Source organism: Cupressus sempervirens, chromosome 11 (assembly GCF_028749045.1).
Source record: "Cupressus sempervirens isolate cs-2001-9-10 chromosome 11, ASM2874904v1, whole genome shotgun sequence".
NCBI classification, from domain to species: Eukaryota; Viridiplantae; Streptophyta; class Pinopsida; order Cupressales; family Cupressaceae; genus Cupressus; species Cupressus sempervirens.
In genome coordinates this window covers 273,252,005-273,324,093 of record NC_143128.1, presented here as the reverse complement: position 1 = coordinate 273,324,093, position 72,089 = coordinate 273,252,005, and positions in this window count along the sequence as shown.

Sequence of the window (72,089 nt, the reverse complement as noted above, 5' to 3'; positions counted from 1 at the left end):
GGTCTATTGAATGAAAAGTAAAATCCTCAAGAGTCATATTCTCAATCCTCCCTCTTTTGTTTGGTTTTGCTATCTCCATTGTCAGGTGCCTGAAAGTTTTTTGCTTCTTAACCTTTGCCAATGCAGTTTTGGAATGAACCATGAGGGACACAGTGTCTTTTGCAGAAACACCTTCATCTTTTCTCTTTCTTTTCCTCTCCAAAGCATCTTCCAACCAAGAGTCAGTTCCTATCACCTTGGAAGCTATTCTGAGTGATTCGATGCTAAAGATCTTTTTCTTTACTGGAGTCATGGCCATAGTATTTGAAGAGAAAGGATTCTTTGAATCCTTGGAGATGAGTCTGGAAGAAACTTGGCCCTTCTCCATCTCTAAAGTCTTCCTTGTCTCTTCATCTAATTCAGTTGATTCAATGGTGCTACTCTTTCCATCCCCTAAATCTACTATCTATATGGGAGAACCACCTGGTCTCAAAAGGGAAGTGCTTGCTAATGGCACAGGGCTATGATGAGGGGATGGGATTGGAGTGATATGAGGAGAAGGAATAGGGGTAGTTCATGGAGATGTAATAGGAGTAGCATATGGGGAAGATACAAGAGTAGGAACACTATCTTTTGGCTCTTCTTCTTTCTTCTCTTTTGTGCAAGTTTATGTTCCTATAACTGGTAGGGAACCATCATGACATGTTGGGGCTATAGGAACATTCTTCTCTAGGGGTTGGTCACCTTTTCTTGTAGGTTGGGCTAATCCTTGGGTGGATGCTATGGTCACACTCACTGTAGCACTCTGAGATGGAGTAGGTGTTATAGCTACTGGAGAGGCTTGAGTGGCTACAACCTTACTCTGGCTCTTTTTAGCTATCCACTTGACCCATTTTTTGGTCCTCTTGATTATCCTTGCCATCATATTATCAAGACTTTCCTCCATGTCTACATATGGCTTAGAGCTAATAGGAACTCCTCTTAATTTAGTTAGATATGCATTATTTTACATATTTTGACCATCATCTTCTAATCCTTCTACATTGAGGTCAATGCCATACATCTTTATTTTCTCCATTGTGAGTCTGGCAAATACACAATCACGACTTTCCAATTCATCTTTGTAATCTTCCCAATAGTCCTCCAGAGTAGTGGCACGATTGATCACACTCCTGATTTGAAGCACATCCCTTGCATATCCATTCGGGTCTAACATGGGCCTCACAACTTCATATTCCTCCAATTTGTACTTATTTTCAAATGCCTTGAGCATGTTTTTAGCATCAGACCAAGAATCACAACTATAAGCCTCAACCTTCATGGGGAACTCATATCCCTTTTTCCTTAGACTAGTGCTCAACACGTTCACTTGAATAGCTTGTCTCATGATCTCTATGAGCACGATCATGTCACTAGGTTATCTGGGTAGGTTTAGAGGAAATCCGTCGAAAGCTGCAAGGCACAAATATGAAAAGGATGAGAATGCAATGAAAAAGCTACCAAACTGGTTGATGGTTGCCATCGCTTTTGGGCTGAACCTCCTCTTTAGACATCCTTGTAGCTCCCTACAAATTCTCATTTTAAAAGAGTCATTAACCTTGACATACTCTACATAACTATTCTGTAACTACAAACATAGATGAAATTCATAACTTTTTACATTCTCAAGAAAATCCTCTATTCTGGAAGGCCTCGCCACAATTCTAAAGAAGCCAACATATAAATTATGGAAGAAGACATGTAGAAGCTATTATAGAACTTTGCAGCACTCAAAGCTCTGGATAGATGTTTACTCACCTCATATGCCCAATCAACATAATATGTGTCTAAATAGATGATTTCCACTAAAAAGAAATATTGTTCTATGAAATTGAGTGCTTCTACCTCACCTTTAAATTGATGTAAAAGAACCAGGATGTCCATGATTTTAGGATTAAGATTAGTGCCAAAAAGGGTCTTAGGAACCTTACTCTTGGGTCCTGTGGTTTTTGGAACCAATACTTCATGATCTCCTTCTGCCACACCATCTTCTTCAAGGAGAACTTAGACATGGCTCCTCCCATTGTCAATTAAAAAAATTCTTCCCATCCTGGGATCTGGAGGCAATTGAATACAATTTTCCAATCAATTGAGATTAAAACTATATGATCCGACAAAAGAATTTGATTAGTATCTAGATTGTAATGGTTAATGCATTTAGCAATCAGCTTAGGGGCTTGAATCGCTACTAGAAACTTGGCTGCTTCCACTAACCTGCTTCCTTGGAGTTTCTCTATTATTGGGTGGATTGGCTTTGTCCTCAACCTACTTTGGAAATATTGCATGTTGAAGAAGTGGAGTGAATTATTTGTAACATTTTCTAATGTTGACTTAATCCCACCCAGTCCATCAAAATTTGCGAATCTTGTTGCCATCTTAACTGAGATAGAGACGGATTGCAAATCTTAAAACTAAAAATAGTGTAGAGAGTAGGGCTTTTTAACTGTGAGAATTATAAAATCACTTTCCAATTCAATAGCATAACAATTCAATAAGAAAGTGGTAGTTTAAAAATTATTTATGTTCATCTCTTATATTGAAATCTCAATCCACCCATTAATCTTCTAGATCTGCACCACACGAGTGAATTAAAGGATAAATTTGTTAGATTAGTAAATGCTAGTGTCTCTAATGGATTTTTACATGTCATTTAACTATTTTTGTTGGCCCAATGGTTACTTTCCTTTATTACAGACTTACTTTCCCATTTTTCACCAAGTTGTAGAGAATTAAGAATGGAGTACTCTGTGAGGAAAAATCTGCCCAACCAGATTTTGCTCATCCCAAATGTGATCAACTAGCTTCCATTATCCTTTTTAAGTATTCTACGATTGATCTGTGAACCTAGCATGCTTTTAGAAGTAATTTTTCAATAGATGCAAAAAATCATTTCAAAGGGTTGAAAACTTGTTGTAGAGAAGGCAACTTCTATTTTTCCACCCTTATTCTTATTTTCACCTAGCCTTTTAAGTTAATGTGTCTCTAGACTTCAGACAGTCTCAAAAGAGCTATGAAAATGAAAAAGGAAACCACTTACTTGCTTTTCTTCCTTAGAAACACCTTTGTCAGAAAATTGACTTCCTAGGTTGAAAACCTGCAGTGGAGAAGCTACTTTAGAACTTTTTGCTAGATGCTATTTTGATCATTATGATACTTTTTGAGTCATTCCAAAAGTAGAATATTGCAACATAGGAACAATTCATCCATAAAAAAACTCATTTCCTCCTTGCTCTAGCTTGTAGACCTCTTTTGTTCACCTCTATGGAAAATCACCCTCGCAGTTCAAAATTTTGCGATAGAGAAGCCGATGCTAGGTTTTCACAAACTTTGTTCTCTTTATGTGCAAACTATAATTAATCACGAGAAGTTTCATTCTTGGAAATAATTTTGTGAAGACCATAATATGACCCAAGAATCTCCATCAGAAGGTTCGTATACTACCCATTAGACTCACGACAACAAAGGGAATCCACCCAATTATGTAATGCGGGAGAAGAAGGAAGATGAGAACCCGATGGAGAGACTTTGCACTTAGGAAAAGAAATGGACCCAAAAATACCTGAACCTAATTGAGATGAAAGACTATTTTCCACTTTTCATAATGGTATGAGATGAAAAGTGGGCAACAACTGGCTTTGACTAGGACTTGGGTTGAGTAAACCCAAGAAAGGAACTCAAAATCTCTAGTTTCGCAAACGAAGGTGATAAAACAAAAGGTGGAAACACAACAAAATACAATGAGATAGAGAAACAGGAAAACAAGAAGAAAACTAATTAGGAAACATGAAAAGATCCTAAGTCTAACTATAATATAGATACAGGGGTTACCTTTTTTTAGTTAGCAATTTGATAAAGCTTTAGATCCTAACCATTATAGGTTAGGGGTAGTATTTCACCATCTTCATATGCCAATTTGAAAGAATAGTTTTCAAATGCCTAATGAATCTTGAATGGGCCTTTCCATAAAGTATCAAACTTCTTATGCATTCCTTTTGGAGCACTTTTCTTATCCCAAAGCAACACGCTATCTCCCACCATGAATTTTCAGGGTCTTGTTTTCTTATCAAATAAATTCTTCACTCACATCTAATATTGTGTGATGTGATCTATGATTTCCTCCCTTTCTTTCTCGAGTTTTCTCAAGTACAAGATTATTTTTTCTAAACCATATTTAAAAACATAATCTTCAATTACTTCTTTTAGTTTAGTTTTAGCTAATTCTAGAGGTAAGGGGAGGTTGGGTTCAGTTTTGTAAACTAATTCAAAAGGAGATATGTCAATTGCTCTTTTAGGTGTCACTCTGTCTACCCAAAGCACTTCTTGGATCTTTTTATGCCAAGTCTTTTGGTTATCTGAGACCAATTTAGTAATAATATTCATCAGATTCTTATTATTGGACTCAACTTGACCATTCCCTTGAGGAAAGTAATCAGATGAATGTCCCACAGTGATCCCATATTCAAAGCAAAAATTGGTAATTTCAATTGAAGAAATGTAAGATGCATTATCCATCACTAGTTTAATAGAAACACTGAACCTAACCAATATGCTTTCCTTTATGAATTCACACACTACTTTGGAAGTAATTTTCTTAGTAGCTTTAGCCTCCACCCACTTGGTGAAGTAGTCAATCGCAGTTATCACATATTGGCGACCGATACTAGATGTAGGACTAATCAGACTAATAAAGTTGAGACCCCATTTCTAAAAAGGTCCTTCAATGATAATAGGTCTTAGTGGCAGAGTAACTAATTGAGGATTCCTAGAGAACATCTTGCATTTCTCGCACATTGCTACCTAGGCATATGCATCTTTAAACATCCCAGGCTAGTAATAAAATTGCCTCAGTATTTTAAAAGATGTGACAAAAGATGAGAAATGTCCTTCGCAAGCTTCATCATGAAATGTTTTCAATAGCTTTTCTTGCTGTTTTTTGTTTACACACCTAAGGAAAGTGCCATAAATGGCTTTTTTGAATAGTTTACCATCCCAAATCATGTATTTAGCTACTTTTAGTTTGAGATCTCTTCTTTGTTTTGCAGTTAGACCCTTTGGACATTCACTGTATGTCAGGAGATAAGATATATTTTCAAACCATGAATCATAGAGGCCTACAGCCAACACCAATTGCTTCTCTCCCAGTTCTTCTAATTCTTCAGTTATCTTGTTTTTTGCAATTTCTTTACACAAAGTGTTTCCCCTTATTAACTTAGTAGGTTTTATTTCTATATCATACTCCTATATCTTCACCACCCACGCTCTTCTGACATTACACCCACATCTTGTTGTGTCAATACACTCTTAATTGCTACATCCAGGACAAAGACCACATAATGTGAATATAGGATATAAAATCAAAATTTTTTAAGGGCTTTAACCAATGAAAAGGCATGCTTTTCAATCTGTGAATATTTCAATTCATGATTTTTTAAAGGCAAAGCTATTGGGGCTTGTGCCCCCTCATCTTTTCCTTGCATAAGTATGGCCGATAGGGTGTGTTTGAAAGCATAGCAATAAATGATGAAATCTCGTTTATAATTTAGATGACATAAAACTAGGGCATTAGCAATAGTAGTCTTTATATCTTGAAAGGCTCACTTTCCTATGTCATTCCATTTGAAACTCGAACTTCTTTTCATCATATTCACTATATGTTTAGTTTTTTTCATGAAATCAAGTGCAAACCTTCTAAGGAAATTCACTTTCCCAAAGAAAGATTTAAATCCTATTTTATTCAAAGGTAAGCTCAATCTTTAAATAGCTTCTACCTATTCAGGGTCGATCCTAATACTTTCTTCAGACACTATATGAACTAGGATTTTCCCCTCTGTTACGCAAAAAATTGACTTTTTTGGGATTAAGAGAAATCCCATGCTCTCTAAATCTTTGCAAAACCTTCCTAAAATCTTTCATATGATCTTTCCTCTTTCTCAAGAACATAGTAAGATCATCTAGGTATATGACTATGTCCAAAAGGCATTCTATGATACACAAATGTATCCCAAGGAGTGGTGAACACTATCTTGTGCTAGCCTTTCTCTTCTACTTTAACCTAATTATAACCTAAGAAGCCATCAAGCATAGACATCATTTCAGATCCTGCCACTATTTGCAAAAAATAATCCATATTAGGGAGAGCAAAATTATCTTTTAGGGATGCTTGATTCAGATTACAAAAATCGATGTAAATTCTTATTTCTTTGTTCTTCTTTCTAATGGGTACTATATTGGCTATCTAGGTGTAATGATGAATGGGGTAAATAATTCTTGCTTTTAACATCTTATCTACTTCTTGGAAGATGGCATTAGCAACTTTAGGATTATAGTTCCTTTGTTTCTGTCAGAAAGGGACTGCATCGGGCTTTAGTGGGATTTCGTATTTTACCTTCCCATCTCTATAACTTTTCAAATCTTCATAGCTCCAAGAAAAAACATTTCTATATTCAATAAATAGATTTCTTGTAGACTCTTTCTCTTTGGGTGAAAAACACTTCCCGATGTTAATCAATTTGGGATTATGAATATCTCCAATATTAACTCCTTCATATTCACCCATTGTTGCCCCCTTTTCTACTCTCTTTTTCTTTATGTAAGCATCATGTCTATTAAACCATTTTTCTAAAGCCACGAAATATGGGGGAATAATGTTACCTTTTAGATGAACTTCTCCATTTTGATTCCATTCCCCATTCACACTAGAACTTCCTTGATTACTTCCACTAGATTCATGCTCGAAACTAGACTTGTCATTCTCAAGGAACATTTGTAGAATCTTATCATCATTGGAGACCTACCATGATTCTATGTTATTTGGAATAGTAGATCAATACACAATTTTGATCTGGTACTTCTTATCTTTGAAATCTAGGTGAGGACGTAACAGGGAGGTAGAGACTGCCAAAGAATCAACTTTGGTATTCATCTCTCTTTGGACCGCTTCAATAGAGAAGGCATCCAAACCTTCAATCTCATCCCAAATTCTATTTCTGTAATTCTTCAGCTTGTGATTTTTAATAGAAAATTGTCCTTTTACCTATTTTACAATAATTTTTGCATCTCCCTACCTTTTAAAACCTTTATCCCTCTTTCTTTTGCTATTATTATTCCCACTAATAAGGCTTCATATTCAACAGTGTTATTCATGTTCCAAAATTCTAATTTGATAGCCATAGGTTTAGTTTTTCCTTCTGGAGAAATCAATACTACACCTCCTCCAGATTCAGAGGTGGCGCAACTTCCATTAAACTCAAGTGTCCATATACCTGATGCATCTTTATTTTCTTTTAAAACTTCCTTGCTTTGACTCTCATCTACTTGTTCATTTGGGCCCACTTCAGTAAATAGCATATAGTTGTTGAATTCTAGCTCTTGATAGAGAATTTGAGCTTTTAGGTCATTTGATTTCAAAATTGTGAACTTTTCCTTCTCCTTGGGTTCTAATTTGACCTTTTTATTCCCAATAGGTATAACCGTTTAAGACCAATCTATTTTTATTTCTCCTCCCAAGTCCTGGCAAAAACTTCTACTTAAAAGGAGTCCATAACTAGCTAGAATATTAGCTACTAGAATAGTCAATAGGAGCTTCTTTTGTAGGTGAGAAGCTAAAGCTACCTGAGCATCTTTAATCTGCTTGAGTAGGGGAACTTGTTTAGTATCCATCAAGTAGCACCTCCCATGTACTTTAGTGAGATTGAGACCCAAGGCTTTGGCGATAGAATAAGGCATAACATTATTTGATGCACCTGAATCTATTATACAATTACTAAGTTTACATCCATTAATATACAATGAAATATAAAAAGGCTTAGGCTTTTTCCCTAGGGACATCACTAGAACTATAGAGTCTTCTTGGTTAAACAAACCAGATGTCAAGGTTTCATCCTCTTTCTCAACCATTACATTACAATTTTCTTTTGATGTACTTCCTCTACATCGGTCTACCAGTCTTTTTAACTTAGAAGGGTGTGACCTTAAATAATCAATAGTAGAAATTTGAATTTTTGACTCTTCACAAAATTGAATGAAATCAAAGAATGTCTTATCCTTATTAGTTTGTGTAGTAGTTGCTCCCATATCAGCATGTGTATTACTTATCAAAGGATTGGAATCATTTTTGTGAGTATGACTAGAGGATTGATTCTTCAACCTTTGTCCATGGGTAAGTACTGTGTATGAAGTTCCATCAATGGTTTCCTAGCATTCACCTTTTGATTTAGAATTTGATTTGTATTCCAAGAATAAATTTCCAAAGTCACCATTTGTATAGGAATCTGGCTTTGAACAAGGAGATATGATGTTTAATTCATTAGTGAATAATAACTGCAACATGCATGCTGTTTCAGGACAACTCTCACTATCATGATCTATGGTCAAATGAAAGATGCACATATTTCCTTTTTTTGGTGCTGCCTCAATTTGTAACCTGGGTTGTGAACTTGTAGGCTACAAAAATCTATTTTTGTTACTTCTTCCCAGTGAATTCTGATAATTCCACTGATAGTCCCTATTGAATCTAGGCAACTATTTCTTCATTGCTACTAGCTCATTAGACAACTTTTGAATCACCTCCTCTAATGATGTGGTATTACTGGAACTTCCTTTAGTTTGAAGTTCTTGTTTCCATTTTCCTATGGAAATCAAATCATCCTCACATTTAATCACCTTCTTTTGTGCATCGGCTAGATCTATGAGATGTGCCCTTCTTAAATCATAATTGACATTTGGAGGCATTGCATCAAATTACTAGGTGTGGGTCTATTAGCCACTGGAATTCTGCTGATAATCTTATTGAATTGGGTAATGAAATCCCTCATGCTCATAGTTGGTTTCTTCTTAATTGAAATTAATTGTGTTAGCAGGGCATGTTCATCTTCTGCAGTCTTAAATCTTGTCTCAAAGGCTATCCTCAATGTATCCCAATTAGTTATTGAGCTGTCAGCTAGATGGTAAAACCAATCTACTACATTATCTATGAGGGTCTCCACGAACAACCTTACAGCCACATCTTCATGTCCCAACCCTAAGATATGAGTGGCTAGGAAAAAAACTTTAATGCATTCATCTATAGTGACTTTCCCATCACCTAACAATTTAGAGAAATTCTTCCTTGAACCAACCAAAAGTGGATGATAAGTGTTTAACACTAAGGGTCCTATTTCCATAACCCATGGAGTAGCCATGATTGTCCTAGTAGTATATGGCAGGAAATTAACAACTAGAGGGGCACTGACTCTGTGTAGTGCTAACACCTCACAAGTGGAGTGTGAAGTGCTAGCATCTTGATTTCTAATAGGGGAAGGGGGTCTGCTCTGGCTTTTACCTTCACCTTTTTTCTTTGGGATGTCTAAAATAGGAATACTGAGCTTTGTCAGTTTATCAAAGATAGGATCTTGCCCACCCCGCTTCTTGGTACTTCTGAGGAATCTAAACTATTCCAGGATGCTAGGTCTAGTTTATCTCTAAGCTTCTTGTCTCAATTTCCTTTTTTCTCTCCGAATATCTCTCCTTTGAATAGCTCTCTCCAAGGCTTCAGCTCTTCTTTCTTCTTCCTCTAATACTTGACTAGTGTTCTTGTAATGTTTAGTATTCCTTCTATGTCTTCAAACGAAAGTGTTAAGGGATGAAATTATATCCTCTTGGTCATCTTGAAAACCAAGGTTAGGTTGGAGCACTGGGATAATGTTTTAATGAGGTAGTACCATTTTCCTTCATGACATAGGCTTTTTGATTAAGTGACTGTCCGTTTCCGTAGCAAAGTCGCCAAAAATCTATTGGTAAATAGATTTTTTCTTTTAGATTATTACTCTTTAATACCCAATTAAGAACAATATTTGATCACAAATAGTTGGAAAGCTCGTTGTGGATAATTTAGCTTTCCTCTGAATTGGTAGGTACAACTCCCTGAAATAAATTTGCAATGATTTTTGTTTTCTTCCTAAAATACTTTGGGGTATGTTCTTAACCCAATAATAGTAGAGGAATAATTGAGTTAAACCTAAATGAAATCCAACTCAGGTAGATAACAACTTCTCAATACTAAAACAGATTCATGTACCCACACATCTTATGAATCCATAAATCCATCCACATAATCAACTAATGTTAAACTAAGCCAAATTCAAATCTAAACTGTAATTGATAAATCAAAAATACTAATAGAATCTTTTCATCAAATGAACTGTAACAATACTTATCACTTTCATCCACAACCTTGAAACAAGGGTAGTGAAGCTCTGTTCTTCCTTAGTTCTTTGTAAATGAAAAGGAAACATGGACTAAATATAATACCTGCTGGAACAGAAAATGATTGAAATAAAATACAATTTAATTGTGTTTGCAACAAAAAGTACTTTACACTAAAAATTTTGCCGACCCTGTATTAATCTTTTCGATTCATACATATATCGTTTTTTTGTTTGAGATGACCATTACAATGGAAGTTTCATCAGTTCATCTTCTAAGGGTGACAAATGGCAAGGTGCCAATTTTTCACATTACAAAATTACAAAAGAAAACAAAAAAAGAGCATCATATGAATCATTTAGGCTTCTTCCCCTTTTCTATTTTCGCTCTATGTGATTTGGCGGCAACCATTACTAGGATCAGTTCCTCATGATTGGGCACATGTATATTGGTGAATCTCAAAAGCCATTTTGCATGTTCCCTTTCCAACGCTTTTACGCTATTCAACTAATCTGACAACTCCATCGCAGCCACATGTATCCATCCATTGAGTGCCTGGAGTTCTTCAGTTCTATTTTGGCTACTAGATGCCATTGCAAAAACATTGTCCAAATAGGTTGAGAAGTTTATTTTCATCACTTCCACTCTAATGAGGTCTTTTCCTTTACCACTAGTTTGAGAGTTAGTATGTAGCCCTCTCATCAATTCAAACCCTCTATCTTGGGTCTTCTTTATCTTATCCTCTATCTCCCTAAGCCCTTTTTGAGCTTCTTGGAACATTTCAAGCTTGAATTGCATACTTTCAAACCATTCAAACAAAGGTTCATTCCCCTTTCTTAGAATCTTGGCCTTGACTGCTTCTTTGACTTTCATCTACATGATCATCTTTAAGAGGGAGAGGCATTCATCACACCTGACTCTTTCTCTGGCTAGAGTGTTACTGTTAGATAATATGTTATTCTTTTTCTATTTTCAATCTAAGGATAACATTTCCAATTTTATTAATGAAAGAAACTCCTTGTGATTTGAGTCTTTCAATCCACTCTCTACCGATCTGTCCATAGTGCCTATCATCCTGGAGCTAGGAAATGAGAACTTGCACTTTAGCTATACTAGTAGTCTGAGTCACAGACATTCCAAAAATAGTTGCTAGTGGAGTGACTAGCTGCCTAATAAACTTATTCAAGTCTTCTATTTCTGTCTTCATCTTGATCTTGGACAATTTGAGACTCTGTAATTGTCCTTCTATCACTTCATTGCTTGATCTCCACAAGCATACCTTTGTGTCATGCCTGGCTTCCCGAGGTCTATTGAATGCAAAGTAAAATCCTTTAGAGTCATATCCTCAATCCTCCCTCCTTTGTTTGGCTTTTCTATCTCCATTTTTAGGTGCACGATTTCTAGATCTTGTCCAAGTATGGACAAAGTTTTCTAGTTCTTAACATTTGCCAATGCAGTTCTAGAATGAACCATGAGGGACATTGTGTCTTTTGTAGAAACACCCTCATCTTTTCTCTTTCTTTTCCTCTCAAAAGTATCTTCCAGTCAACAGTTAGTTACTATCACCTTGGAAGCTATTCTGAGTGATTCGATGCTGAACATCTTTTTCTTCACTAGAGTCATCACCATAGTAGTTGAAGAGAAAGGATTCTTTGAATCCTTGGAGATGAGTCTGGAAGAAACCTGGCCCTTCTCCATCTTTGAAGTCTTCCTCATCTCTTCATTTGATTCAGTTGGCTCACTGGTGCTACTCTTTCCATCCCCTAAATCTACTATTTGTATGGGAGAACCACCTAGTCTCAAAAGGGAAGCACTTACTGATGGCATAGGGCTATGATGAGGGGATGGGATTGGAGTGATATGTGGAGAAGAAATAGGGATAATGCATGGAGATGGAACATGAGTGGCATGTGGGGAAGATACAGGAGTAGGAACACTGTCTTTTTTCTCTTCTTCTTTCTTCTCTTATGTGCTAGTCTGTGTTCCTATAACTAGTAGGGAACCATCATTACATGTTGGGGCTATAGGAACATTCTTCTACGAGGGTTTATCACCTTTGCCTATAGGTTGAGCTGATCCTTGGGTGGATGCTATGGTCACACCCACTGTAGCACTTTGAGATGGAGTAGGTGTTGTAGCTTTTGGAGAGGCTTGAGTGGCTATAGCCTTACTCTAGCTCTTTTTAGCTACCCACTCGACCCATTTTTTGGTCTTCTTTATTATCCTTGCCATCATAATATCGAGACTTTCCTCCACATCTACATATGGCTCAGAGTTGATGGGAACTTCTTTTAATGCATGGAGAAGAAACAGGGATATGGATGAGAGCTGATATGTGGAGAAGAAACAGGGATAATGCATGGAGATGGAACATGAGTAGCATGTGGGGAAGATATGAGAGTAGGAACACTATCTTTTTGCTCTTCTTGTTTCTTCTCTTATGTGCTAGTCTGTGTTCCTATAACTGGTAGGGAACCATCATTACATGTTGGGGCTATAGGAACATTCTTCTATGGGGGTTGATCACCTCTGCCTATAGGTTGAGCTGATCCTTGGGTGGATGCTATGGTCACATGCACTATAGCACTTTGAGATGGAGTAGGTGTTGTAGCTGTTGGAGAGGCTTGAGTGGCTATAGCCTTACTCTAGCTCTTTTTAGCTGCCCACTCGACCCATTTTCTAGTCCTCTTTGTTATCCTTGCCATCATAATATCGAGACTTTCCTCCACATCTACATATGGCTCAGAGCTGATAGGAACTTCTTTTAATTTAGTCAGATGTGTATTGCTCTACATATTTTGACCATCATCTTCTAATCCTTCTACATTGAGGTCAATGCCATATGTCTTTATTTGTTCCACTGCGAGTCTGAAAAATGCACGATCACAACTTTTCAATTTATCTCTACAATCTGCCCAATAGTCCTCCAAAGTAGTGACATGTTTAATCACACTCCTAATTTGAAGCACATCCCTTGCATACCCATTTGGGTCAAATATGGGCCTCACAACTTCATATTCCTCCAATTTGTACTTACTTTCAAATGCCTTGAGCATGTTTTTAGCATCGAACCAAGAAACACAACTATAAGCACCAACCTTCATGGGGAACTCATATCCCTTTTTCCTTAGATTGGTGCTCAACATATTCACTTGAATAGATTGTCTCATGATCTGTACAAGCATGATCATGTCACTAGGGTATCTGGGAAGCTTCAGAGGAAATTTTTCAAAAGCTGCAAGGCGCAAATATGAAAAGCATGATAATTGAATTAAAAAGCTACCAAACTGGCTGATTGCTACCATCGCTTCTGGGCTGAACCTCCTCTTTGGACATCCTTGTAGCTCCCTACAAATCCTCATTGTAAAAGTCTCATTAACCTTTACATGCTCTGCATAACTATTCTGTAACTATAAGCATGAATAAAATTCATAACTTTTTACATCCTGAAGAAAATCCTCTATTCTAGGAAGGCCCGACCACAATTACATAGAGAAGCCAACATATAAGTTAGGGAAGAAGACATGTAGAAGGTATTGTATAACTTTGTAGCACTCAAAGCTCTAGACAGATGTTCACTCACCTCATATGCCCAATCAACATAATGTGTGTCTAAACAGATGATTTGCACTAAAAAGAAATATTGTTCTACAAAATTGAGTGCTTCTACCTCACCTTTCAACTGGTGTAAAAGAACCAAGATGTCCACGATTTCAAGCTTAAGATTATTTCCAAAAAGGGTCTTAGGAACCTTACTCTTGGGTCCTCATGGTTTTTGGAACCAAGACTTCATGATCTCCTTCCGTCACACCATCTTCTTCAAGGAGAACTTAGACATGGCTCCTACCATGGTCAAGTTAGAAAATTCTTCCTATTCTGGGATCTGGAGGCAATTGACTATAGTTTTCCAGTCAATTGAGAATAAAATGTATGATCTGGAAAAAGATTTTTTTTAGTATCTAGATTGTAATGGTTAATGCATTCAACAATTAGCTAAGAGGCTTGAATTGCTACTAGAAACCTGGTTGCTTTCACTAACCTACTTCCTCAAAGTTTCTTTATTATTGGGTAGATTGGCTCCATCTTCAACCTTCTTTGGAAATCTTGCATGTCAAAGAAGTAGAGTGAAGTATCTGTAACATTTTCCAATGTTGACTTAATCCCACCCAGTCCATCAAAACCAATGAATCTTGTTGCCATCTAAAATGAGATAGAGACAAACTAAAAATCTTAAAATTGAAAATATTACAGAGAGTAGGGCTTTGTAACTGTGAGAATTTTGAAATTACTTTCCAATTCAATAGCATAATAGTTCAAATAAGAAAGCGGTAGTTTAAAAATTAGTTATGTTCATCTCTTATATGGAAATCTCAATGCACCCATTAATCTTCTAGATCCATGCCACATGAATGAATTAAAGGATAAATCCATTAGATTAGTAAATGCTGGTGTCTCTAATGGATTTTTACATGTCATTTCACTATTCCATTTGGCCCAATGGTTACTTTCCTTTATTAAAGACTTACTTTCCCATTTTTCACCAAGTTGCGGAGAATTAAGAATAGAGTACTCCATGAGGAAAAATCTATCCAGCTAGATTTTGCTCAAGATTCCTTCCCAAATGTGATCAACTAGCTTCCATTATCCTTTTAAAGCATCCTATGATTGATCTATGAACCTAACATGCTTGCAGAAGTGATTTTTCAATAGATGCAAAAAAATGTTTCAAATGGTTGAAAACCCACCGCAGAGAAGGCAACTTCTATTTTTCCACCCTTGTTCTTATTTTCACCTAGCTTTTTAAGTTAAAGTGTCTCTAGACTTTGGAGAGTCTCAAAAGAGCTGCAAAAATGAAAAAGGAAACCACTTACTTTCTTTTCTTCCTTACAAACTCCTTTGTCAAAAAACTAACTTCCCGGGTCAAAAACCCACAGTGGAGAAGCTGCTTTAGAACTTTCCACTAGATGCTATTATGATCATTATGATGATTTCTGAGTCATTCCCAAGGTAGAATGCTACAACATAGGAACAATCCATCCATAAAACAACTCATTTCCTCCTTGTTCTAGCTTGTATACCTCTTTTGTTCACCTCTATGGAAAATCACCCTCGTAGTTTAAAATTTTTCCATAGAGAAGCCAATGCTAGGTTTTCCAAACTTCGTTTTCTTTATGTGCAAACTATAATCAGTCACGAGAAGTTTCATTCTTGCAAATAATTTTGTGAAGACCGTAATATGACCCAAGAATCTCCATCAGAAGGTTCCTATGCTACCCATTAGACTCATGACAACAAAGGGAATCCACCCGATTATGTATTGCAAGAGAAGAAGGAAGATGAGAGCTTGATAGAGAGACTTTTCACTTAGGAAAAGAAATGGACTGAAACATACCTAAACATAATTGAGATGCAAGACTATTTTCCACTTTGCATAATGGTATGAGATGAAAAGTTGGGCAACAATGGACTATCACACATGTGATACAAAAAAAGAGCAAGAGGATGAAGAGGAAATTATTTGTGAGCCGAAAGTTGAAGAAGATGAAAGAGAAGTTGAAGAGCATGAAGATGACTAGATTTGTGAGCCAAAAGTAGATGCAGATGATTTGAAGACTTTAGCAATGGAGCTAGAGTATAGTGCCTTAGATGGAGATCAAGCAAGTGAAGTAGTTACATGCATTGTTGACGACATGAAAGAAGCAAGTGAAGATGAATATGTGAAAGAGGTAAATTTTTATGAACCATGGGATGTTGAATATGGAATAAATTTGAAAGATGATGATGGTTTTCATGATTAGGTATGCAAAGAAAGATTGGTATGGAATTGTTGAGTTTATTAAAGGTGTATTTAATTCAACAAGATTGGAAGAGCATGATAGTTATACTTGGACAGAGTTCACTATGGAGTATTTTCAGCAGCAAACACTTGTTCTAGCCAGGTGTTGGAAAAGAAGAAAGAAGGAAATATATCGACGACAAATACTTGTTCCAACAAGGTGTTGAAAGAGAAGAATTTTTTTTTGTCATTGTCAGTTGCTCCATTTTGTGAATTCATATCCACAAATTTTTTCCTACCATGGGTGTCTGATGTAAGAGCATTTTGCATCACAAAAAAAGGGGTGTGATCAAAATTTATTATAAATAAAAAAAAGAGAGCATCTTGCATCAACAAGTTGCAAAGATGTGTCATAATATACTAACTAGTTAATATTATAAATAATATTGATAAATGTAAAACTAATATTACAATATTAAATTTTTAACTAAGTGATATAATAATCATAAATATTAAATGCAACATTAACTCAGTATGATATTAGTATAAAATTAAAATTTAACAATAGCAATCTAACTGTTATGATGTTGCATGCATTATGCTATGTTATAATCAACTGCCTGACATGTACACATGCCCCTATTTTGGAAGAAATTAGGAAAAAGGGACTTTAGTCCCCAAATCAACCCAAAATATAACATCCTAGGATTTTGATCTCTTCTTGTCAAATGACTGTGGAATAATTTATTATTATCATGATTCAACTTTTGTTTATAGTTAATGTAATTATTGTTATTATAAATAAATAACAAGGTTTTTCCAAAATTGGGACACGTGTCCTAGTCCACTCACTACGGTGACAACTATCATGATGTTGATGTCATGAAACATGACTCATACTCTTTTATGAAGTTTCAAGTTTGAATATTCACAACCATTGAAAGAAGATAGATCAACAACCCAAGATGTATCTTGGGTGGATTTGGGGAGTTATATCCATTTTCCTACCTCCTTTCAAAACCATGACAAATGTCCATGAAACTGAGATGCATCTTGGGCCATTGATTGCATCTCATCGAATGGTTGTGGACTTCTTCATCATGGACTCATGGGATAATTTATTATTATAAAGTTTCAACTTTTGTTTACTGTCAATGACATGCAAAATTATTATTATTAAAAATAAATAATAATTTGTTAACTTGTTAATAAATTCAAATGATTTAGAAGTTTACTTTATAACTTATTTATTTAAGATTATAAAGTAAGAATGAAGTCTAAAGATGGTCATGCATTAGTATGTAAAATAGAACAAAGTTCCATGTTTAGGTTTTATTTTTGAAGTTTTTGAGAGTTGAGACTAATGGGCTTTAAATTTTGCCTTCACAAAACAACTTCTACACCTTTGTGAGTGCATTGTGGTTTGAAATATGAGGATCACCAGAGAGTACCTGATCCCTATTGTTTCTACCAATGTTCTTGCACCCATAACTCAAATTGAAATTCCAATAATAGATTTTGGGTATTTTAATTTTTAAAATTTATTATTTGACATTTTTTATTTGGATTGTAGAATTAGGGCTTAAATTTTAAATTTAATTTGTTCAAGTTAAAATGATATCATCTTACAAGGCTAGATACTAGTAGTAGGCATGGGAAGAAATCACAAAACTTGACTAGCATGCCAAAAGAAATACATAATAGAACCCAAAAAATTAATTAAAACCCTAGGTTTGACCATGAATAACATGATATTTTTAATCTTTTTATCCATGGAGATAGGGGGATCATGGAAAATAGATTTTGATTGTTTAATAAGTGGACAGATCCAAAAAAAGAATTTATTTTTATATATTTAACAGCACAATTAATGCATATAAAAATTAAATCTCCATGTGGGAAATTAGATTAGCATGCATGGCATCACCCCAAGTATTCCCTTACCCAGAAATTGTAATGTTCAACAACCAAAACTATGATAAAAATAGAAGGGAGATTGTAAACGAAAGCACTTAAGAGGAAATTTTGTCCATAATCGAGAGTGACTTTTCCATGATGTTGGACCTAGGGTTTGAGGAAAAAATCTTTAACATGAACATTGACCTATAAAAAATAAAATAGGCTTATAACAATCTCAAATTTGGTTTTAAAGATTCCTATATTAAAGATTTAATAAGATCATGCTCATTTATCGATAATAGTAGTAGTCATAGTGTTAGACTTGATAGAGATTATAAGCCTCCTTGTTATTATGATATGTTTGTGCCATGGGATATGAATTCTATTTCATTTCTATAATTTTTCTTGGGATTAGATAGTAACAAAGAATTGGGCACCAGTGTTTTTGAAATGGTTTATAATATCTATTTTTGAAGTGTCAAGGAAGTAGTAAGATACAATTATGTCGAGAATATTGTTCAATCTATGTGAGAACAATTAGTAATGATTAAAAATGGTTCACACATGAAATTTAGATTCAAAACTTACTTGTTCTATCTTCTTATTGAAAATCATCACGCAAAATTTTAGATGGAGACCAACAAACTTGATATTGAGGTCTATAAGTTTGATGGGAAATATATAGAAATATTCAGAGTCTCCAAGGTCACCATATGAGTTGACACATAAGATGAGGATGAATGATAACAAAAAGAATTACAAAAATTTTATAAAATTATTTTTTGGAACCTATTCATCATAAAATTTTGAGCACTTTGATGGCTAGATTATCTGTGTCTTTTAGAGGTTGCATTCAACTAGGAAGCCATATATAATTGGCTAATTATTTCTTCATGGAAGACTATATTGTGTTAAGGTTTTATGGTTCTGAAGTTGAATCTTATAAACTTCTAATACATGTGATAGAGAGGGTTCTTGTATTGGAATATGCATGATATATGGAAAATTTTTTGGGACTCAAAATTGAAGCACTAATTTTGAGTACCATTCTAGAAAACAAGTCTAATCGAGCCCCTATAAGATCTTTTCATGTATATGTACCAAACTTTCATTTTGAGGCCTATGACATGTTTACATTATTTAACACCTTTCATTTAGTACATGCATGTACCTTATGATGATAAGTTGTCACTCCAAACCATTTCATGAAGTGTCATTTTGAGCATTTGAGAAATTTGCATTTTCGTCCAAGTGTCAAACAATGACAAGAAGCCTGGTTTACAATTGAATATATTGCATCGAGTATAGTTTCATGACTCACCACTTTGGGAATTCCTAATATGTGTATTAGATAATCTATGTTTCAAATTTTAATTCATTTCAATATGTTTTAACTAGGTTTTGAATCACTGAAAGTTGCTTGTTTACTATTCTCATGCTGATGCATATTGTCAGAATTTTAGGAAGTCTTGTTTAACCAATTATAACTTTGACCAAATTTACCGTATTGATAAATTTGTTTTTGAATTTCATTCTAGGGGTTAGACACATGCTATTTTCTAGATTTGAGCCTATGATGAATCTATTTGACTAGTTTCCAAACATGATTCCAATTACAATTTCTAAAGTCTTGTTGGTAGCTAAATAAGTAGATTGATTGGTAGCTCTGTTTGAGATGTCAAAATTTTGAAAACATGATTGATGAGAAAAAAATGATTGTACCACTATGTTCTACTCTAAAAATAATTTAAGTATACTATTTTGCAAGTCTTGATGAATCCATCTACACACTTTGTCAGGTCTATCCCATTTGTAAAAAATGTTATTTTGCAAGTGATCCCAATTTTGCAATTCCAAATACTCAACTTTGAACACCTGCCAAATTTTCCTAGTTATTCACCAAGAGAGAAAAATGTGTATTCATACTGTCCATGTCACACTAAACCAATGCCCTAGATCTCAAAGCCCCATGTGATTGTTTGACCTATTTTCAATGCCAAAACCAAATCCATTTTATTATTTTCTAACATGTTTGATTGTAGGTAGTTTGAAAAGCACAATTTTGACATTTGATATCTTTTTACTGGAAAATCATCATAAGACAAGGTTTGATAGACTAAATGATTTTTGACCATAGAGAAAGTGGGTCAAGTGCCAAGGCTGGGGCAGGTGTCTTAGTTTTTAACATCGGTCTAATGACCTCCTAACACAAAGTTGACATTTCTCATACAAGATTAAGAGTTGAGTTTTACTTGATCAAATAGTGATCAAACTCAATCTTAGTTGGTAAGTGGATATTTTTAGAACACAATTTGAATGATTAGGTGTTTGAAATGCAACTTTTTTTAGCTAGACCCACTTTGGGGGCCTGACTAGTTTCACTAGATTGCTAAGATATTGTTTGGGGAATAGAGGATGTTCAAGTAATGTTGTTATATTATTGATTACCAAATTATTCTAGTATGTGTGTAGAATACTAGTAGATGAGGGGATTGATGCATAAAATAATCAATAAAGGAGGCATTTGATATATTCGGGTGATCCCAATTCTCATACGTTATTGACGATGCATCTCAACTATTACTCTCCATGTGAACCTACTACCTAAAACCTTTCTAATATGGTGATATTTTTTGAGCTCTGCAAGAATAGGATGGAGTCATTTTCTAACATTGAATTCCAAAACAATGTTAATAGTTCTACCATTTAGTTCACTCTCATGTTCTCACTTGATCACAATATAGCACTTGAATTTCTCAAAACCATTCTTTACTTTAGCTGATAAAAGAATTTGATGTTGGAGTGGAAGTTTATATTGACTTCTTGTACGAGAAGTGATGAGATTTTGGATAGACACAGATCAAATTTGAATGCAATGAATGCATATTACTAGTCTAAAGTGTTGTTTTGATGAGGGAGGCATGGAAATATGGGGCACTATTTATTTTTCTCACCAAAGTTTGCTAATTGAATGTGCAAGAAACTTTCATACTTGTTTAGCTAGATGAAAGCCTGATTGAAAATGATCACAGGTTCAAAAGGTGAACTTATGGTCTTAATAACAATGGGAAGGCCCACTTAAATGAGTGCAATAAGTCATTGTAGGGCAAGAGGCTAACTTTTCTCTATGACTCGGTCCACTTGATGTGACGCACGTGAGATGTAATAAAGGATTTCATGATTATTGAACACTATGTGGACTCAAATCATTCTCTTCTAAGTTTTTCATAGAGAAACATGATTTTCCATTTGAGTATCCACTTTTAAAAGAATGAGACTAGAGTTGTCTATTTGAAAAGATCACAGAGGCTATGCAGTTGCTACACAAGGTTTTAAACTTGACAAGCATGGATGTTTTTTTTGCTAACATGATTGATTCAATCCAAGCTACCCGATGTTTTCCATCCCTTGTATAAATAGAAAATGAATGGATTGCTCATCAATGTTTTTAATATTAAATCAGACAAAATTTTCCTAGCAACAATTGATTATTATTGCAAGGGCTATAGACGGATGTGTCTATATTTTTACTACATTTTAAAGATACTTGCATAGCCCCTAGGAGAAATGAAATAATAAGGGAAGTGGCTACCATTTCAAGTGCAGATTGCACTTGGTCTAGTGAAGAAAAGCACTAAATTTATTGTCCCACATCCATAGGGTTGGAGTTCTTTCAAGTATGTTAATAACCTAATGATTGAAGTCTTCAATCGCAAAGCACTTTTAGACATGTAGGAGGCAATGCTTGTGCATGGGTCCCACCAAATCAAGTGAGGTTTTGACAAAGAGTCTAAAGTGTAGATTTGTAGAGATGACATCAATGACTACCTGGATAATAGAGGACTAACCACATTGACATGTAGTTTGAGGCAGATAGACGAATGCGAGCATGACATGATGGCACATCTCAAGGTGATTGATAGGGAACACATCAATGAGATGAGGTGGGCTCGATGGTCGTGTAGATGACATGAGTGGCTACCTAGATAATAGAGGACTAACCACATCAACATGTAGTTTAAGGTAGATGGATGAATGAGAGAACAAATGATGCCACATCATAAGGTGGACGATAGGCAACACATCAATGAGATGAGGTAGGCTTGATGGTCATGTAGATGACATCAGTGACTACTTGGATAAAAAAGCACATCTAATGACATCTCTAACTACGTGGATAACAGAGGACTAACCACATCGACATGTAGTTTGAGGTAGAAAAATGAATGGGAGCATGACATGATGTCACATCACAAGGTGGGTGACATGGAACACATCAATGAGATGTGGTGGGCTTGATGGTCATGTAGTCACACACATTCAATGACATACCACACACACATCTTATAACTATAGTGATTACTTGGATAACATAGCACATCTGATGACATTAGTGGCTACCTGGATAATAGAAGAAAAACCACATCAACATGTAGCTTGAGGGACATAGATGATCATAGATGAATGAGACCATGATGTGTGGAACACATCATAAGGTGGGTGATAGGGAACACATCAATTAGATGAGGTGGGCTCGATGGTCATGAGCACATCCAATGACATCAATGAATACTTAGATAATAGAGAACTAACCACATTGACATGTAGTTTGAGGTAGATAGATGAATGGGAGCATGACATGTGGCACACATCACGAGGTGGGTGACATGGCACACATCAATGAGGTGGGCTCGATGGTCATGTAGTCACACACATCCAATTGGTGCTCTAGTTGCCAGCCTTTTTGAATAAGCAGTAGCGCATCCTCCTAGGGTAGAGCATAAATGGATGATGTAGCCAGATATCATTTCTTGCTTAGAACAACTCTATATGGCCCTAGAACCACACATCACGAGGTGGGCTCGATGGTCATATAGCCACACACATTCAGTTGGTGGTCCAATTTCTAGTGTGACACGCATCAATGAGGTGGGATTGATGATCATGCAGTCACACACATCTGATTGGCAGTTGGCTAGTTTTTGGTAGTCCTAACATTGCAAAATGGTTAAGGTGGTGGTTAACATGTGGTCAATATTTAGTTTGGCAATTAGCAGTTGGTGGTCCCCACATCATGAAAAGGTTAAGGTGGCGGTTAATGCACATTGGTAGTTATTTTGGTGGTTAGCAGTTGGCAACATCGTGAAACAATGAAATGGTTAAATTGGTAGTTAGTCACATGATCACCATAACTTGTTTGTAGTTAAGGTTTGAAGTTATGAAGTTGTGAAATGACAACATGTGGCAATAGGGGCTGTGAGAAAATGAGGTAGTTTTTCTAATGAATCAGATGGTGACATGTGTTGTCTAGTTGGAAGAAGTGCTCTAAGGATGATGATGAGTCAGGATGACCAAGCAAAGATTAACCAATCCAAGAGCACCATGTTGCAAGGCATTATGGGCACCTTAGACATATCTTTGAGGTCAATATAGGATTATTATATACCATTGGAAAGCTCTTGATGTTTATTTTCTAGATATGTAATTAGATTTGGCATAAGTATTAGTGGGAAGTAGTTATGATTAGATTTGTACTAGGCAGTCAAATTTCATCTACATTTTGGTATGAGCAGTTCACATTAAGTTTTTGGTTAAACTATTAGATGAGTATGTACCAAACTTAGAGAGGTTCATTTTAGTAGTAGTATTTTTCCTCCAAATCAATTTGGTAGGGGTTTAGAACTTTTTTGATAGAATATCAGATATTTTATAAGAAAGAGGCTTTTCTCATCATTATTGGAGATCTTTTTAGAGTTTATTAGGGAAATGATGGGATTTGATCCAATTTTTAGTTAAAGAGAGAAGAGAGAAGTTTAGATTCAACAAATGGAAGAGTTTCAAGTGGAAAAATGGCATCATCAAATTAGATCTAGGAATTCTTCCTCTTCTACTTATTCTCTTTTCTTTTCTTTCTCTAGGGTTGGATGTGTTTGGTCCCAAAGTTTTTATGTCATACCCAAAAATTTATTAGACAAAAACACAATTTTTTTTTTTGAAAACTAAACTTGAGATAACACATGTTGACATGCAACCAGGTTATCAAATAATTAGGTGACATCACTAGATGATCTTCCTATTCAATACTTCATTATCACTACTTGTTTGCCTTTATGTAGACTGCAATCCATTTATTGAAGTTCGGCTGATGGCACTTGGTCTAGATTATAATTGTTCTAAGGGATAAGCCTTGCCGAGGCCTTGTTGTGCATGTTTTGATAAGTGATAACACTTTCAATTTGAAAACAATGTTGTATTCTAGATGTGGGATATCAATTCCTTATATAGGCTCACAACTTACCCAAAGCTATGCATTGAGGGTAGATAGTCCTATTCATTCATTCTAGTATGTATATGTGTTTTCAATATTAGGGTTATATATAAAATTTTAGTATTTGACATAGGTGGATGGATTATATCATGATGATAATATAAATGAGAATCTTATGTTTCTACATGGCTATTGCTTCTCCATGATGTACTTTATTTCGCACTTCCATCTTATCTTATAGATAATTAACTTTACTAAAATATTAAGTATCCTATACTTATCAACATCATCTTAGTCAATATTCTTACTAAGACATTCAAAAATGTGATAAACAAAATTGATTCCCTTACTAAATTTCATCTTTCAAGGGACAACCTGATCAATAGAGTAATTCTCCCAATTATCACTAACGTTCATTAACGACCTTTTTCTACTAAAGATTCATTATCGAATCATTCCCATCTAAGTTCACTTAAAACCTCTCACACTTTACTACCTATTTTCAAACTTAATTCTCTAAATGAGCTATCACAAAAGCTTACCAGTAACCTTGAATACTTACTAATTATACTTTTTTCTCTAACTTTTCATATTGGCTAACATGATCACTAACAATTTTATTTCGAATACCTACTACACAATAGATCTACTGACTACTTTAATGCCTAGAAGATTTCACCTTGTTAACCTTACATTTCTTAAATTGCACCTTCCTCCCATCCTTATCCTCTCAGATGGGTCATTTAACTAAATTGTTCGTTATATACATATATATACATATCTACTTAAATTGATTTATTTTCAAATATTTATCTATTTAAATTTTTCTTTTTTCTTTTGGTCATTATTATTAAAATGATTATTTTAAAAAATTAAGCTTCATACACTTGTTAATGTAGCTTCTCAAGCTATACAATTTTGATGAACATGTCTTATGCACTACATAATACATAATATGAATACACATTTATGAACTCATTCAATAATAAGTTATCATTATTATTTATTTTTTTAATTTTTTAAAATTTTTTTATTTTAAACAACAATTAATATTGTATCAAGTAACCTTATCAAAGTAATAAACTAAGCTTACATATGGTTCATAATCTACACCACTTCCATCTACAAACTTAACCCAATAATATTTATCTATTAACCACATTTCTACTACTAATCTATCCCATTCTCCTTCACCTACTAACTACCTTATACATTATTAGTCTTACCAAAGTAATTCCAAAACCCTACTAACAATCTTATAACAAAGAATTTAACACTAACTACTAAAAATTATCCTATTCTACTAATTTGACCCCCAAACTTGCCCCCCCTTAACACTACTTACTAACTTCTTTTACCCATGCATGACAACTTTAAAAAAATAACAATCATATTTTCCTAACTACTTTATCCCCCTAACATCTACCCTAAACCTAAGTTTTTTCCCCTTCAAAAGGATGACTTCACCACATCCAAGGTGGCCCCACAAAGTTGGCGCTCCCCCAAGTTTCTTATAGGTGCCAAATAAGAATGGAGATGAATGACTAAAATAGGGAAAGGTCCCTGACATCTTGTAGGGGCATGTCATTTGTCAAATCCTAATACTTCTTCCAAATGTGGTACTTGCCTTTTTACCTTGCAAAGTTACTTTAATCCTTTATTGGTCCCCATACAAACTTGGCACCTAGGTTTCTTGGACAACGCATTTCCCTTGGCCCAGGGTGGGTTGCTTGGGATTAGGGTTTGACATTATGTCAAATTTGTTCCCTTTTCCTTCCAAGTCCTTGTCACATGTGCCTAGTCTTTTTTAAATGAATGGTAAGAACTTGGGTGGATTGGGTTTTACTTTTTAAAAATATTTATTTGAAATTGATTTATTATTTTGTAGGACATCATATTAGGAATATCCTAGTTAAAAGGGGTAGTTGTTTAATCTTTCTTATAACATAGCCTTATTTTATTTATATATTTTATATCGTCTTCTAACATGATGTTCAAATGGTCATGTCAGTCATGAGGGTCCTATCTCACAGATCACTAAGTAATTATTATTATTAGGGTTCATTATCTTAGTATATGTATTATCTTCCAAGTACAAGATGCTTAAAATACTCTCTTAGTATTTTATTGGACTATAATCATGGGGAAGGAATTATTTTCCTTCTCTATACATTTTCTAGAGAACCAAATATACACCTACAGGATTGTTCTTATGCATTTGGCTATGCATCTTTTCAAACAATTTTCTTTAATCCTACCACAGAGTTTAATTGATTATAGTTGATGATGTGCTGGTGTGATTTAACATAGGAACTATTAGGGCCATGAATTTAAATGATCTAATTCTCATGCACATGTAATAATCTATCAAATAGAATAACTTTCTTCCATTAAATTAAATGCTTAGCCTATACATTTACACTGCAACCAATTATGTATTGAACTTAATCAACCATTCCAAGATGGATTACAATCCTTATGAAATATTTACACTAACTAAATTGAAAAGAGGAGTATTCCATTTACATATTTTTTCGTATTGCATCGATCACATAAAAACATACAATGATAATTTCCTTGCAATAGAATTACATAGAACTTTTCAATAACATCCTTACTCTTGTTCAACAATACACATTTATATGGAAAGATCCCACTTTACATCACATTGAAGGGAAACCAAAATGGAGATTAATCTTTACAACACTTTCTGTGACAACATGGAAAAGTCTCTCTACACACTTGGGCTTTCAACATTGTCAAGGGTGAAACCCTAACATCTTCAAAGAAATCCATCTTCACAAAACCTACACATGCACACAAACTAGGAACCATCCTAGGATTCTATGAAGCCACCCACTGAGCTAGGGGAAACAAGGCTCAACCGAGATACATTCAAACAACATCACAACCCAACATCAACATGAATACAAGAATTTCACAACAAATTTACTACCCCAACCAAGTTTTTCACAATGATTCCCAAATGGAATCATAAACATTGAGTGAAGGTGGGATCTTCAAGGAGGAGAATACCATATCCTTATGAACAACAAATCCTACAATTGCAATATGCCAATAAGGCTTTCAAGCATCAAGCCCCAACAAGGCTATCAATAATCACATGCTTCAACAAGGCTATCAAAACTTACTCTTCTTCACATATCCTCAATTATACCTCCCATGGAACAATAGAAAGGTATATGGCTTCAATGGAGCCCATACTCCATGAAAACTATCCGCTCTCTAAGAGGAGGATTTCTCAACTTCAATGTTGAGCCCAACTAACCCTTTCACCCCAAGGCTTTTGTTCCCTCCCAAGGGTGAGTGAAGCCTTGACACCCAACACAAAATTCAATCCACCACAACAAATCAAAGGAAACAAAACCAAATGTAAGTGAATCCAATATGCTCATTTACATGCACAAACATCTACAACATACATCATATGCAAATCACATAATTCCTACAATAACACTATCACAGGCTCCATATTTCAACTTCCACGAGATGAGAGAAAAACCATGGCATGAAACACTAACCTCCTTCCAAGCTAATGGCTGGTCAATGGTGATGAAGAGATTTTTCCCTCCTTAGCTTCCAAATTTCTTCTCCCAAGAACCCTAAGTGTCTCTACAATTAGAGAGTGGGTGAACAACCACTAATTTGGCACAAGCTCCCTAAAAAGACCTCCACTTCCATTTCCACCTACCCTTCCTACCCCCTTGTACCTTTCTACCAATAGAAACTTAACAAAGTGGAAAGGTGAGTAAAGAAGTCACATGACACTTTCATTTTCGAATTGGCTTGAAAATGACTAGTTTAGAGGGTCTCCTAAGTCCCCTAGACCAACTCATGGTTATATCTAGACCCCCAACCTATACTACTACCATGTGGGTGCCTTATTTTCATAAAAATAACACTTGGGAACCATTTTTGGGCCCTCTAAAGTTCCTATCACATTTGAATTCGAATTTCATCATGAAGGTGACTCATCCTAACACTCTCCCAAGGGGTTCACTTGAATTCATAATGGGGATTAGATTTATGCTAAGTGACTTCATGCCCAAAAGCCCTATATGACATGTCATTTACACAGAAACAACACAAGTGTCAAATGACACACATTAAGATACTTTACACAAAAAATGACATGTCTCTAATTATTCATGACTTCTAAATTTATTACACCCATGCACAATCACATTACGAAATAAAAACTATACAATGAGGTTTTGAATCTTCCAAAGATTCACCTTGGCTTTGTTGTGTTTACATAGGTTTGAAGCTTGTTTCCTCGAATAATTTCCATGGTTCAACTTTTCATGCACACTCAACTTAAACGTCAATAGTCCAATGAAAATATTGTATAAGTACATGTATATAGGTGCAGAATAATTCATTATCACATTAACATACATAGTTGTTTCCCCTTTCTAATCAAATCCATAAAATATTTAAACATTGAAATATTAAAATATGTGTATCAACATTTATCTTAACTTAACATAACTAAATTAACATTCTAAATATCATCACAATCCTTTCTATCATAACAATGAAACACTAAAGTCATATTTATTGAATCATTAAAAAAATCAAATGGATCCTAGAATATGTCATAAGTGAATATCACTAATATGAAAACATGTTAACTAGTATCCTTTTATCACATTATGAGGTGTGTGTCCCTAGGGTCAATTTCTCAACTCATTAGAATACTTTCATAATTATATCATCATGGTTAGAACAAATCCTCAAATACAATCTTTATGGTTTGTTGTCATTATAATCTACATTCCTTGTTGTTTCTCACAAGAGTAAATGTTAATTCCTCTTTCCTACTTGTCTAGTAGATCATACCTTTAATTCTGTGACCAAGTTCTCAGCTTGAACATATTGAGTCTCATTTCATGTGGTCTTATCTCATCAACCTCATATTATTGAATAGATTATTAAACTTATAATATTCAAAATCTATATTTGTCCCTAACAGAATCTCATAAATTATTATAAGTAATGAAAATGTCAATCATGACCTAATTTAACTTCTAATCACATGCATTCCTTATAGTTTATAATAGGGTATGAGTGTGGACCTTACATTTTAGCAAGTTATCAACTTGGTTTCGACCATTCTTTCAACTTTTTTTCTTTTGTACGGATAACAATAATGAAGTATAGAGTATAGAGTATAGTTCTGGTCCTTTTTGTGTTTTATCAATCTTTCATACATCTTGAATGTACTTGTTTCAAAGGAATGAATACAAAGAACAAAAAATTACTTTGTTTCATTCTGAGTCTTGTCTCCTATCTCTATTATTTGTAACCTCTTGTAGTTTGTGATCAAAGATTATAGATCTAGTTGTAATTCATTTTGGGTTGTATGTTTTGATGTGTTTTTCCTTTGGTTCAAAGAATCATGTAAATGATTGATACATCTTGACAGGGTTGTGAATTTCATGAGAAATATATTTGATGAGTATGAGTTTCAATTTGAATGATGATGTCTGATTCACAAAGTGAGAAAATAGATCACCAATACCTGATGTATGTTGTGATTTGTGGAATACACAATGGATAGGCATTGATTAGATATATGATCAATTTAGTTTTTTTTTGTATATGTGGGTTATACTAATTCAAAATCAAATATCAAATATCAATTTTCCCTTTCTATTTAGGATCCAAAAGGATACACTCACTTAGCTTGTGGATTTCATAGGTTTTTTAACTTGTTATTGCATAAGTATAGGAGAAATAAGGATTTAATCTTCTTTGTATAGATTCAAATTTATGATTTGAATTGGTACCATATGAATGAATCTAAAGGTCTATCCACCTAGGCTTTGTAGAGCTTGAAGTGAAGAAGGAGTTCAGCCATATAGTTGACTTAGGTTCTTGACAAACTATGTCTTTCATAGGAGATAGCTGCCCTTACATGCAATCCCCTCTTGGCTACCTGATAGTTGAAATCTTCGTTAAATTAGGAGGCAATAGAGAGCATATGAACTCTTTAGTTCCCAAAAAAAGAAGATTATATTTCCTTCCTTACCTTTCTAATGTGGAGGGTTCACATTTTAGAGAAAAGGTTTCAAAGGAGAAAATGAGTTTTTGAATTTATTTAGCTTTGATTTTGTAAATCACTATAATTATGATCCATTCAACATAATAAAAGCAATACATATAACAAATGGGAACTTTATAAGAAAATGTCAACATCAAGAGATGTAAATGGTAGAAAAGTTTAGAAACATGTGGATTCATGGGATAAGGGAGGTTAAGAAAGAGATGGAGAAACATGCAATAAAGAATAATACATCAATGCAATAATTGTCATCCTATATTATGACATTTCACAAATTAGATTAAAAAAATGCAAGTCTTCTACAAGAAAGATGCTTAAACCTATGATATAACTATGAAAAAAGAGCTTAAAGACACATGTAAAGATGAATGGTGGATCAAACCAAAATAAATATTTTTTGGGAAATGAGGAAGAATCTAGGTGAGCCAAAGACCTTAGCACCTATTTGTGAATTCAAAGAGGATCAAATTTTTAGTGATTACTAGAATAAAGAGCATCATAGTAAAGTATATGATAGTGACGAAGATATGGAAGATAATTAGGATCCTAGATCGGCTAATACTCCAAGAAATTTTATTAAAATTAATGATCCTATTAAATAAAAGAGTATATTTTAGGGGTAAGTATGATAGAAAAATGGGTTATTCATTTTTATGTGGCTTGGTTCCAAGAGGTGAAGGGGTTTGTTGTCTAATTGTAGTAACTAAACCATAAAAAATGGGAAGTATACCTATCATCGGAGTCATCAATGGGATTGTAGATGATTAATATAGAAAGGGAAAAATACTTTTTACTTCTCAAGTTCAACCCCCTATAATATTTGTTAAATCTTCAAATCTAGTTGAAGTTTATGCCACTAGCACAGGCGAAACTAGTGCAAAAGAGAAAAAATTATTACAATTAAAATAATTCCAATGGTTACTAAAAAAACTAATAGTATTAATGCTTTTTATATAGTAATATATTCAAGACAAAACCCTCAAAATAGTCCTAAAACTCCAATTACTAGTGACATTAGAACAAGATAAGGAATAGGTTAGGTTTAGGTGGTTGGACAACCTAAATATGCATTTATTAGAACCATTGGTGAAGGTGGAAGTTTGTTTTCCACAAGTTAAAAATCACCTTTAAAGAATTCATTATTCTTAGAAAACAAAAAAAATTGTTACAATCATTTTGAAACAAAATTTGATTAGACAATCAAAATGAATAAGAAAAATATGGAGATATTGAAATGGAATTTAGTTGTTGTAGCTTGTAATGAAGATCATGCATGGAATAGAATATTTCTAACATATAAACCAAACACATTAATGACAAAAATTATGGTTGTTATATCCCCTATTGCTTCCTCAAATTATTGGTCAAATTCTCATGAGTCTTGCCCACTCAATGATGGGAAATTTGAGACAATTTGGACAACTAACTGGTTTGATCCTTTGAGAATCAAATACTCCTCCTCTTTATGCCCTACAATACTTAGGTGAGTACACGTTCACAATATTTTCTTTGCAATGATTTATGCTTCTAAATGTAGACTTTTTGGATGTTCTTAAGATGGAGAGTAATTTTGAAGGAGAAATCCCAAGTGCATAATTAAATATTTTTGGAATGCTTTAATGAATGATTAAAAATATGAATGAGTGTGGATAAATGACATACAAATTAATCAAGAAAATAACCACAAAAATTGTAATTATATATCAACTCAAATGAATCAAGTAAGATGAGTCCTTAGTTCAAATGGTCAAATGGAGTCAACCTTGCAAGAACTTATCATCAAACTCTTTTGGAGATGACCAACTACACCATCAACTAACAGACAAAGAGCTTGAAAAATATGAATCCTAGTTTAAATGACTTTCAATCCTGGTGATGGAAACCAATTATGCAAATATCACATATCATGCAACATTTGATAATAAAAGGTAAGATCCTACAACACATTGATAAATTACAAGCCTCTCACCGGGGAGGTCTCAGGTTTGCATCTTATTACTATTAACACATAATAATAATTAATCTTAACATTAATAATAAATGAATAATAAATAATCAAGGCTTCATTTGATTACCTATCGGAAAAAAATTGATAATCAAAGATGCAGATAAATTCAATCTATCAAAAAATAGATTTGGATCTAGGAGGACAATATAGTATGGAAGTATTGATAAACTAATTATACAAAATGAGACAATACAATATCTTCTATTGATTCAAAAAAAGGAAGTGTAATTGAGTCGTGTTCAGTTCCATTACCTAATTAAATTGTAATAATCATCCAGTCAATGTTGCATGATCTTTTAATATTTCTATTCTCTATATCCTACTGAAAATGATCTTGGTATCCCTTATAGAAAATCAAAGGACGTCTACTTGAAACTTCAGATCATCATGATGCTTCCTTACCTAAAACTAAATGCAACTGAACATGATTTATTACAATACAAAGTTTTTACAAAAATAATTAATTTGGAAGCTTGATTTCATTATTTCCACTTTCTAAGATCTCACATTCTTTAGTTTGGAATAAATCTTTAATAATAATTTTTATTCCATAATACTTCTTTGATCTGTTTGATTCCACTAAGGAAATGCCTCCATGATCTTGGTTGATATTTATTCAATAAATATGATATGTACAAGAAATAATTTTAGTAAGATATTATAGTTTTTTAAAAAAATTACAACCTTAACTTTTAATTAGGTTTCTCTATGTTTTCCTTTTCCTACACACAAAATTCTTTATGAAAATATCACATTAGAAATATATAATTCTCATAAATAAAAATGAGAAATTTACCCTATTATTGATCTTTTGATTTTGGGGTAAAATTAAAGCATCCTTATGCCCAAAATATATCACCACTTTCTCCTCAAATATTTCATCTTAAGGAATCTATGATTTATCTTTAAAAAAATTCCTTAAAAATGAAGATAAAATAAAGGCATTTCATTTTTTTTAAAACCAGGGAAATAATTTAAAATATTCTATATAATATATCAACCTTTGAAATAATCTTTTCCAAAATTAATTTCCTCAAAAAATATTGTATAAGTAAGGGGAGAAGTCAAATATTGTGATAAATTTCTAGAATATTACATTAATCATCTCTTTATTTTCCTTAAAAAACATATTAATTGTAATACCTTTTCACTTATTTTAATCTTTGAGAAGGACATTCATAGAAAATAAGGCATGATAACCTTTTCACCTTTTAGGGAAGGTGAGTAAACCTACCCAGTGATGATAATTTGATGAATTAGGTTTTTGATCCAGTGAGAGCCGATAATATCACTTTTGAAATATTTTACTCAAATTCTAAATGAAATCATACTCATCAATTTACAAAGTCATTTCGTGTCAATTCAAATATATTCTATAATATCATTTCTAAAATAGGATAATGTTTTTAGCATATTTTGATTCCATATTTGTGTTGGTTGATAGATTTTCAAAAATGGCACATTTCATTCCTCGCAAGAAGACTCATGATGTTTTTCATGTAGTAGAGTTATTTTTCAGAGAAGTGGTAAGACTACATGGTCTGCCAAAGTGTATAGTTTCTGATTGAGATAACAAGTTTTTTGGGTATTTCTAGTGAACATTATGGAAGAAATTGAAGATAAATTTGAAGTTTAGTTCATCACATCATCATAAATTAATGGACAAATTGAAGTTGTGAACTAGAGTTTAGGGAATTTCGGAGATAAACCAAAAGGCTTGGATTTAATTTTACCATAGGTAGAATTTGCATACGATAATTTAGTCAATAAGAGTATTGGTAAATCACAATTCCAAATTGTATATGGGAGTAGTGCCAGAAATGTTTTTGAATTGAGGTAGTTGGATAAAGGAGAAATAAGTAGTGCTGAAGTGAGAGAGTTTTTTGAACATTTGAAAAACATACATTAGGTGGTAAAGAAGCACATTGCAAACACGACTATGTAGTACAAGGTTGTAGATACTTAAAATTGTCCTAAACACTATATTAATTTATTTAATATTTCTCTTGACATTATAATTGATTATTTACTAATTAATTATATGTGTCATATTCTTATACTTATTTAATTAAATAGGTTCACTTTCCTAATGTATTTAAATTTAATTTAAATACTTCCATCACTAATTTGTTAAATTTATTAAATACATGATTCTCCATAAATCCCCTTTTTAAATAAATTCTATTTATTTAATTCCCCCCATCTCCATTAAATTCTCTAAAGCTATGATTAAATTAAATCTTATTTAATTTAGTCTTAAACCTATCCTAAAAACCTAGTCTACACCCATCACTTTCATCCTTCTAAACCTACCCACTGCTTAATCTCACTTATTTATCCTAAACACCTTGCTAAACCCCCTTTTATTCCTAAGTTTGTGCTCACACATGTGTGAGGAAACCTCACAGATCTCACACCTCTCATGCCTTCCACACCTCTTACACCTTCGTCCCCCACTCCTTTCTTCAAGTTTGCTCACACATGTGTGAGCAAACTTTGAATGTTGACCCTTGCATGAATTGTTTACACGTCTCCTTTGTAGCACCTATGTGGATTCCACATAGATGCCACCTCACCAAGGCCTCTCTCAAGCCTATAAATAGAGCCCTTGTCTCAAGCATTTTCCATTTTCCTCATATGCATTGCTATCATGCTAGTTTGGTATTAGAGCTTTCTAGTGATTTCCATAGTTGCATTGTTACTAACCCTTTGTAGTTGAGAGATTTCATTTCATCTTGCATTGTTAGATTAGTTTGTTTTCTTGCACCACCTCCATATCCATTTGAATGCTCTCAAGCATGGTTACTTCCATAGCCATTATTTGAAACATTATCCATTCATCTTAGTGTAGGATGATTATCATTTTCATTTTACAACCTTGGGATTCAAATAGTTGTGTTTTGGGAGAGCACACCAACATCCCTCCAATCTAAAACACACCAATAGGGCCTCTCATGGGTGCCTTTATTGAGTTGTTTGAGGTTGCATAAGGACTTTTCTTTTTGGTTGCTTTGAGTTGCAAAACTCAAGCATATCATTAGTTGTGTTTGTTTTATTTTGAATACTTGATGTATCTATTGCAACTAATGTGTGCTTGTTTACTCTTGTTCCCAATAGGTTAATTTTTCTTGCATACATTTTGGCACACCTAGTGGGGCCACGTCCATGTTTTCCTTTCAAAAATCTATCAAATAACTATAACTTGTCACCAAAATCCACATATTGTTGTTTGTGCAACACACAATGTCATTTGTGTTTTGTCATCTACATAGATTAGCATCTACACAGACTAGCATCTACAGAGATCGACATCTCTATCTTACTACTTTGAGCCCACCTATTTTGCATTAAAACCTAGTTTTGGCATCTAAGCCATTTCATCTATCGTCTACGTGGTGGGAAAATTTAAAACTTGTTAAAAAATCCAATTGTCATCTATGTTGTATACTATGTTGTCTCCATTGTGGGTAGATTCCAAACTCGCGTAAAACACAATCATCATATGTGTGGTATACTTTGTCATTTGTAACCCCTAGTTCTGTTGTCTACATTATGTGCTAACTATTTTTGTCATCTGTGAGTTTTAGCATCTCTGAAGTTGTTTTGTCATCTACGTCTGACAAACTACCATTAAATTGTTATCTGTACACACTTGTCTTTTGTCGTATGTGAATTTTTGCATCTGTACTTTCTGTCGTCTGCAAGTTTTAGCATCTATGTAGTTCTATCTTCTGTGCCTATCATCTGTCATCTCCAATTTTTGGTAGATTAATAAAATTTTAAACACATTATTTGCTGAACGGTTGCTTTGCATAGATTTCTAACAAGTTTACATTGCAGGAAATAGACTTTGGAGAATCTAAAAACTTATAGTGATTTTTATCACTTAGGAAGTTTGTAGTGGTTTTTATCACTTATAGGATTAAAGGGTTAATGAACTTGTATGCAATAACCACTTGTCTTTGAATGTATGCTGCAAGTTAATATCTAAAATCCAAACACACTCTTGAATGTTTTAATGTCAAACATTACATCCAATCTTGAATGCCTTAAGGGGAATTTACTCACATTTCATTGGAATGTATGTTTAGATAGAAAACACACTCTTGAATGCCTTAAGAAAATTGATGTGCTTTCATTGGAATGAATGTTTAGGATAGAAAACATAATCTTGAATGCCTTAAGGAAATTGACATGCTTTCATTGGAATGAATATTTAAGATACCAAACACACTCTTGAATGCCTAAGGTTAATGAAGCTTGCTATGGAACATTTTGATTTGGTGCTTAAAATGAATTCATTTGATCTTGAATGACTTAAAGGAAATTAGTTTAATTTTTAGAAATTTGCTTATACATAGGCTTGATTTACTTTTTGTTGACAAATTTATACTTTTTATTTATGTTGATGATATTTTCAAGTTGGAAAGAAAAATGCATGCTTAAACATGTGTGTCTTCAAGACTAGATTACAAAACTTAAAGCTTCATTGGGAAAGAGCAAGTGTCTTTTAACCTTGAGGCTACTTATGTATTCTCTCCTCTTGTGCCTTCAGGTGATCTTGAGTGCACAAGAAATAAGTGGTCTTGTTTGTTTTTCTTAGGAGGCCTACTTGGAGATTTCATCACCCCTTGGGATGACCTCAACTCCAGTGTTCTTGGAAAGTATAAGAATCAAGAGGTGAATCAAAAGACACCTCTCTTAGAAGTAAAATCTTGTCACTCTTGGCTAAGCCCCATAAAAATTTATACCTTTGGGAAGTGAAGGTAGAGATTTGGGTTACCATCTCCCCCTGACTGTGTGGCATTATTTTCATTCATCTACATATTTGGGCCTCACATACCTTGTGTATATCAAGGATGCCCTCTACATAATCTTTGTACATCCTACTGGTAGCCTTATTAGGATTGTTGGCATGTTTTGTGTGTCTGGTTGTTTAAGCATTCAAAACCAACACCAAACATCAAATAAGTGCAAAAATGAGTGAAATTGTGAGCTAAACTTTTAGTGAGTGAAATAGTAGTAAGTGGGTCCTCTTAACTCATGGTTATTTTCAAAGAGTTCTATATTGGTCTAGCATTTGAAATTGGTTGAGTCTAGTTATAGTTTGTGCATGAAATTGGGTTTTGTTTTGTTCCTGTCATGACTAATAAAGTCAAACCTAAGAAGGTGAAATTATCCAAACCATTTGTCTACAAGGAAAGAAAAAACCTAGCTCACAGTGACAAATAATTTTGATATGATATCAAAGACATCTAGAAAGAAGAGGCTAAACAAGACCATTATGATAGAATTGAGTACAATGCTAAACTTTGAAATTGGTCTACCTTCCCTGGAGTAAACCCAAGATTTTTGTTCCTAGTAAGTGAGGATTAAGTGAACTGTATAAGAGACCACCACACCTTCATTTTCCAAATCAACCCCAACTTTTTTTTCAAATTTCTAGTCTTCCATTTGTAAACTTCCTCTAGAGAGCCTGATCATTTGAACCTGAAAACTTTGGCATAAGAACACCTTTTGAGATCACAACACTAGACTTTTATTGATAAGAAAAAATCTATCACTCATTTGGGATCACAAGTCCATCTCCAAATAGTGGGTAGTCAATTTGGTGTCCTATCTTGCCTAAAGATCACTTGATGATATTTGGTAGGAGAAAGATACTTTTAGCCTATAATCACACTTTTTTTTCTCAAATCAAGGTCTTTTTTTTACATTTAGGTTGTTTTCCCCTTTCATCATGTAAGGTTCAACAATTCTCCCTCACATTCCTCTCTTTCTTCCATAGTCTTCCACCCATTGATTTGGTCACTATTGTATGGTACATACATAATCTAGAAGATTCACATTTAATCCCATGTCTTGCTTGTTGGAATAATTAAGGCAAAAAGAGATGGAGAATCCTTTTCGTCCACACACAACATCATTGGGAGGTACATTTCCCTCTAGTTCAAACTTTGGTATGCCTAGCTTAACATCCACACTAGAACTAGAAGATCCTTTCTACAACATAACTTTGGGAAGTAATGATGAAGAAGTATACCAAGAGGAAGACCCTATTGACAACAAAAAAATTCCTAATGATGTCCGAACATTTCTTGTAGATCCATACAATGTTGAAATGATGGAAAAATATATTAGGGTGAACAAGATTGAGATCTTCCTGAACTTGGTTAGAGATGGTGTTAATGTCCCTATGAGTTTTAATGAAAGAACCTTGTTTAGATAGATTATGAAAGGTGGTGCTCTTGTATTGTCAACTTCAAACAAAAATCACACATTTGGCAAAGGAAAAGAACCCATAATGACAAGTAGTACTATATCTACATCAAGTGGCACCACACAACCGACATTCCAATTAAGTGTGGAACATATCCAAAAAATCATTAGTGCTATGCCCAACACTACTACACATTCTAGTATTCCATAGTGCACCTTAATAGGTCCAACTATAGGATGCTTAAACATTGGGCAAGTGTCTACTCAATAGATGGAAATTATAATGCAACCAATGTATTCCTCTTATTCACAAATTCCAACAAGTATGGTGAAAAGATCTATGTCAATTCCAATGATTTCATATCAATACATTGGCCAAAGTGGAGTGCTTCCACCACTTCACAATACGTTTGGAACTCCTTATAACTTGGGAGGTGGATTTACACATTGTCAATAGTCACAAATCCAACTAAACCAAGATTTAGCCCAAAAGTTGTATGAGCTTTGAAACTTGGTACATACCATGAATAACAAAGGGGTGAAAGATTTTTTTTTTGAGGAAGTTTGTCCCTTTCCATTTGATAGATCCATTAACATGATACCATTCCCACCAAAATTTGAGATTCCTAAATTAAAAAAATACATGGGAGAAACATGTCCTATCACACCCCTCAAAGAATTCTCGATTTTGTGTCAAGAAGTAGCCTAGAGTGAGGATTATCTTAAGAGGCTCTTCACATGAAGTCTTGGAGACCCTACACTAGAGTGGCTAATGAACTTACCCAAGGGTTCTATTACCTCTTTCAATGATTTAATAGGGAAGTTTGTAGCATAATACTCTTACAACATTGATCATCATGCCTCACTAAGTGATTTGTGGAACACAAAATAATAAAATGATGAAACATTTGTGAACCTTCTACAACAGTGGAGGCATCTTGCTAACCGCATGCCCTTCAAAATTGAGGATTTTCACCTTGTGGATATATTTATCAAAAACTTGATACTAGGGATGTCTTTTCACATGAAGATGGCTAGTCTTGAAGACTTTGCTACATTAGTCAAGAGAGGCAAGAGCATTGAAAATAGGCTTTTAGACAAAGGTGTTATTAAATATTATAGCTCATCATCCTTAAACAATGACACAAACAACAATAGAAAACCCAAATTCTGGTCCAAAAACAAAGGTGTCACGCATGATAGTATCACTGATGTTAAAAGTGTACAAAACCTTCAAGGAGGAAACAACAACAACTATCATAACCAAAACAAAAATAATTCAAACCATGAAAATGAACAATCTCGTAATCAAACACAATTTTTTCCTTGCAACAACAACAATACCAACAATAATTACAACCATGACTATGATCGAAATAGGAAGTTCACTAACTTTGATAAACCGCTTGATACCATATTCCAAAAACTAGTGGATCACAATTTGATGGTGTTTCCCAACACACGATGCTTTGATGAGAATCAACCCAAATCAAAATGGTATAGGGAAAATGAATATTGCAAATACCATCACATAAAAGGACATGACACAAAGAAGTGTATAAAACTCAAATTCTTCATTCAAAATCTTGTTGATGATGGAGAAATTGAAGTAGAAGGAGAACCACCCTCTAACAATGCTAAGTTGAAGATATTTCAAAAGCCATTTCTTGATCAAAACAATGACAATAATAATAATGGAAACAACAATGCAAACAATGCAAATTGAGCTTCCACATCAAATGCATTACACTATGACTATTCTACTAACCACATATTAGGGTTTTATTCCTTATGTGGTAAAATAGAAACCAATGATATATGTGGCTTTGACTCCATGTGTGGCTGCATTGAAGAGATAGACAATCATGTGAATACCCCTTGTCCTACAAGCAGCTAATTGTGATGCAACCACTCAATGGGGAAGAATCACTTTGCAAGCCGCCACTCCCAACCCCACTAATCCATCAATTCCACATGCACCTACTATGCCATCCACTTCACAAAGGTTCATTTCTCACTATGATGTGTTGTCCCAGTTAGGTAATATGCCTACACAAATATCCATTCTAGAGCTCCTCACCACATCATCCATTCATAAAGAGATCTTGGAGACTGCTCTTTTAGAGTCTTATGTGCTAAAAAAAATTAATGCCTCTCAATTCACTGCCATGATTGGAAACCTTGCCACACAACAATACCTTGTCTTCAGAAACAAAGATTCCCAAGGTCCTCATCCATACCACAATTTGTCGCTCCACATTGAAGTTCTTATACAATGAAATAAGATTAAAAGAGTCCTTATAGATAATGGATTTGGTTTGAACCTATTGTACATTGAAGATGATTCATTTCTTGGGACTTCCAAGAGACCTCCTAGATTTCAATAAAAGGATAAAAATCAAAGCATATGATGAAAGAGAAAGAGAATCAAAAGGAGTTATCATATTACCACTAAAAGTTAGGCCAGTTGTTATAAATACTGAATTCCATGTCCTAGACTTGGACCTACCATATAACATTTTGCTTGGTTGACCATGGATACACACACTTAAAGTGGTACCATCTTCATATCATCAATGCTTGAAATTTCCTTACCAAGGAAGAGAGGTCATGATTCTAGGTGATCCTACAACTTTTTCCTTTTGTAAAAGATTGGAAAGTACACCAGCAAATTTTTGTCCAATTAGTGAGTTTTCTAAGATTATACCTAAGCCTCTCACAATAATAGAATCACCTTCCACAATAGCACCAGAGTTATCCAATAATGATTCCAATTCCTGCAAAGGAAAAGAAAAGGTGGATGATACTAAGGTCAATACTACAGGGAAGAAGGTTACTTTTTCTGATTTAGGAATGAGAGAGTATAAGTTTGAAAATGCCTTGTGTGTTGGACAACTACCACTCTCCCCCTATTCCTTTGGAAAAAATTCACAACTACCACCTCTTTCCAATAAGGATACTATGCATGTTATCAAAACAACATTTGAACATTGGGGTTCACTTAGTGATGAACATATGGAATCTAATATCCTAGATTGGCTATATTTTGATGGAAAAGATGAACCTATGGAATTCCCCAAAGTTAAATATGTTAAGGCCCTTCCCATCATCAAAAACATGGAATATTATGGTACTAGCCTTGGACCTAAATAAGATGGAATCAAACAACCCCTTGAGGCTAATAACTATCCTAAAGTATGTGGTTTGGGCTCCATTAAACTCAAGGTGTCTTTTCCTAACAACTATTATATGGTTGAATCTAATTCTAAGACTGAAGAGGAGGAATTCTTCCAAGTACCCTTCCAATACATTTAGGATGACCTAGACAACCATATCCATGCTATTACCATACCTAACCTTTCATCCACTAACCTACCTCTCACCAACCCTGACATGATAGACTAGGACCTTCAAGACACACCACCAACTCTCGATATCTATAACTCTAGTGAAGTAGTGATGGCACTCTTTGGCCTTAAGAATCTCCAAGATTATGAACATGAGATCCAATACAATGAAGAAGCCTACTTTGGTAGCCAAGTAAACTCTCTTAGTCACAATAGTGAAAAGTAAAAGAAAAATAGAAAAATAGAAGAAATGTCCTATAGTGAAAACTCTTTTACGGCACTTTTGGACGAAGAAAAAGATAAAATAAAGGATGCATCTTCTGGTGAAAACCTCCTAGAGGTGCCAGAAGAGGGAGAGGTTAACTTGACATTTAGATCTTTACCACTATAAAAGTCATCTATTTTAAATGAGGACACAATTCCAATCAACTTGGGTATAGAGGATAACCCACAAATTACCTACATTGCAGCTACCTTAAGTCCTGAAGAACAAAAGGCAATGACTAAATTTTTGAAATAGGGTACAATCAATTTTGCATGGACATACAAAGACATGCCTGGTTTAGACATAGATTTGGTTGTGCATCATTTGATAGTAGATCCCAAGATTAAACCAGTGAAGTAAAAGTTGCACAAAATGCATCCTAAGGCAGCACTTTTAGTCAAAGCAGAATTGCAGAAAATGTTAGAGGCAAAGTTTATTCACCCTATTGATTATCTTGAGTGGGTCTCCATCATTGTTCCTATAGGAAAAGCATCTAGGGGTAGCTGTGTTTGTTCAAATTTTTGAGATTTAAATCTTGCATGTCACAAGGATGATTTTTCACTTCCTAACATAGACATCATAGTGGATTTGACTACTAGACATGAGATGTTGTCTTTGATGGATGGTTTCTCTATTTACAACGAAATCAAAATTGCAGAAGAAGATCAACATAAAATGAAATTTTCCACCCCATGGGGAACCTTTTGTTACAAAGTCATGCCTTTTGGCTTGAAGAATGCTGCTACCACTTATCAATGTGCAATGCCTACAATATTCCATGATGTTCTACATGTTATAATGGAGGACTATGTTGATGACATCCTAGGAAAATTAAAGACATGTGACTCCCACATTGATGTACTCACCATCATTTTTGAAAGGTTGGAGAAATATAAATTGCACCTAAATCCAAACAAATGTGTTTTTGGGGGCAAATCAGGCAAGTTGTTAGGCTACATTGTGTCAAGAAGAGGTATTGAGGTAGATCCTGCCAAAGTAAAAGCCCTCATGGAAATGCCTCCACCTATCACATTGAAACAATTACGTAGTTTTCAAGGAAAGTTATAGTCCATCAGATGATTTGTGGCCTAGTTAGTAGATAAGGTTTATCCACTTCAGCATTTCCTTCGCAAAGACACTAAGTTTCAGTGGGATTACCTATGTCGGAAAGCATTTGAACAAAGTAAGGCATACTTGGCTAATCATCCAATTCTATTATAGGACAACCGTTGATTTTATACATTTTAGCCACTTTAGCTACCTTAGGTGCCCTTTTGGCACAACTAGATATGAAAATGGTAATGAGCAAGCTATATACTATCTTAGTCCAACATTAATTGGCTATGACTTGAATTACACTGCTATTGAGCAAACTTGTTTGGCAATAGTCTTTTGTATGCAAAAACTATGCCATTATGTGCTTAATCATACTACAAATCTCATTGCCAAAATAGATCCACTCAAATATTTTCTATCAAGAGCCTCCCTCACTAGTCGAGTTGCAAAATGGGTCTTGATTTTAAGTGAATTTAACATTGTTTATAAGGAATGCAAGGCCATTAAGGGACAAGTAATTGTAGACTAGCTTGTTGAAGCTCCTCTTCCAAAGACCATCCCATAGTAGTAGATTATCTAGATGACACAATTATGACTATTACCCCTAGTACACATTGGAAGCTATTTTTTGATGGTTCCTTCACATAAAAAATATTGAGGGTAGGAATTTTTTTTGTTACACCTCAAGGAGATCTCATTCCTAAGTCTTATAAAATTCCATTCCATTGCACAAACAATATTGTTGAGTATGAAGGATTAGTTATAGGGCTACATCAAGCTATTAGATGGAATATCAAAAACCTTCTTGTCTTTGGAGACTTACAATTGGTTGTTAAACAAGTTATAGATGAATACCACACACGGGATGAAAAGTTATTGCCATATCACAGAATAGTTGAGGATCTTAAACAACACTTCTTAGAGATAGCATTTTAGAAAATACCAAGGATTAATAACAAAGTAGCAGATGCTATGACTACCATTGCCTCCATGATTGTCATGCCTAAATGTAGTCCTAAATGTGAGTTTCTTATTGAGAATCTTTCTATTCCTACTTATGAGAAAAATGATTCAGAGTTGGTGTGTGAGATTTTTGGTCATGAATCACCATGGTATGCTGAAATTTTTGCCTATCTCCATCACAAAACCATTCCCATAGCCCTCACCTTGAATCAAAGAAAAACCTTCATTCGTCACACTGCCTGATATACTATCCTAGGTGATACACTTTTTTGAAAACACTTTGATGGAACCCTCCTCTGATGTCTCAATTTAGATGAAGCCAACATGGCGTTAGAAGAGGTCCACCAAGGGATTTGTGGTGCCCATTCTATTGGCCTTACATTAGCAAAAAAGCTCCTCAGAATGGGTTACTATTGGCCTACTATGGAATCAAATGCCTATCATTTTGTGAAGAGATGTGTTCCTTGTTAGCAACATGACAATTTGATACATGCCCTTGCCGAAGACCTCCAACCCACCATCACCCCATGGCCCTTTTCCCACTAGGGATTCAATCTTGTTGGTCAAGTATACCCAAATTGTGCAAATGCCCACAAGTACATTATTGCCACCACTGAGTACTTCACAAAGTGGGTTGAGGCTCTCCCATTAACCTAAAACACCCAAAAATAGATTTTGAAGTTCATCTTGAACTACATTATTTTTCATTTTGGTCTATCTCAAGACATCATGATTAATAATGGAACACCTTTCAAAAATCAAGAAGTTGCCACATTGTGTAGGAAATTCAAAATCACCCAACATTTTTCCACCATATGCTACCCTCAAGGCAATGGCCAAGCTGAAGCTACCAATAAAACCATTTTGAAAATCCTAAAGAAAATCATTGACCTAGCTAGCCATGATTGGCACCTCTAAATCACTCCTACCCTTTGGACCTACCATACCTCCATCCATACCCCCATAGGAGCCACTTCATTTCTCCTTGTTTATGGTTTTGAAGTTGTCTTGCCCATCAAAATTGAGCTCCCTTCCCTTAGAATCTCTCTCAAGAATTTGATGTGTGAAGAAGAATACCAAGTTGCTTGCTTGCAAGAGCTGCAACTCCTCGATGAGAGATGCCTTAATGCCCTAAACAACCTCCATGTGTATCAAAATTACCTTCTGGTTCAGTATCACAAAAGAGTTAAGCCACAAGAATTTGAGGTGGGTGACTTAGTTTTGTAGCATAACATGAAGAATCTCTAGAAGCATGAAAAGAAAGGAAAATTTGAAGCTAATTGGCTTGGTCCATTTATCATTACAACCAAATATGGTTCTAGGGCATATCAAATTGCCACTCTGGAGGGAGATCTACTCCCTAAACCTGTAAATATCCAACATCTCAAGTAGTTCTATGCTTCAATCTTACAGTTCCTATATAGTGTTGTTATAATCCCACAAAAATACAAATAAAATCAAAAAAATTAGAAAAATCCAAAAAAAATTCATAAATTGTTCCTCAAAAAAGACTAAAAAGAAGAAAAAGTTCTTGAAAAAAGCATTTTGGTCCATTATCTATAAGGCTCGTTTTACTTCACCCCATTCCACCATTTCATCTTCCTATTTGTGCAAAGGTCCTATCTAGCTTACACTTTTCTTGCATCCAATAAAAAGACCTCTTGTCCATGAGGCTTCACTTCACTCACATTTTTAAAAAGACTTCCAGTCTATGAGGCATTTTTTCATCGAGTGTTTGTCCCAATCCTATTACACTTAGCTTTTCTCACAACAGTGACTACAACAAAACTTAAACAAAATCACCTTTGAGATTTAATGATTCGAGAAACTTGTTCTTTTCACAGCCCTTGGTAACAAACGCTTTACGATAACCAATATCAAACAAAATACACTTTCATAGGATGAATCTTCCCTATATGTGGCATTATGACATTCACCTTTAGGCTTTAAGGTTCTTGGCAAGAACTGTGGATTGAATGACTACTTGGTCATGAGGTCTTTTTTTGGTTGATTTCATTTTGTGTGTTAGTGGAAGCCTTTTATGGTGCACCTTGATCTTCCATGTTTTGGTCATATCTAAATTGCTATCATCGACTATACGTGTTGTTCATAGTATGATCTACTTTTGAGGCTTTAGTACATATGTATCAGTTTCAGGTTATGTTTATGCATTGCATAATGGGGGCAACGGGTTAGTACACTTTCCACCAAAGATCCCTAAAAAGACTTTGGGTGTACTTAGACCTCTCCAAGGCATATACAACATTTGTTCCATCATGACTATGCAAACTACACCTATTATTCTAAAGTCTCTAGTCCACACAAAGGAGCCTTGTCATTTATGCTTTTATAGCATATAATGCATAAACTCTTTTGCAAAATCAAACTGTGCTCTTTCATATAAACAACACTGAATCCCTTGGTATCATGTAGTTAAGGTTTCATTGAGCCCTACTTAAGACAAAGGTTCTATTTATTTCCCCCCTCCTATGCTATGCTACTTGGTTCTTCAAGTGAGGAGTTTTGACACATGTCCATTCATTAGATTCATTCATGTTACATTTTCATATTTACATTTTAGGATCGATCATTTCACTTTGTATTTATTAGTTACTGACATTTTAGGATACATTCATTGTCATATTTCTGTAGGCATTTTATTCATTATTAGATTGCATCATTAGCTCATTTACATTACTTCATTAAATGCATCCACTCTAACCATCATATCTAGTGACATATACATCATAAAAACATCTCACAATACACATAGTGTATCCATACATGTAAAATAACACAATGCATACATCTCATATTCACCATCGAACCTACATCATACACACATTAGGCATCATATATAAATCATAGGCAACATCACATCACACACATCACAAATGTCAATATCCACATCATAGGTATCATATGCATAAACAATAACCATTCATGTATACATAGGCTCATCAAATCATGTCATATATATATCAAAAGAATAAATGTCCGTATAGTTTGTATACAAAAGAATCATATAGTATCATTGTGTACAAATGCATTGTCAAAAACTTGCTGTATCTGCACCTCACTATCAAAACTGCTCACTATACAAAATCCAGATGATGGCTATGAGGCCCCTGCCCCCCCTATATCCCATCCTCATGGAGATTGGCTTTGTCCCATAGATTGCTCTGACCTGTCCCTGCCTCCTGTGGTCCATGAGCTCGAGGCTGCCTAAAAATCTAGCTGCTACTAATCGGCAGGCACGACATCATGATACAATGACCTATAATAGGTTACCTCTTGTACTGCCCATGTCTCTACTTAGCAAGCTACCATCACCTCGTACATCACTACCATGGCTACCCTAGGCTATATAACCTACCTAGCTATATCTCAATGCCTACGATACTCATCCAGCTAGGCCTGGTGGGTGTCTCGCTCTACCCATAATGTCATCACCTCTCACCAGAGGGCCTCTTTCTCTGTAAGCTCCTTGACATCCTCCTCCATCCTAAAATTGGCTAACTCACTAGCATCAATCCGTACCTATAAGGCTACCAAAGCCTCCTGTGTACTATTTTCTTTGGCCCTCTATGCCTGCACCTCTACCAGTAAGGCCACCAAGGCCTACTGAGCATCGTCTACTCATGCTCACTCTACTTGTGCCTCACCTTGGAGTTAGGCAACCTTTGTACGAAGACTATTCCACTCTACCCTGATCATGTCTAAATCTTGTGGCACCTATATCTGTGGCCCTAGTGACACCTGTATCTGTTGCCCCTATGGTCATCCCTGTGCTATTAATCTCCTCGTACAGGCTCTATGCCCCTGCGGCCCCTCTTGAGACCCCTATGCTGGTAGTGGCATCATTGCTACCTATCCTCCATCCAATGTGCCATCACCCTCTCCCTGTGCCTACTCTGCTAGTGGCAATGCTCCAGGCACTCTCAATCTAATTGGTTGATGTGTTCCCCACTACTTTGCATACATTGGTGTCATCCCTACATTCCCTATATCCGGTACATGTACCCAAGGCATTGGTTGCATAGATCACCAAGAGATCCCCACTAGTCACAAGTTGGTCCCATGACCCCATAACTTGTTGTACTCCTGGGATACCACAAGGTATAGAAAACCCATCTAGGATTGCATCCTGTACCCTGCCAATTTGTCTCTGCACCCCAAAGGGCATATATCTCGTAATAACATGCATGAACTTCCCGATGAGCCAAAAGTCTATCTAAGTGTAAGGGAGATACCTCTGATCCTTTGTATCATCCTCTCCCCCAGCTACTAACAAGCTACCCCATCACTCCACACCATCATAAGGGGTCTAGTCAAACATGATGATCTCATTGATACACTTATGCCAGAAGCCCATAGACTATGTGGAGGTATACTAAATCGGTGGTCGATATTTGCATGCAAATAGCTCCCTAGACTATCTAGTCTCTCATCTAGTAATAGGCCATGCCATGCCTATCTACTCTCATGACCATTCCATCAGCAGTATCAACCCCAGCCCCATGGTCCTCTATGCTCTATAGGTGCGCATATGAAGATCATGATATAGCTCTACCAGAATGGTCTGGCCCAAGTAGTAGACTGCACCAATGGGAAAACCATGCCCAAAATGGTTTGGCATCATCCTCCAAATAAGTGATGCAAGATACATGATCAATCAGGGCAATCACTATTCTACTACCTCCCTCCATGTGAGCCATGATCTTTGAATAGGAAGCCTCTATTGTCACTACCCAAAGCACTCCCACAAAAAGGGATCTACACCCTCTAGCACATACTTGAGATACATCTCGTAGATGGGAACTTGTAGTATCTACCACACATTGAGAAGAGTAATGGTTGCCTCTCTAGTAGGTAGATGAAAATTAGATGTAGGCATATGCCATCACTCATTTAGCACTGACAATTGTGTTGAATGTGCTTGTAAATTAGGCCACTCATGTACATGCTCCTGTTTGCATAGCCTCATGTGTCCCTACTCAGCCTCCATCAATCTCTCCTCCAACACCATAGTCAGAAAATAATGCTCCCTTGACTAGAATATCACCATCTCCTCCTATAGCATAGACATGCAGATGGTTAGTTTCCTTTACCTTATGTCATCCTCGGTATGGGGCATTCTCCCCTATTTTCTACTGATTTGTCCCAATCAACGAAGATAAGAATCAATGCAAATGTTGATTCATGTAGACACTGATCAATGTAGATGTTGATCCATGGAGATGCTAATCAGCACAGATGTCAATTAGCATAGAGGACAGTCTGTGAAGATTCCTTTTAGCATCTCCAATGGCTACATAGACACTGGTGACTACTATTTTGTCATCTACAGAGACAACGACATGGAGATTTTCATCTCCACCCCTAGTTTCCCCCTTTGTCATCTATGAAGATGATAGGACATATCTTGTCATCTTTTTGGATCTCCCCATCCCCCTTTTTTCATCTGCACAGGTGATAAATAGATCTTGTCATCTTCATAGACCACCAAGTCTCTATTTTGTCGTCTGCGTAGACAATAGGGCAGAGACTGTCATCTCCACCCTGATCACATTTTTGGCCTATTTAAGGAGGCATAAATACACCCTAGCCTATGAAATTGAAAAATTCACAAGGTAGGTTAGTCGACTCATCGGTGGGCCCATCTCTACTGGTCTCTGGTGCTCCCAGATGTGCTCACCAAGCTACAATTTATTGATTGGGTCCATCTTTCACTTTGATTGTTTTCTCTCTAGGTGTACAAATGACCCTTCTTTGAGCCCCTTAGAGGCTTATATAGGCTCTCCAAGACTCATTTTTGAGCCTGTGTCCTTTTCGAGCCACATCAATCCCTTGTTTTACTTGGAAGTCATCCAAAGTCTTCATTTATCCCCTTTTCTTCTCATTTCCTTTCTTCCATAGATCTTTTCGTAAAAATTGCCCAAATATTTTTTTTGCAAAATTTTTGTGAAGGGTCACCCTCCTCCTTTTTCATCACTTCAACACCACTCTTAGGACTCCTATCCTTTCTAGGGAAACCTATATTTTCTTTTCTTTGGTATAATGTCATCTTGACATCACATCAAAGAGGGGGAAAATGTAGACACTTAAAATTGTCCTAAATAATATATTAATTTATTTAATATTTCCCGTGACATTATAATTGATTATTTACTAATTAATTATATTTTTCATATTCTTCTAAATTATTTAATTAAATAGATTCACTTTCCTAATGTATTTAAATTTAATTTAAATACTTCCATCCCCAATGTGTTAAATTTATTTAATACATGATCCTCCATAAATCCCCTTTTTAAATAACTTCTATTTATTTAATTCCCTCCATCTCCATTAAATTTTATAAAGTTATGATTAAATTAAAACTTATTTAATTTAGTCTTAAACTTATCCTAAAAACCTAGTCTACACCTATCACTTTCATGCTTCTAAGCCTACCCACTACTTAATCTCACTTATTTATCCCAAACACCTCGCTAAACCCCCTTTTATTCTTAAGTGTGTGCTCAAAAATGTGTGAGAAACCCTCACACTTCTCACACCTCTCATGCCTTCCAGACCTCTTACACCTTTGTCCCCCACTCCTTTCTTCAAGTTTTCTCACAGATGTGTGAGAAAACCTAGAATGTTGACCCTTGCATGACTTTTCTACATGTCTCCTTTGTGGCACCTATGTGGATGCCAAATAGATGCCACCTCACCAAGGCCTCTCTCAAGCCTATAAATAGAGCCCTTGTCTCATGAATTTTCCATCTCCCTCATATGCATTTTTATCATGCTAGTTTGGTATTAGAGCTTTCTAGTGATTTCCATAATTGCATTGTTACTAACCCTTGGTAGTTGAGAGATTTCATTTCATCTTGCATTATTAGATTAGTTTTTCTTTTGTACCCACCTCCATATCCATTTGAATGCTCTTGAGCATGGTTGCTTCCATAGCCATTGTTTGAAGCATTCTCCATTCATCTTAGTGTAGAATCATTATCATTTTATTTTACAACCTTAGGATTCAAATAGTTGTGTTTTGGGAGAGCACACTAACATCCCTCCAATCTAAAACACATCAATAGGGCCTCTCATGGGTGCCTTTGTTGAGTTGTTTGAGGTTGCATGAAGACTTTGTTTTTTGGTTGCTTTGAGTTGCAAAACTCAAGTTGTGTTTGTTTTATTTTAAATATTTGATGTATCCATTGCAACTAATGTGTGCTTGTTTACTCTTGTTCCCATCAGGCTAAGATTTCTTGCAAAATACAAAGGTTAAGATAGATCTGAAAAGGAGGTATAAGAAATTTATAATTGGAGATGAAGTGATGGTTCATTTGAAAAATGAGTGATTTCTAGTGAGTACATACAATAAGGTGAAAATGAAGAAGTTTGGACCATGCAAGATGGTGAACTATGAAGAGGAGTTGTCTATTGAACTAAATATTTCACTAGTATTTAACATTTTAGATTTGACAAAGTATTATGAAGGAGGTGATAGAGATGAAGTTACATAAGTGCAGTGGAGTATTCCAATAGCTAGTTCAGCTATAAAGGAGATTGGGGAGATAGTGGATAGCTATGTTGGACAACTCTAGGTGATAGTTCAAAGCTCTATATTGTAGTTTATTATAAGGAAGGTTCCCATGTGGGTTTTCATATTGTATTTCAGAAATCTATAATTTTGTGCTTGCAGTGATAATAAGAAGCCCATATTTTGTTCTCACAAATTCTTGTTATTTCTTATATTTTTTTATGTTTGTGGTATTAAGGGGAGCACCCTTCATCAAGTGGTAGCAGATAAAGAGTTCCTTAGTGTGTAAATAGATCATTGACTATGAGGTAGTTACACCAAGACCATGGTTTGGGATGAGTGTGTAGACAAATCAACAATTATGAGGTAGTTTACACTAGGGTTTTAGTGGAAGTGTGAAAGTACCTCTACAAAGAGAGGAGGGTGGAAGAGCTATAGGTGTTACACTTGAGGGTTTTAGAGCCATCCAAAGATATATGCAAGCATTAAAGAAAAAATGTGTAGAGGAATAAATATTGTCATAAGAGATGAAAGAGATGATGAGGATGAAGAAGAAAAAAATGCTAAAGTAAAGGCAATTATGAATCTATAAGAAGAAAGAATTTTCAAGGCCATCTCCAAGATTGGAAAAAGACCTAATTTTGAGGTTCTCACATTTTTAAGAAAGCTTAACCTAGAGGGGTTGATCAATTGGACCAATGAATTAGAGGAATACTATGAGTATGAAGATATTGAGGATCTTGATAGGGTCAAGTTTGCAAAGGAAAAACTAAAAAGACATACGAAGATCTAGTGGTGGGAGATTCAATTAGAATATAATAGAAGAGGGAAGGAAAATATCACCAGATGGGATCATATGATAGCTAAATTGAAGTGAAAATTCATTCTTGTGGATTATAAGATTAATCTACTAAATAAAATACAAGGGTTGAGGCAAGTAAGTAGATCTATTTAGGAGTATATCGAGGAGTTCTACTAAGTTCTCATCAGAATCGGCCATGCAGAAGCTAAGAAGGAGAAAGTTTCCCATTATCTTAATGGGATAAGGCCAAGCATTTAGGAGGAGTTGAGTCTAGTTGAATGAATAGTATTGAATAAGCATAACAATTTTACCTAAGAGTTGAGAGAAATTAGTTGAACAAGAAGTTTGATAACAAGAGTACTGGAAGAAGTCATGGTGGATGATCTAATGGATGGTCTTATGGAGGCCAAAATGATGATCAAAAGAATAATAATGAGGATGATAGTATCAGTCATAACCAAAGGGGAAACAATTTCAATAATTTCCATGATCATAACAATAGATATTGAAGAGAAAGAGGGCAAGGATCTAGAAGAGGGGGTTTTTGTGGAAAATATTTTTGTTACAGAGAAGAAGGGCATAGAGTGTTGAATGTTTCTAGTGCTAGAAAAGGATGTATAGAAGAAATGAAGGTTAGGAAAAAGTTGTGCATTTTGATGAATATACCAAATCATCTCATTCTTAATATTGTGAAAGAGGAGAAGTCCTAGTTAATCAAAGATTCTTGCTGAGTGGTGAGAATGAACCTAATCAAAGGAATTTGTTTCAGACAAGGTGCAAATGTGAAGATAAGTATTGTGATTTGATCATTCATCGTGGAAGCACTAATAATATAGACCAAAAAATATGGCCATGAAGTTAAATCTCAAGAGGCAAAAACATCCATGTCCATACCATATTGCTTAGGTGCAAGATGACCACGAGGTCATGACCAATGAGCAGTGCCTAGTGAAGCTCAACATTGGAAGCTACTAGAATGAGGTACTTTATACCTGTGGGCATATGTAATATGTTTATAGGTAGGCCATGATAGTTTGAAATGCATGTTATACATGAGGGGTGAGAAAATACCAACACTCTAACAAAGGATGGAGTGAAACATCAGTTGAAGTTATTGAAGGATAAAGATGAAAAAATGTATGTAGTGTTACAAGAATATGTTTTATTGGTGGAAAGGAGTTTCTCAAAGGTGTAAAGTGTGAGTATATATGTTTTTCTCAAATCTCAAAATATGGTAAAGAAGAAGTAGAGAAGATATCTACAAATGTTGTAGATTTTTTAGGAGAGTGTCTTGATATTGCGTTAGATAATGTACCCAGTGGATTACCCCTAGTGAGGAAGATTAGTCACCAAATGGAATTGATTCCAAGAGCATATTTTCCAAACAAGGAAGCACACATAATGATACCAATAGAAAGTGAAGAGTTGATTAGACAAGTTCATGAGTTATTGTAGAAGGGGTTGGTTTGAGAGAGGTTGAGCCCATGGGTTGTACTAGTTGTACTGGCACCAAATAAGAAAAGAGAATGAAAGATTTGTAATGATTCTTGAGTTATCAAAAAAATTATAATCAACTACTAATTTCCATTGCCATAGATGGATGATACTATGGACTATTTGAGTGGAGCTATTTTTTTCACAAAGATAGATCTGAAGAGTGGGTAACATCATATTTGAATCATAAAAGGAGATGAGTGGAAGACGTCCTTCAAGATAAGTGAAAGATTGTATGAGTGGTTGTTCATGCATTTTGGGCTAGCTAATACATCGAGCACTTTCATGAGGCTCATGAATGAGGTACTAAAGGAATTTATTGGTAAGTTTTTCATTGTTTACCTGGATAATATATTGATCTTTAGTAAGATACATAGTATCAACAAAAGGTTTGAAAATGGACCTTGAGAAAATGAAGGCTATCATTGAATGGTTGAATCCAAGGATACGACTAAGTTAAGATCTTTCCACAGATTGACTAGTATTTATAGAAAGTTTATTAGAGATTTTAGTAGTATTTGTGGACCCTTGACTAAAATAATAAGAGGGGATAGGAAAGAATTTAAGTGGATTGTATGAGAAAATAATAGTTTAATTTATTGAAATAGAAAGTTATAGAGAAGCCTATTTAACACTTCCAAATTTTAATAATGTGTTTCAAGTAGACTGTGATGCTAGTGGTGTTGTGATAAGATTTTTTTGAGCCAAGAAGGTAGACATGTTGCTCATTTTAGTGAGAAGTTGAATGATGCCAAAAGAAAATATTATGTTTATGATTAAGAATTTTATTCTATAGTTCAAGTGTTGAAGAAGTGGAGACACTATCTTCTTCTTAAGAAGTTTTTTTTGTATACTGATCATCAAGCTTTGCAATATTTGAATAGTCAAGAAAGATTGAACCAAAGGCATTTGAAATGAGTTGAATTTTAGAAAAGTCATACATTTTTTTTGAAATACAAGAGTGGGAAGTCTAGAAAAGTTGAAGATTCTCTTAGTAGAAGACATCTTTTGCTGACATAGATGTAGATAGAGGTGGTTGGGTTCAAGGAGCTCAAGAATTTAGATACAAAGGATCCTAATTTTGGAAAAGCTTATATGGCTTGCATAAAACCTATTACACTTGATAGGACAAAGTGTTTTGATTCTATAATCCAAGAAGGTATTCTATTCAAAGGAAGTCATTTTTACATTCTTAGAAGTTTTATGAGAGAGAATCTCATCAAGGAGAAGCATAGTGGAGGGTTGGACGGACACTTTAGTATAGAAAAGACCATTTCTTTGGTTATTGAGAATTATTACTAGCCATAGTTGCAAAAATATTTGAAGAGCTTTGTGGAGAGTTGTAGACTATGTCAAAGAGAAAAAGGGGTGAAGCATAATATTGGGTTGTATTAGACCTAACTTGTACTAGAGAAGTCATGGGAGGATGTCAACATGGGTTTTATTCTTTGTTTACTAAGGACACAACAAATGCATGATTCCATATTTGTGCTAGTTGATAGACTTTTTAAAATGACACATTTCATTCCATGTAAGAAGACTAGTGATGTTATTCATGTGATAGAGTTGTTTTTTAGAGAAGTGGTAAGACTACATGGTTTGTTAAAGAGTATAGTTTCTAATTGAGATACCAACTTTGTAGGGTATTTCTAGAAAACATTATGGAATAAATTGAAGATAGATTTGAACTTTAGTTCATCACATCAGCCACAAATTGATAAAAAAATTGAAGTTGTGAACTAGAGTTTGGGGAATTCGCTAAGGTGCTTGGTTGGAGATAAATGAAAGGGTTGGGATTTTATTTTACCACAATCAGAATTTGCATACAGTAATTCATTCAATTGGAATACTATTAAATCACCATGCTAGATTGTATATGGGATTAGACCCAAAAATCCTTTCAAATTGAGATAGTTGAATAAAGGAGAATTGAGTAGTGTTGATGCAGAAGATTTCAATGAACATTTGAAGAACATCCATGAGGAGGTAAAGAAGCACATTAAAAAGTTGAATATGTAGTAAGAGGCTAAGATATATGTGAAAAGGTGTAAGGAATTTTAAATTAGAGATGAAGTCATGGTTCATTTTAGAAAGGACCATTTTCTAGTGGGTACATATAATAAGCTAAAAATGAAGAAGTTTATATTGTGTAAGATAGTGAAAAGGCATAATGATGGAAATGCCTATGAAGTGGAGTTTCTTTCTAAAATAAACATTTAACTAGTATTTAAAATTTCAGATTTGATAGAGTATTATGAAGGAGGTGATGGAGATGAAGTTGCAAAAGTGTTGTGGACTATTCCAATAGCTAGTTTAACTAAAAAGGAGATTGAGGAGATATTGGGAAATCATGTTGGAACAAGTACAAGGAAAACAACTTATGAAGAGTACCTAGTGTTAGTATATAGATTTTTCCTTCACATGCATTGCAAAACTTGACTCAATATGCCTAACAAGAAAGACAAAATGTACTGACAATTGGATGAGTAATCATTGATTGATAACTCTCCTCTGAATTGAGAGGTAAAACTCCCTCGTAGAAGATATACAATGAATGTGAAAAATTGATTATGTCTTTAACCTACAGACAAAAATGATTTTTTGAGATTCATCCATTGTCATGGAACAAATGGGATTATCAGATTAATAAGTCAGTAATGAATGAAAAACTAGCAAATAGCCACAGGACTATCTGCCAAGTCTTCCATATTGCAGAGAAAATTGAAGGGGCTATATGAATTGATCTAAAAAATACAAATTCATAAACCAACTGATTTACAAACATAATATTGCAAGATTTTATCTTTGAATAAAAAAGAAACAATTATATAATTAATTTCAATCAAAAAAATAAACATCCAGACCTCAAGATCTAATATGGAATATTTCTCTTTATTGCAAAGAAACATAACAAAGTAACTATAGAATCATTTTGTCCTTGCTAGTATAATCAAATTGTAGAAAGATAAACAAATTCCCCTAATCTCTCTGTTACAAATTTTAGAAGCCTAAATTGCTTTCCCTTTCCTTCTGAAATACATAGGTAGCTCTAAAGCCAAAAAATACCCCTTTACAATATAACCTCCTCTTTTTAAAGATTTCAACCCCCTTGTGCTAACTACCCTAACTTCCTTTTATTTTGAAACTACTCCCCAATAGTTTCTTTCTATACCATTTTTCACAAATGCCTTAGGTTACAATAATAATTAATTCTTTAAAAGAATTAATTATTTTAAATTCATCCACATTTATCTTACCCATTTTAGCTTACCAATTTACTTGTTTTCTTTTTTTAATATTAAGTGCAATAATCATTTAGCACTTTACAATGAATTAATCTTGTCCTTTGTATTTTCTCATTTTTACCTTCACACCATAAAATTCATGAATTCTTTTTTAGAATTAACTATGTGAGAGATTAATGTTGGTTTAAATTAAATAGATTATTTAATTATTTTGCATTTGATTGTGATAATATTTAATTCTTAAAAGAATTAAATAATATCCAATGTAAAATAATTTTTAAATAATAATTTTTAAAAAAACTTACCTTGTTTTTACTTCTTACATAGTTGAATGAAGAGGGGAAATACTTAGGGTTTCAAAATCCTAGGTAACACCTAGTTAAATGGAAATGGAGATCAATAGAAGATTCGTCATGGTTAGCAAGGGAGGAGATCAATTGTCTTGGTTTTCCTTTGAATTCTTGAGACATGATTGGGTCACTTCACAAATTATCTTGGGTGTCTAATGTAGGAGCATCTTGGGTGTAAGAGAAATCTTTCATCACCCAAAAATATTTCTCTTTTGTTTATGGAATAAGGGTTGTCTTAGTGAATATTTATTGTTACTAGATGCTTGCTACTTAGTAAATCAGTTATACGAGCTCAGAATGTCCTAATTTCGAAGGCGGATGTTAATCATGGATATTGTTGGAAGCATGAATGGTGATGATATTCCTATGGGGGAGTATTGTAGAAACATGATTATATCATTATCATGATGATATATTACATTCATGACTATGTTTTTCATTGATGTCAACACAGTAATTTTCTGTGGTAGCTGATAGAACAACAACAAAAAGATCAAGTTGGTATGCAAAGATAGTTGAGCATTTTCACTAAGAGAGGTTAACTAAGTGTCTAGTATGCATAGCTAACCTCAGAAGCATAAGATATTAAGTCTAGAAGAAGCTTTGCAAGTTTTAGTGAAGATTATTTTGAGATAGAGTTTACAGAGGCATATTTTTGGTAAAATTGCTATATCTCTAATCAAAGTTGATATTTTGAGAAGCTGAAGTTAAAGATGTAAAGAATACATTATGGAGATGACATAGCTAAGCTTTCTCATCATAATTTTATTTCTACAAAATTTTATTCAAGTTACAAGGCAAAAATTTAATGTTATTGTTAAGTGTAACATATTCTTAATGTGGTCCTATAATAATAGAAAAGGTTTGATAGTCAACTTAGGGAATTGTTGTATGGATTCAATATAAAGGAAGGACATTTTACTTTATCATGTATAGATAGAAGAAAATTATTGTAAGCAACACAAAGAGCATAATGCTAAGATAAGTAGAGTAGAGTGAAGGTAAAGAAAACTTCACTATCGAGGTTATTATATGATCTGAAGTTTGATACTTGGATCTAAGGTTTGTGACCTAGTTTGCAAGGTATGATACTGATTGATCCAATCGATAGGATAGAGGAAAAGAGTTAAAGTACAATATAGAAATTTTTTTTGCAAGGAATGGTTGAGAGATTAGTTGGACAGTGAGTTTGGTGATCTTTCTCTAGAAGCTATTTGGATAGTGGGTCCTTGTATCTTCTACAACTCTTAATAGGGTTGACACAAATCTTAACAAGGTTGGAATATTCTAACAAGGATTCAAAGTCTCCTAACAAGGACTCATATGTACTAAATGTTGTAATAGACTCCTAATAGGATCTATCTTTTAACAAGGATATTTATATTAGTACATCATCTTGTGGGCATTATTCCCATTAGGATTTTCCCTCTGATCAAGGATTTCCCTAGTTAACATATTTGGTGTAATTATGTATGTGCATCTTTGTATGGTTGTTATTTACTTTGGTTGAATGGTTATGGTTATTTAAGGTGGATAAATGTTTTAATTAATGGATAACTAATTCAAGCATGCACCCCCCCCTAGTTATCTTGGTGGACTATTGTTTCTAACAATGAGTATTAGAGCATCAAGTCCTTGAAGATAAAGTTTAACAACTTTGGGAGATCCATAGAAAACATATTCAGAAAAGATAGTCCAAAGTTTGATGGAACACATTATGATAGTTGGAAGGAAAAAATGAACACATCTATTGTGTATGGGTCTACAATATTGGATCTTGACAAAATTAGAAAAGACAATCATTGTTGAGAAAGATTTGGAAACTTGTACTAACAAAGAAAGGGAACTTTTCATGTGTGACATGAGACCTAGAGAAGCACTATTGTCTAAACTTCTTGAAATTGAGTACAACTAGGTAAAGTCACTTATTACTTCTCATATGATTTGGAAAGTTTTGGAAAATTAGTTTTGAAGGAGATGAACATTCTAAGAAATTAAGGTTAGAAGGATGGATTTTTGCATTTCAAGATGCTAAAATGATGAAAGATGAATCCATAAGAACATATGTAGGTGGGATATCATAAATTATTACAGGTATTAGTTCTCAAGGAGGAACCAAAGAAGATGATGAGGTGATATGGAAGATATTGAAGAGCTTAACACCACCATTCAAGCCAGTGGTTCAAATGATACAGTTGTTGATCTCTTGTACCAAAGCTTTTTACAAAGGAAATATTACTTGGGAGACTTGAAGCAATTGAGAATGAGCTTAGATAGTTCAAAGAATAAACAAGAATAGAAACAACTTTTAGTTCTCTAAATATTTAACCTAGTTTATGAAAGAGCACAAGTGCTAGAGGAGACTTTGCTAGTAGTATCAGATTTGATGAGGATAATTAGATAGAAGAAGGAGTAGCCCTTCTAGTAAAAAAAGAAAAGGATGCTAAGAAAATCTTTAAATGTTGGACTTGTAATGAATTTGGTGATTACACATCTAGGTGTCCTAAAAGAGACAAAAAATATAGAGGATGTTTCAAACCTGGAAGAGATAGAGAGTGTTTTATGCAAATGAAGAAAATGATTTTGATGAATAAGTAGTAAGTGCTAGTGATGATGAAATAGGATTTGTAGCTATTAAAGAAGAAAATCTAGAGAAAATGGCTTAGGTTGAAAAGAGATCTGATTGGATAATTGATATTGATTGCTCACATCATATGACTAATGATATGAAAAAATTTGTTGACTTCAAAAGTCATGATGGAGGCATTGTCAGAGTTGGAAACAATGCAACATGTCATGTTAAAGGTATTGGATCTATAAATCTTGATGGTAAAACTAACACTGAGGATGTATATTTTGTTGAAGGTTTGAAGCACAATATTTTGAGTGTTGGACAACTAGTGGATATAGGTTATCAATTACAGATCACATAAAAGACATGCATGATTAGAGACAAAGACAAAAAGGTAATTGGAACTAGAACTAGATCTAGAGATAATGTGTTTTAGTTGAATCTTGCTAAAATGACACATTTGTTTGCAAAGGTAGATGATAGTTGGTTATGGCATAAGAGATTTTTTCATATAAACCTTGACAACGTTGTGAAGACTAGTAGTATGATGCAGGAGTATCCTGGGTTTCCTTGTAATCCTACACTTTTGTTCATTTTGCTAGTTATTATCGAGTGTTAATTTTTAGTTACTGTCGAGTGCCAGTTTCCAGTTGTTGCCAAATGCTAGTTTTCTAGTTGCTACCAAGTTCTAGTTATTTTTGAGTGCCAGTTGTTGCTGAGTTCTAGTTATTGTCGAGTACCAATTTCCAATTGCTGTCACATTCCAATTATTATCGAGTGCCAATTTCTAGGTAATGTCAAGTTATCCAATGTGTGCTAAGTTATCAAGTGGGTGCTAAGTTATCTAGTGTGTTTCAGGTGAGCCTATTATTTGTTGATGCTTAGCTCCTTCTTGTGCCAAGTTACCTATGTTTTGGTTCTTAGTGGGAGCCGACTTGCATATTTAATTTTGATCATGAATTTAATGATAGGATCTTATTTAGGGATGAGTGTTGACCATTTTGATGTTGGCATTTCTATTATGTAATGCTCTAAAATCTTCAGGAAGTTATTTTGGCATGTATAAATAGAATTCTTAGGCTTAGATTTGAGGAGAAAATTTAGAGGATTTGGAAGTGAGGATGCATATGTGTCTGGAAATGTGAATTTGAAGCTAGATCATGGATCTAGAATTTGTATTTTGTATCTAGTTGTAATGCAAAAAGCCTTATGATTGAGCATGTATATTGATTACTTGATGAATCAATAAAATATTTCATTCTCTCTCTATGGTGTTGCTCTTTGTTTTTTTCTTCTATTGTGTTTACTAGGCAAGGTGGTTGGGATAGCTGGGTATGCCCTTGGACCTAGTTATTTCTACTCCCTACATAAGGTAGTATCAGAGTAGAGGTTCATCCTTGTGAAGTTTGGATCATGTAGAACCCTAACTAAATTTGGTTGTAGGGTTGTAGATCTACAAATTTGACCTATAGCTTGTAGAGGGTTATGATCTTATAGGAATTGGATTTATAAAGATGGTTCAAGGTAGAGGAAATGTTGATAATGCAATATTGGATACATTGAGACAGATCACAACAAAATTAGATGTTGTGGAGATAGCCCAGAGGAGAGAAGAACATCTTGATGATGTAAGTAATGATGAAGCATCAACACCAAACCCTAATCTAGAACATGAAGCATTAGTTATTTCTTATGATGGAAAATTGGATACTAGTGTTGTGTTAGATTAGATCTCTAAAATGGAGAAGTTTTTTGAGTATGAAAACACTCCTAATAATAGGAAGGTGAAGATTGTAATTATTAGGTTAGAAGGACATGCCTCATTATGGTGGGAGAATTTTCAAACTGATAGACAAACACAAGGAAAGGAAAAGATCATAACCTAGGTGAAGATGGTGAATGACGTGAAGAACAAATTCCTTCCTGCTAACTACTAAGTTATCTTTTTGAGAAAGATGCAAAATTTGAGGCACAAAGACATGAGTGTGAAGGAGTATACTAAGGAATTCTATAGATTAGATATTAGATCTAGAGATGTGGATGATGATGTTGAGAAAATTGCAAGGTACATAAATGGATTGAGATCTAGAATTCAAGATGTAATAATTTTTGTGAAATTGGAAAGTATTGAAGAAGCATACCAATATGCCTTAAAAGCTAAGGAGATCTTGACAAAAAGGTATGAAAAAGACAAAGAGGTAGATGTGGTAGATTCCAAATAGGCAATGGTAGATCTTATGGTGAAGGTGGTAGATTTGAAAATTATGTGCAAGATTAGGGTAAATATAAATGGAAGAATGATGAAAAAGGCAAGACTAAGTGGAAAGGTGGTGATTCTTACCAAGGAGGTACTAGTTCTTATTGAGGAAGAGGTAATTCTTATTATAGAGGTGGATTTCATGGTAATTATTTTAGATGTGGTAAAGAAGGGCATAGATCATTTGAATGTAGATCTTCTAGAAGTGTGCAAGGTAACATAAATGTTATGATTCAAGAAGACACCAAGGGTTCACTAAGTAGATCTGAGGCTAGAGAAAATTTGATGATGAGAGGAATATTATGTAATAAGGGAAGTGATGAGGAACCTATTTTAAAAGAATTATTTTCAAGACAAGATGTAAGATGGCTAGAAAATGTTGCAAGGTAATCATTGACAATGAAAGTTCTACAAATTTAACATTACAAGAGCTGGTTACAAATTTGTAGTTGTAGAGGCTGAAGCATCCTAAACTCTATCATGTTTCATGGATCAAAGATGAGCATAAGATATTGGTAAGTGAAAAATATATTGTGAAGTTCAAGATTGGGCATTACTTTGATGAGGTTCTATGTGATGTTATGCCTATGGATTGTTGTCATCTTTTATTGGGTAGACCTTGGCAATATGATAGATATGCTATATGTGATGGAAGATTGAATCAATATACTCTTTGGGTGAATGGGAAGAAGAAAATATTGTTGCCTTTGATAGAAAGTCTAGATGAGATTAATTGTACTAATATGAGAATTTTCATGGTTAATGGGAAAAAATTTCAAAGGAAATTAAAAAAAAATCAAGTTTATTTTGCTATAATTCCAAAGAGACCAAGTTGTGTCAATGTTAGCCGAATGCCAGTTAGGGGTGACCAAGTGACAACTAATAGTGGTGACCAAGTACCAGCAAAAATTGAAAACTTGTTGAATGAATACAAGGATATTGTTACAAAAGATATACCTGCTGGTTTACCACCAGTAAGGAGTATAGGTCATTGTATGGATCTGATTCCTAAAGCTAGTTTGTTCAACAAAGCACCATATAGATTGACAACTACAAAGAATGAAGAACTTAATAGAAAAGCACATGAGTTATTGTAGAAATGTTTGATCAAAGAAAGTTTGAGTCCATGTGCTATACTTTCTATATTAGCACCTAAAAAGAATAGATAATGGAGAATGTGTACTATTTCAAGAGCTATTAACAAGATCACAATGAAATATAGGCTTCCTATGCTTAGGATGGATGATAGAATGGATTGTTTGAGTAGAGAAAAGTATTTTACAAAGATTGATTTGAAGAGCGGTTATCATCATATTAGAATTAGAGAAGGTGATGAATGGAAAACTACTTTCAAGACAAAGGATAGTTTGTATGAATGGTTGGTTATGCCTTTTGGTTTGACTAATGCATCTAGTATTTTCATGAGGTTGATGAATGAAGTTTTGAAAAGATTCTTGGGTAAATTTGTGATTGTTTATTCGGATGACATTATGATATTTCATAAGACTAAGGAAGAACATGTTGAGCATGTTAGAAAAGTATTGCAGAGATCGAAAGAGGAGAAGTTGATGATCAATTTGAAGTGTTCTTTTATGCAAGAGGAGATTGTGTATTTGGGATTTGTGATTTTAGCTAATGGTTTGAAGATAGATCCTGAGAAGTTTAAAGCAATTTTGGAGTGGCCTACACTTGAGAATGTGGGTGAGGTAAGATCATTTCATGGTTTGTCTAGTTTTTATAAGAAGTCTATAAGAAATTTCATATATGTTTTTAATTGTGATATTGCTATTAGGATTTAACTGTGTGATTTTTGAGTCAAACTCATTAACCCATGTTTCATGAGTAGTGATTCAACATGAATCCATCTCTCATGAGAATAAATGGAACAATTAGCACTCATTGGATCTAGGTGATGCTCATAGGGGTGAAGCACCATAACTTCCCAGGAGGTCACCCATCCCAGTACTACTCCAGCCTAAGCACGCTTAACTATGGAGTTTCCTCCATGGTTAAACCCAAAGCTTGCAACCCCATTTTTAATGCCATGACTAAGAAAATGAGAGGAGATAAAAAGCAATTCAAGTGGACACATGGAGTTGGTAATAGTTTTGTGACTTTGAAACAAAAGTTTGTTGATGTACTTGTATATGCTTTACCTAATCTCAATAAGGTATTTCAAGTTGAATGTGATGCTAGTAGCAATGCAATAGGAGCTATATTGAGTCAAGAAGGTAAACCTATTCCTTTTTTTAGTGAAGTTGAATGATTCTTAAAGGAAGTATTATGTGTTTGATCAAGAGTTTTATGCTATTGTTTAAGCCTTGAAGAAATGAAGACAATATTTGATTCCTAAGGAGTTTGTGTTGTATACTGATCATAAAGCTTTACAGTACTTGGGAAGTCAACGTAAATTAAATTAGAGACATATGAAGTTGGTTAAGTATTTATAGAGTTTTATATTTTTGATTAAGCATAAGAGTGGAGTTACTAATAGAGTTGTTGATGCATTAAGCAAAAGACATTCTTTGTTGACTGAGATGAAGGTTGAAGCTCTTAGTTTTGATGAAATGAAAGATTTGTATGACATTGATCCTAATTTTTCTAAGGCATGGAGAGAGTGTAGAGCACCAAATCTGACAGATCACATCAATAAGTATTATAAATATGTCATTCAAGAAGGTATGTTATTCAAAAGTATTTAGTTGTGTATCCATAGAAGTTCTATGAGATTTAATTTGATCAAGGAAAAGTATAGTGGTGGATTGGTTGGACATTTTGGAATTGATAAGTATTATTGGCCACAAATGTATAAAGATGTTCAAAAATTCATAAAGAGTTGTGGAGTTTATCAAGTTACAAAAGGAGTAAGTCAGAATACTGATTTGTATACACCTATTACTATTCTTGAGAACCTTGGAGTGACATTAGTATGGATTTTGTTCTTGGATTACTTAAGACAATGAAGGGGTATAATTCTATATTTGTTGTTGTGGATAGATTTTCTAAAATGACTAATTTCATACCATGTAAGAAGACATCAGATGCTGAGCATGTTACTAATTTTTTCTTCAAAGAGATTGTAAGATTACATGGATTACCAAGAAGTATTATTTTTTACAGAGATCGCAAATTTGTTGGTTATTTTTGAAAGACTTTGTGGAAGAAGGTGGGTACTGAGTTGAAATTTAGTTTTACATTCCATCCACAAATAGATGGACAGACAGAGTTTGTGAATAAAAGCTTGGCAATTTGTTGAGATGTTTAGTTGGAGATAGGCCAAGTAATTGGGAAGTAGTATTAGCACAAGCTAATTTTGCATATAATAATTCTATGAATAGAAGTACAAGGAAAACACCTTTTGAGATTGTTACAGGAATGCAACCTAGAGGAGTATCAAATTTGAGGGATGTTGCTAGTGAAGAGAAGAGAAGTGTTGTAGGAGAAGAATTTTCTGATTTTATGAAGTCTTTGCATAAAGAAATAAAGTCAAAGTTGGAACGAAGTAATCAAAAGTATAAAGAGAATGATGATAAGTCTAGAAGACATCATTTTTTTCAAGTCGGTGATGAGGTGATGGTTCATTTGAAGAAAGAAATATTTCTTGTTGCAACATATAGTAAGCTAAAGATGAAGAAGTTTGGAGCTTGTATGATCTTGAGAAAGTTTGACAGTGGTAATGCTTATGGAGTTGAGTTACTTGATGACATCAATATATCTCCTATATTTAATGTTGCTGATTTGTGTAACTATAATGAGTCAGATGATGAAGTTGTTGTATCAGATGATTATCCTAAGAAATAGATTGAAGAGGTTGAAAAGGTATTGGATCAAAGAGTTGGTAAGAGCACAAGAGGAAAAGGTTGCTATGAATATGTGGTGAAGTGGAAGAATAGACCAGTTGAAGATGCTACATGGATTTCTCAATCTAAGTTGGATTCAACTCAGATTGTAACACTTGCATGATTCAAGAGAATCATTTTTTCCAACCCTAGTTGTCTTATGTAGGAGCATCTTAGGTTTCCTTGTAATCCTGCACTTTTTTCATTATGCTTGTTACTATCGAGTGCCATTTTTCAGTTACTGCCGAGTGCCAATTTCCAGTTGTTGTTGAGTGCCTGTTCGCTAGTTGTTGCCATGTTCCAATTACTACAAAGTGCTAGTTTTTGTCAAGTTCTAGTTATCACTGGGTGCCAGTTTGCTAGTTCCTATCGAGTTCCAATTACTGCCAAGTGCTAGTTGCTATCAAGTTCCAGTTATTACAAAGTTCCAATTTCCAAAAAAATTCATGTGTCAATTATTGTCGAGTGCCAGTTTCTAGTGTATGCTAAGTTATCTAGTGTGTGTCAAGTTATCTAGTGGGTGCTAAGTTATCCAATGTGTGTTGAGTGCACCTATTATTTGCTAATGCTCAGTTCCTTCTTGTGCTGAGTTATCTATGTTTTTGTTCTTTGTGGGAGCTGACTTGCGTATTTAATTTAAATCATGAATTTAATGATAACCTCTTTTTTAGGGATGACTGTTCACCAAGTTGAGGTTAGCCTTTCTATTATTTAATATTCTAGAATCTTTTGGAAGTCATTTTGGCAAGTATAAATAAAATGCTTAGGCTTAGATTTTAGGAGAAAACTTAGAGGATCTAAAAGTGAGAATACATGTGTCTAGAAATGTGAATTTGAAGTTGGATTATGGATCTAGAAGTTGTATTATATATCTAGCCATAACCTAGAATGCCTTACAACTGGGCATGTATACTGATTACTTGATGAATGAACAAAATATTTTGTTTTTTCTCTTTGGTGTTGTTCTCTATTGTTTTCTTTCATTGTGTTTACTCTACATGGTGCTCAGGATAGTTGGGTGTGTCTTTGGCCCTAGTTATTTCTACTCCTCCTTGCATCATAGTATGTTTGTAGTTAGATATTTGTCTAAGATTTTAAAGCCTACTAACACAATTTGTAAGGAGTGTGTATTAGCAAAGCACAACAAAACTTATTTTCCCAGTAAGAAGTTTACTACTACAAAAAAATTGGAGATTATACACATAGATCTTAGTGGTCCTATGAAGACTAAAGGATTCTATGGTGAAAAGTATTTCATGATTTTAGTTGATGACTTTTCTAGAATGATGCAGGTTACATTTCTTAAAGAAAAAATTGAGGCATTTGATAAGTTCAAGATATTTAAGAATAGAGTTGAGAATGAATCAAGTATGAAGATTAAATGTTTAAGATAAGATAATGGAGGAGAATTTACTTCAAATGATTTTAGCATCTTTTGTGAAGCTAATGGAATCAAAAGATAGTTGTCAAATCTAAGAACCCTTGAACAAAATGGCATTGCAAAGAGAAGAAACAAGTGAGTAACAAAAACAGTAAGAGCTATGCTAGCTAAGAATGATATATTCAAGATGTTTTGGAGAAAGCTATGAATATAGCAATCTACACTATAAACAAAGTGCAACTCCAGAAAGACTCAAATAAAAGCTCTTATGAACTATGGTTTGGTCACTCACCGACAGCTAAGTATTTTTGAATTTTTGATAGTAATTATTATATCACAAGAGATGATGATATTGGTAAGTTTAATGCTAGAAGTGATGAAGGTACATTTCTTGGTTATTCATTGAAATGCAAGGCTTATAGATGTTATAATTTGAGATCTAAGACTATTATGGAAAGTGCAAATGTAAGAGTTGATGAGAAATTTAGGATAGAAGAAAGAATAGTTGACTACAATTTAGATGATGAGAATGATGTTACTAAACCAAGGAATGATGAAGTATTCTTTGAGACTAATAATGATTTACAGAATGAAGGAGAGCTAAGGAAGGAACTAAGCTCGAAACCTTCAACAGAGCTAAGAGTTGAGATAAAAACTCCTACTTTGGGTAAGAACATGAAAAGGAATCATCCACCCAAGCAAATCATTGGAAGCAGAGATAAAGGTGTGATGACAAGAAGTAGAATCAATGAAGAACCATGTTTGATATCTCAAGTTAAACCGAAAAATGCAGATGAATCATGTAAAGATGACTATTGGGAACAAGCTATGAAAGAGGAATTAGATCAAATAGTGAAGAATGAGACATGGGAATTGGTCCCCAAACTAGTAGACAAGAATGTGATTTGAACAAAATGGGTATTCAGGAACAAGATGAATGAACAAGGTGAAGTTGTAAGGAACAAAGCAAGATTGGTATGCAAAGGTTACTCATAACACAAAGGAATAGACAATGATGAAACCTATGCTCTTGTGGCAAGAATAGAAGTAGTAAGGTTATTCTTAGCATATGCACCATATAATAAATTCAAAGTGTATTAGATGGATATCAAATTAGCATTTCTAAATTAAGAGCTTGAAGAAGAGGTATACATAGAACAACTTGAAGGTTTTCCTTCAATAGATGACAAGGATATTGTATGCAAATTGAAGAAAGAATTGTATGGCTTGAAGCAAGCACCAAGAACTTGGTATGCAAGATTGGACAAGCATTTGAAAAGCTTGGATATAGAAAACATATGATAGATAGCAATCTATATTAGAAAGAAATTGATGATGGGTTGATGACTTTGGTAATATTTTTTGATGATATCACATTTGGAGGAAATGATGATGAAAGTGACAAGTTTACAAAAGAAATGGAGGAATTTGAAATGATTATGATAGGAGAAATGAATTATTTTCTAGGATTACATATTGTGTGGGACAAAGAAGGAATGTTTATTTCTTAGACTAAGTATTTGAAAGATCTATTGAAAAGGTTTGGTTTAGACACATGTGAACCCATTGGAACACCTATGGTAACTAGACACAAGTTATCTACAAAGGATGAGACACCTACTATTGAATAGAAGAAGTGCAGATCTATGACTAGAGGATTACAATATCTTACTCACACAAGGCTGGATATAGAAAATCTAGTTGGAATTATTGCAAGATTTCAAGATGACCCTAGAGAAGCACATTATGCAATAGTCAAAATGATATTTAGATATCTAAAAGGAACACCAAAGTTTGGATTGTGGTATGATGGATCTAATGATTTCACTTTACATGCTTATACTGATGTTGATAGGGTAGGTAGTGTGGATGATAGAAAGAGCACTAGTGGTGGAGCTTTCTTTCTTATAGGAAAATTAGTTTCTTGGCTAAGAAAGAAGTAGGACTATACCTCACAAAGTACAATAGAAGCAGATTATGTTGTAGTAGGAAAAAAATTGTAATCAAGTTTTTTGGATGAAGCAAATGCTGAAGGATATAAGGATAGAATTTAGTGTACCTATTATCATACATTGTGATAACACAAGCATAGTAAATATGTCAAAGAATCAAGTATTGCATTCTAAGACTAAGAAAATTTATATCAAGTATCACATGTTGAGAGAAAAGTTTGTAGAAAAGGAAATTATATTGAAGTATGTAAGCACCAAAGAGCAGATTGCATATATTTTCAACTAAGCCTCTTCCCAAAGAGACTTTTGAGTATTTGTGAGGTATTCTAGGGGTTATGCCCCTTCTTACATTAGAGTAGATGATGCAAGAGTGCATTAGTCTAATGTAACAAGGCACTATTATTTATCTGGATTGAATGATAATGCTTCCTATATGGGGGAGTATTTATGATGGATAAAGTCATCTAGGACTCTTGTTGGATGTTGTTTTTAACAGTGTCTTTGGAGACTTGAGCAATTTAGAGACAATTGTTATAGAGATTGTTGGTTGTTGAAATCTTTGAAATTAATGTCAATGGGGGAGAGATTACAACATAAAAAATAGTTTGATATAGAGTATATTGAGGTATATAAATGGGAGAGAATGATTAATGAAGAGGATTTGAAAAGAAAGGTTAATAGTATTTTGCAGCTGGTATTATTGGAACTAGATGTTTTCATCTATGTTTCCATTAATGACAAAGGGGGAGATTGTTGAAAGCATGAATGTTGATGATATTCATATTGGGGAGTATTGTAGAAACATGATTAGATCATTATCATGATGATATGTTACATTCATGACTGTGTTTTTCATTGATGTCAACAATGGTATCTAATAGAAGAACAATGGAAAGATCAAGTTGGTATGGATAGATAGTTGAGCATTTTCACCAATAGAGGTTAGAGGGTGATACTACTAAGTGTCTAGTATATGCAGTTAACCTTAGAAGAATAGGATATTAAGTTTGCAAGAAGTTATGCAAGTTTTGGTGAAGATTGTTCTATGATAGAGTTTATAGAGGCATGTTCTAGTAAACTTGTTATATCTCTTATCAATGTTGATATTCTAAGAAGCCAAAGTTAAAGATGTGAAGAAGACATTTTGGAGATGATGTACCTAAGCTCACTCATCATAATGTTGTGTTAATGGAAATTTATTCAAGTTACAAGGCAAAAAGTTAATTTTATTGCTAAGTATAATGTATTCTTAATGTGGTTCTACAATAATTAATTGAGAAGGTGTACTAGCCGAATTGGAGAATTATTGTATGGATTTGGTATAAAGGAAGAACATTTTCCTTTATCATGTATGGATGAAAGAAAATGATTGTAAGAAACACAAAGAGCAGAATGTGAGGATAAGCATAGTAGAGAGAAGGTGAAGGAAACTTCATTGTTGAGGTTTTATTTTATGATCTAAAGTTTGATACTTGGATTTGAGGTTCGTGACCTAGTCTACAAGGTTTGACAGTGATTGGTGTAGTTGATAAGGATAGAGGAAAATAGCTAAAGTATAGTATAGACAATTATTCTACAAGGAATAGTTGAGAGATTAGTTGGACAATAAGTTTGTTTATCATTTTGTAGAAGTTGTTTGAACAGTGGGTCCTTCTTTCTTCTACAGCTCCTATTAGGGTTGACACAACTTCTAACAAGGTTGGAATCTTCTAACAAGGATTCAAAGTTTCCTAATAGGGACTCATGTGAACTAAATGTTATAATAGACTCCTAACAGGGTCCATCCTCTAACAAGGAATATTTATATAAGTATATCATCCTGTGGCCATCATTCCCATTGGGGTTTTCTAAACTTATGGCTCAGTATTGAAAGCCTTGGAGGCCCTAGATGGGCTCCAAAATGGGTTTAACTAGAGCTTATATGAGTTGAGCCTTGTAGATCAAAAGTTGAGGATTTAGAAAGTGGTTATAATAGTTAGTTGAAGCAAAAGTTTGGAAGTTATGACCTTCCAAAGTTGGGCTGACCAAAATTTTCAAAATAAGTGTCAAAGGTGTATTAGGTTGACTTTATATGTAATTTTAGAGTAAGAGTAAGTCTATCCCAAGGATTAGGATTTTATGTCTACCAACCTCCTGGGTGGTGTAAAAATGCTTATATAAGGAATGTTTGTACATTGCCTTAGATAGCTTTGGTTGATAGTTCACAACTCTATGTTACACTTTATTATAAGGAAGGTGCCCATGTGGGTTTGCATATTTTATTTCAATTATCTATAATTTTGCACTTGTGGTAATAATAAGAAGCACACATTTTGTTCTCATAAATTGTTGTTATTTCTTTGTTTTTGTTATGTGTTTTTGGTATTAAGGGGAAAGTCCTTCGTCAATAATACATTTTAAATTTACTATTATTTTTTAAGTACTTCCATATGAAATACTTACAACATTAAAACATCATGATCCACTCATAAACATCAATGCTTACTTTAAAATATAGCTAATTTAATATTGTGAATAGAACCATGACTTAGTTTCCATCATAACAATGTATAACTAAAAGAATATATATTTAAT